The sequence below is a fragment of the Mus musculus genome, chromosome 1 (genome assembly GCF_000001635.26).
Source record: "Mus musculus strain C57BL/6J chromosome 1, GRCm38.p6 C57BL/6J".
Lineage (NCBI taxonomy): Eukaryota > Metazoa > Chordata > Mammalia > Rodentia > Muridae > Mus > Mus musculus.
In genome coordinates this window covers 171,669,343-171,726,483 of record NC_000067.6, presented here as the reverse complement: position 1 = coordinate 171,726,483, position 57,141 = coordinate 171,669,343, and the positions used below count along the sequence as shown (strand labels likewise).

General features: G+C 41.4%; 2 protein-coding genes and 1 non-coding gene across 7 annotated transcripts; all 3 read right to left on the bottom strand.

The window, feature by feature from the left end:
- Positions 1–14,954: 14,954 nt before the first annotated feature.
- Positions 14,955–15,414, bottom strand: Tma7-ps (translational machinery associated 7 homolog (S. cerevisiae), pseudogene). Its single transcript, NM_001372440.1, has one exon. It carries the CDS (start codon positions 15,394–15,396, stop codon positions 15,202–15,204), a length of 195 nt encoding a protein of 64 aa, NP_001359369.1. The 5' UTR covers positions 15,397–15,414; the 3' UTR covers positions 14,955–15,201.
- Positions 15,415–21,225: 5,811 nt separating this feature from the next.
- On the bottom strand, positions 21,226–45,239 carry Cd48 (CD48 antigen). 5 transcript variants are annotated; one of them, XM_006496637.3, is made up of 5 exons: positions 45,044–45,239; positions 30,518–30,820; positions 26,834–27,100; positions 24,630–24,693; positions 21,693–21,937 (listed from the first exon to the last, which is right to left on the bottom strand). In XM_006496637.3, exons 2-5 carry the CDS (start codon positions 30,570–30,572, stop codon positions 21,892–21,894), a joined length of 432 nt encoding a protein of 143 aa, XP_006496700.1. In that variant the 5' UTR covers positions 30,573–30,820; positions 45,044–45,239; the 3' UTR covers positions 21,693–21,891. The 5 variants fall into 5 exon arrangements, with proteins under 5 accessions (XP_030100636.1, NP_031675.1, NP_001347696.1 ...); XM_006496636.2 differs by lacking the exon at positions 45,044–45,239 and adding an exon at positions 44,318–44,487; XM_030244776.1 differs by lacking the exons at positions 21,693–21,937; positions 24,630–24,693 and adding an exon at positions 21,226–21,686.
- Positions 45,240–56,972: 11,733 nt separating this feature from the next.
- Positions 56,973–57,045, bottom strand: n-THatg1. The gene has a single exon. It is a non-coding gene; the product is annotated as a tRNA-His (tRNA).
- Positions 57,046–57,141: the final 96 nt, after the last annotated feature.

Genomic DNA, 57,141 nt, shown 5'->3' with positions numbered 1-57,141 from the left:
GGAACCCAAAGTGGATTATCTTCACCCTGTGGAAAAACACAAATAGCTCCCCGGAATCAGATTAATATAGGATCCAGGCCATACCATTTATTATCAAGGACATTTTTCCATTTGACCATTTCATTGGGCGGTTGAGGCCATTGTTTGTGCCTTTCGGCTGGTGATCTTCCAGCATTATCCAATTTTTAAAAATTAAGAGTAAATATTGTAAGGGATAGAGCCATCTTTGGTGTCATAGCCTCTATTCCCCCTTTTTATTTTTGCAAATATTGTTTCAAAGTACGATGGGCTCTCTCAATGATGCCTTGGCCTTGTGGGCTATAGGGCAACCCAGTAATATGTTTCACTTGCATTTGTTTGCAAAATTGACTAAATTTAGAACAGGTATATGCAGGACCATTGTCTGTCTTTAGCAGCAGGGGCTTGCCCCATGCAGCCCAAGCCTCTAAGCAGTGGGATATGACATGAACTGCCTTTTCCCCCATTAAGGGAGAAGCATGTGGGACACCAGAACTGGTATCGATGGACACATGTACATATTGTAATTTCCCAAAAGCTGGGATATGCGTGACGTCCATCTGCCAAAAATCTAGGGGTCACAATCCACGAGGATTAATGCCCACAGAGGGTGCATTAATAAATTCTACACATTTACCACACTGTAGGACAATATCTCGAAATATTCTGTTTGTGTGAGCTTAAACTTTTGTCGCAATGTAGAAGCAGGGACATGATAAAGTTGATGAAAATCCTTAGCACCTTCTATAGAACTTTGTGATGGCAAAACCATATCTCTGGTGGCTGAATCAGCAATTGCATTTCCCTTAACCATAGGTCCAGGTAATCAACTCAGAATGAAAAGCCAGTAGCTATCAACAAGGCAGAGGTGTCACTGCTAACCCTGTGGCCACAGCACCCTCACTGCAGCCCTCAAGTGAGATTGAACACCTCATGAGTCAGGGCTATTTCTACCAGGACATTCAGAAAGCTTTGGTCATTGCCCACAACAACATTGAGATGCTAAAAACATCATCCGGGAATTTGTTTCTATTTCTTCTCCTGCCCACGTAGCCACCTAGCACATCTCTTGTTTGGTAGACTAAGTGGGAAGGAAAGTACTGTTCTGTGGTTAATTGATGCTAGCACCTAACACTGGCCACTCCAAAGTGCTGTTTCTATAGGAATGTTGAATTTGTTTTTGTTTTTTAAAGAAGTTTTAATTCTCCTAGTTACCTAAGGACCGGTTTGAGATAGAGGCCTTCATATACATTCCGTGTCCTCCCCAGGACATAGCCTGTGGGAGTCAGTTGCCTTGATGCCAGGTGTAGGTCATGGATGTTTCTGCCTAACAGGAACAGACATTTGTTTCCAGGGTGGCTTTCCAGCCCTAAACCATAGAGCTTTTAGGAAGCATCAGTCATATATACTATTTAGATTTACAAAATAAACAGCTAGGACTTATCTGTTTAGTCTTTCTTGCCAGTGGCTAACTTCAGCTTAGGAATTTCTCCCTTGAATAGGAGCCAGGTACAAGCAAAAGGCTGCCTGCCCCTTTAAGAGCTCCATTTGCAATCGGCCCTCCCTCAGCAGGGCTTTTCCAGCTGTACTTGACTCCCAGCCACGGTGCAGCTAACTTACCAGTTTCTGCTGTGCAGACTGAGCCTGCTTTTTAAACAAGTTAAAGGATGGACAGCCAGCAGATAAAGTTTTAACTAATTATATTTTTCAACATGAAACACAGAACAACAATCATTCAAACAACAAAACAAAAACAAACATGAACTGACAGACATATGGACAATTTGGTGCACCAAAACCAGACAATAGACAGACAGGGAATAGAACTTGACGTCTCAAAGGGACCCAGATATCCTAACCAGAGCTAAGAATATCTCCATAGGAGCCAGAGAGGAAGCAGGACGTCTCCCATTTTCCTTCTGTTCCGAGGAGAGCTCTGAAATAGCTTATTTTCATTTTTTCTCTTTTTTGCTAAAAGATCCCAAACAGGGGATAACTGCTTTTCTGAAACTTATTTTCTCTCTCTCATGTTCAGACTCTAATTCTTTATCTCCTTCTTCTGGGAATTCTGCCAGAGAAGGGAGAGGAGGCACAGTGGCTGCTTCTGATAGTTACCCCTCTTTCCCTGAGAGCTATCTTTAAGCCTTTAATGAAGGCTGCCTCTTTAGTCAAAGTCCTCGAGAGGAGGGTAAATTGACTTAATTTCTTGATCTTCATTCTTTATTTTATCTTTTGAATCTCTATATTTTGGTTTCTTTCCTTTTCTCTTTTTATATCTCTTCTTTTACTTATTTTTCTGCACGCACCTTCTTTTTCATTTCTCTCTGTTTCTGACATACTTTCCTGATGCTCCTGCAAAAGTTGCTGCCCCTCCTTAACAGCTGGTTCACATTTCTTGTCCTGAATACAAGCCTTAATCAATTTCCATAACGGCCTTGTTCCTGCTTTCACTTTCCCTTCTGCTTCCTCTCTTGCTATATCTCTCTCTAACGTTTTCCAACTAGGTAGCATCAGTGACCCAGTGGGGGCAAATCAAGGAGCGAGTCTGTCTATCTCTTTTAAGAACCCTCTCACTGTACTTTCAGAAATCTTTAAACCTCGTTCTTTGAGCAAAGCTTGCACCGGCCCTACTAACAGCGTAGACTGGCCAGTACCCATGATCGTCCTGGACTAAAGAGTTATCTACGTGAAATTATTCCCAGCAGATACACTCATGTCCAGGGTGATGAAAATTAAGGCAATAGCATAATATCAAGACAAGAAAGAAAGCAAGCAACACAACCCCAGTGACAATTAACAGATCTATTCTGAAAGAAAGCATACCTCTCAGAGACTTATATTAATTTCTTTTTACTTACAGGTACCACCGTTCCCAAGCTGAAGAGTTCTAAATCCACGAGAATTAGACTGTTGAATCCTTCTCAACAGTCTGTATTGCGGGAACATTTCATTGACCTCTCCTACCCCATGATGCAGTTCTGAATCCTCCCTGTAACAGGGGGTCTTTGCTCATGCCTGAAGATGTCTCGTCCCGGGTTTCAGCACCACTTTTGAGTGCCCTACTCGCCAGCAAGAAAGATGCCACAACAGGACCTTCTGCACACGTTTATTGGGAGAGCTTGATTGCAGAGGTGAAAAAGATCCGAGCCCCAGAACTGGTGCTGCTTATATAGGCCTAGGAGAGGCATGTCTCACACCAGATTGGTTATGCTTTCAGTACCTCATTTACATGTCCACACCCGATTGGTTTATGCATTCAGTACCTCATTTACATGCCTCATTTACATATCTACACACGATTGGTCATGCATTCAGTACCTCATTTACATACCTCGGACCAGGCAGTGACTGGGCAAAAAACTCTACTGCACATGTGCACATTGGTTGTTTACCCAAACTTATGGGTGGTGGCCAGCGGTATCCAGTGCCATCCTGCAATGGCGTATGTGGCTTCCCACACAGGAGAGCTTTGCTGTAGCACCTGGGGGAGCCACCTTGGGTCCTGGATCCCACCGAGACTAGTCTGCGGAGGTGACAGTGTGGACTATAGAAGCTAACAACTTCTGGGACAGGCCCTGTTTCAGGCCTTCATCTTCTGCGGGGAGGCAGATCCGAATGCCAGATATCTAGGAACCTTCTCTGCAAGAGGAGAGCTTGCCTGCAGAGAGTACTCTAACCACTGAAACTCAGGATAGAGCTAGTTTCCCAGGTCGGCTGATAGAGGCTAACAGAATCATGAGAGGAACAAGCTCTAACCAGAGATAACTATAACAACTAACTCCAGAGACTAACAGATGGAGAAAGGCAAATGTAAGAATCGTACTAACATAAACCAAGTCAACTCACAATCATCAGAACCCAGCACTCCCACCTCAGCCAGTCCTGGGCACCCCAACACACCCGAAAAGCTATACCCGGATTTAAAAGCATATCTCATGATGATGGTAGAGGACATCAAGAAGGACTTTAATAACTCACTTAAAGAAATACAGGAGAACACCGCTAAAGAGTTACAAGTCCTTAAAGAAAAACAGGAAAACACACCCAAACAGGTAGAACTCCTAAAACAAACAAACAAACAAACAAACAAACAGGAAAACGCATCCAAACAGGAAATGGAAATGAACAAAGCCATACAAGACCTAAAAAGGGAAGTAGACATAATAAAGAAAACCCAAAGTGAGGCAACGCTGGAGATATAAACACTAGGAAAGAAATCTGGAACCATAGATGGGAGCATCAGCAACAGAATACAAGAGATGGGAGAGAGAATCTCAGGTGCAGAAGATTCCATAGAGAATATCGGCACAACAATCAAAAAATGCAAAATGCAAAAAGGTCTTAACTAAAAACATCCAGGAAATCCAGGACACAATGAAAAGACCAAACCTACATATAATAGGAATAGATGAGAATGAAGATTTTCAACTTAAAGGGCCAGCAAATATCTTCAACAATATTATAGAAGAAAACTTCCCAAACCTAAAGAAAGAGATGCCCATGAACATACAAGAAGCCTACAGAACTCCAAATAGACTGGACCAGAAAAGAAATTCCTCCTGACACATAATAATCAGAACAACAAATGCAGTAAATAAAGATAGAATACTAAAAACAGTAAGGGGAAAAGGTCAAGCAACATATAAAGGCAAGCCAATCAGAATTACACCAGATTTTTCACCAAAGACTATGAAAGCCAGAAGATCTTGGACAGATGTTATACAGACACTAAGACAACACAAATTCCAGGGTAGGCTACTATACCCAGCCAAAATTTCAATTACCATAGATGGAGAAACCTAAGTATTCCACGACAAAACCAAATTCACATTTTATCTTTCCATGAATCCAGCCCTTCAAAGGATAATAACAGAAAAAAACCAATACAAGGACGGAAACCACATCCTAGAAAAAGCAAGAAAGTAATCTTTCAACAAACCTAAAAGAAGACAGCCACAAGTACAGAATGCCAACTCTAACAACAAAAATAATAGGAAGCAGCAATTGCTTTTCCTTAATATCTCTTAATATCAATGGACTCAATTCCCCAATAAAAAGACATAGACTAACAAACTGGCTACACAAACAGGACCCAACATTCTGCTGCTTACAGAAAACCCATCTCAGGGAAAAAGACAGACACTACCTCAGAGTGAAAGGCTGGAAAACAATTTTCCAAGCAAATAGTCTGAAGAAACAAGCTGGAGTAGCCATTCTAATATCGGATAAAATCGACTTCCAACCCAAAGTTATCAAAAAAGACAAGGAGGGGCACTTCATACTCATCAAAGGTAAAATCCTCCAAGAGGAACTCTCAATTCTGAATATCTATGCTCCAAATGCAAGGGCAGCCACATTTATTAAAGACACTTTAGTAAAGCTCAAAGCACACATTGCAGCTCACACAATAATAGTGGGAGACTACAACACACCACTTTCATCAATGGACAGATCGTGGAAACAGAAACTAAACAGAGACACAGTGAAACTAACAGAAGTTATGAAACAAATGGATTTAACAGATATCTACAGAACATTTTATCCTAAAACAAAAGGATATACCTTCTTCTCAGCAACTCGTGGTACCTTCTCCAAAATTGACCATATAATGGTCACAAAACAGGCCTCAACAGATACTAAAATATTGAAATTGTCTCATGCATCCTATCAGATCACCATGGACTAAGGCTGATCTTCAATAACAACATAAATAATAGAAAGCCAACATTCACGTGGAAACTGAACAACACTCTTCTCAATGACACCTTGCTCAAGGAAGGAATAAAGAAAAAAATTTGAAGACTTTTTAGAGTTTAATGAAAAAGAAACCACAACATACCCAAACTTATGGGACACAATGAAAGCATTTCTAAGAGGAAAACTCATAGCTCCGAGTGCCTCCAAAAAGAAACTAGAGAGAACACACACTAGCAGCTTGACAACACACCTAAAAGGTCTAGAACAAAAGAAAGCAAATTCACCCAAGAGGAGTAGATGGCAGGAAATAATCAAACTCAGGGGCAAAATCAACCAAGTGGAAGCAAGAACAACTATTCAAAAAATCAACCAAACGAGGAGCTAGTTCTTTGAGAAAACCAACAAGATAGATAAACCCTTAGCCAGACTCACTAGAGGGCACAAGATCAGCATCCTAATTAACAAAATCAGAAATGAAAAGGGAGACATAACAACAGATCCTGTAGAAATCTAAAACAACATCAGATCCTTCTACAAAAGGATATACTCAACAAAACTGGAAAACCTGGATGAAATGGACAAATTTCTAGACAGATACCAAGTACCAAAGTTAATTCAGGACAACGTTAATGATCTAAACAGTCCCATATCCCCTAAAGAAATAGAAGCAGTCATTAATAGTCTCCCAACCAAAAAAAGCCCAGGACCAGATGGGTTTAGTGCAGAGATCTATCAGACCTTCAAAGAAGATCTAATTCCAGTTCTTCACAAACTATTCCACAAAATAGAAGCAGAAGGTACTCTACCCAATTCATTCTATGAAGCCACAATTACTCTGATACCTAAACCACAGAAAGACCCAACAAAGATAGAGAACTTCAGACCAATTTCCCTTATAAATATCGCTGCAAAAATCCTCAATAAAATTCTCGCTAACCGAATCCAAGAACACATTAAAACAATCATCCATCCTGAGCAAGTAGGTTTTATTCCAGGGATTCAGGGATGGTTTAATATACGGAAATCTGTCAATGTAATCCACTATATAAACAAACTACCACATGATCATCTCGTTAGATGCTGAGAAAGCATTTGACAAAGTCCAACACCCATTCATGATAAAAGTCTTGGAAAGATCAGGAATTCAAAGCCCATACCTAAACATGATAAAAGCAATCTACAGCAAACCAGTAGCCAACATCAAAATAAATGGTGAGAAGCTGGAAGCAATCCCACTAAAATCAGGGACTAGACAAGGCTGCCTACTTTCTTCCTACCTATTCAACATTGTACTTGAATTCCTAGCCAGAGCAATTCGACAACAAAAGGAGATCAAGGGGATACATATTGGAAAAGAAGAAGTCAAAATATTACTTTTTGCAGATGATATGATAGTATATATAAGTGACCCTAAAATTCCACCAGAGAGCTCCTAAACCTGATAAACAGCTTCAATGAAGTAGCTGGATATAAAATTAATTCGAACAAGTCAATGGCCTTTCTCTATACAAATGATAAACAGGCTAAGAAAGAGAAACAACATCCTTCTCAATAGCCACAAATAATATAAAATACCTTGGTGTGACTCTAACTAAGGAAGTGAAAGATTTGTATGATAAGAACTTCAAATCTCTGAAGAAAGAAATTAAAGAAGCTCTCAGAAGATGGAAAGATCTCCCGTGCTCATGGATTGGCAGGATCAATATAGTAAAAATGGCTATCTTGCCAAAATCAATCTACAGATTCAATGCAATCCCCATCAAAATTCCAACTCAATTCTTCAATGAATTAGAAAGGGCAATTTGCAAATTTATCTGGAATAACAAAAAACCTAGGATAGCAAAAACTCTTCTCAAGGATAAAAGAACCTCTGGTGAAATCACCATGCCTGACCTACAGCTGTACTACAGAGCAATTGTGATAAAAACTGCATGGTACTGGTATTGTGACAGACAAGTAGACCAATGGAATAGAATTGAAGACCCAGAGATGAACCCACACACCTATGGTCACTTGATCTTTGACAAGGGAGCTAAAACCATCCAGTGGAAAAAAGACAGCATTTTCAACAAATGGTGCTGGCACAACTGGCGGTTATCATGTAGAAGATTACAAATTGATCCATTCCTATCACCTTGTACTAAGGTCAAATCTAAGTGGATCAAGGAACTCCACGTAAAACTAGAGACACCGACACTTATAGAGGAGAAAGTGGGGAAAAGCCTCAAAGATAGGGCACAGGGGAAAAATTCCTGAATAGAACAGCAATGGCTTGTGTTGTAAGATCGAGAATCAACTAATGGGACCTCATAAAATTGCAAAGCTTCTGTAAGGCAAAGGACACTGTCAATAAGACAAAAAGGCCACCAACAGATTGGGAAAGGATCTTTACCTATCCTAAATCAGATAGGGGACTAATATCCAATATATATAAAGAACTCAAGAAGGTGGACTCCAGAAAATCAAATAACACCATTAAAAAATGGGGCTCAGAGCTAAACAAAGAATTCTCACCTGAGGAATAGTAAAGGGCTGAGAAGCACCTGGAAAAAATGTTCAGCATCCTTAATCATCAGGGAAATGCAAATCAAAACAACTCTGAGATTCCACCTCACATCAGTCAGAATGGCTAAGTTCAAAAATTCAGGTGACAGCAGATGATGGCGAGGATGCATAGAAAGAGGAACACTCCTCCATTGTTGGTGGGATTGCAAGCTTGTACAACCACTCTGGAAGTCAGTCTGGCGGTTCCTCAGAAAATTGGACATAGTACTACCAGAGAATCCAGCAATACCTCTCCTGGGCATAAACTCAGAATACGTTCCAACTGGCAATAAGCACACATGCTCTACTATGTTCATAGCAGCCTTATTTATAATAGCCAGAAGCTGGAAAGATCCCAGACGTCCCTCAACAGAGGAATGGATACAGAAAATGTGGCACATTTACACAATGGAGTACTACTCAGCTATTAAAAACAATGAATTTATGAAATTTCTAGACAAATGGATGGACCTGGAGGGCATCATCCTGAGTGAGGTAACCCAGTCACAAAAGAACTCACATGATATGTACTCACTGATAAAGTGGATATTAGCCCAGAAACTTAGAATATCCAAGATACAAGATACAATTTGTGAAACACATGAAACTCAAGAAGAGCGAAGACCAAAATGTGGACACTTTGCCCCTTCTTAGAATTGGGAACAAAACACCCATGGAAGGAGTTACAGAGACAAAGTTTGGAGCTGAGACGAAAGGATGGACCATCTAGAGACTGCTATATCTGGGGATCCATCCCATAATCAGCTTCCAAACGCTGACACCATTGCATACAGTAGCAAGATTTTGCTGAAAGGACCCAGTTATAGCTGTCTCTTGTGAGGCTATACCGGGGCCTTGCAAACACAGAAGTGGAAGCTCACAGTCAGCTATTGAATGGATCACAGGGCCCCCAATGGAGGAGCTAGAGAAAGTACCCAAGGAGCTAAAGGGGTCTGCAACCCTATAGGTGGAACAACAATATGAACTGACCAGTACCCCCCAGAGCTTGTGTCTCCAGCTGCATATGTATCAGAAGTTGGCCTAGTCGGCCATCATTGGAAAGAGAGGCCCATTGATCTTGCAAACTTTATATGCCTCAATACATGGGAACGCCAGGGCTAGGAAGTGGGAGTGGGTGGGTAAGGGAGTGGGGGACTATTGGAAATGTAAGTGAAGAAAATACCTAATTTAAAAAAAAAGGAATTGTACTGTCACAGTGGGCTGGGCCCACCCTCATCAATTGTCAAGAAAAACAGTCTCTCACAAGCAAGACCACAGGCCAGCCTGATAAAGACAATTTCTCAACTTAGACTCCCTTTCAGGTGAGATTCTTGGTTGTATCAGTGTCAGGAACCATAATGGGACAAGCTAATAACTAGCAGGTGATCTTCCTGAAATGGCCTGCTTTGGATTATTATATAATCTGCGACAGGTGTGCCCTTATTGAGCAAGGCTGTAAGGGATTCACTTTAGGAAAGATTCCTGCTATTAATATGCTTTTCCTGTTATTATTCAACATATATAATAATAACTAAGTAATAGCATACCCCTTTGGAGCAGATCTCTGCAGATCCATGAAGATGTACTATCTTATGGTGATGCTATATAGACAAATAGATGACTTAAGTCTTTATAATGATCCTGTAAGAATTCCTAAAATTATTTCAGTGATTATTAAGCTTATTTATAGTGGGGCTACTATTAGATCTTTTTCTGATAGTCAAAACTGTGATAAGAACTCTGCCAGTCTTTCAAGTGTCACCAGTTAATTGCTCTTAGATAGTAGCCAGACTTCCTTCTATTTAGAGCACATTCCAAGAGGTTGTAAAACAATTAACCAAAGGTCATAAAGGGGGGACTAATGATTTATTATAGGTGCTAGGACAGAAGATAAAATATCAACTGGGTTTATCTATACAAAACTTCACTTTATAACTTAGTTATGGTTTTAAACCTTCAGTGAACCTGTGGAACTGAGACAGGTGATCGATGTTTAGCTAGATAATCACTCCTAATGGATATGCATGTAAACATTCTCTGTTGTAAACTTCTATTTCAATTTATGATTTGATTTTGTGTGTGAACTTTTTAACATGTGATCATGTATTCTGAAAGATGTTTAAGGACTGAGGACAAAGAACTGAGGGACTGAGGTGAGAGGAATGGAGGTGAGAAGAACTGAGCTGAGAGAGGAACTGAACTGAGGAGAAGTTTTAGACAGGATACTTTTTAGATTAGAAGGAGAATGCAGAGTGGAATAACTTAGAAACTATAGGTAACATAAAATACTAAGAAAGCAATGTGCAGAATGCAGAGGGAAAGAGGGAAAAAAAAAGAAGATGCTGCAGAGAGCAGAAGGAGCAGGCAGGCTTCTCCTTATCATGGACAGAACAGGTCCCATGGAAAGGACAAGGCAGACTTATTCTTATTAAAAGAAACAAAGCTTTTTTTCTTACAAACATGGGTTTAATTCATTTAGCATTAAAAGGGTAGAAGCCTTTTTTCTCTATGTAATAGAAACTGAAGCTCATTTTTCATCTAGAATGAATGAGTTCTTTCTGCACTGGTGCTTGGTCTATTTTGGTCTTTTGCTCCATATGCATATGTAAGTATGGATGTGTAAGTATGTAATTGTGAGAATGCATGCAAGCTGGGCCCAACTAAGTTTGAATGGAAATGTATAAATGAATAAATGAGCATGAATGAAGCTGAATATGAATTTATGTAAGATTATGCATGTTCGTGTATGTAAAACTCTTTCCTTCTGCGAGTGTTATTCTCTTCTCCTGGTTCAATAGAAGTTTATTGCTCCAAACTTCCACCCTAGCCCAAGAAGCAAGAGGCATCTGGACAATAGGGAAAAGGCTCTAGCAATGAATCCTTTACTTAATGTGCTGTTTTAGGATGGGGTGCTAAGTGCCTGAGACTGCAGTTTCTGGCCTCAGAGGAAGACAGAAGGCAGGTCAGCTACAACAGCATAGTGACTTAGACTTAGATAAGTAAACCTTTTATTACATAGCAACCCTAAGTTTCTTGTAAGACAGTCTTACCCTCCGTCTTACCCTCCGCCTATGCTCTTCCCCCTCCGCTGCCTCAAGAAGAACTGAAAAGAAAGAAGAACCTCACCCCTGGGCTGCCCCCCCCCCCATGTCAGTTTGACAGTTGCTAATGAGGACAATACACCTGTGTCCATGAGGTACCTCCTGCATTGTTGCTATGCATGAGAGCCTATAATGAGCATGTCAGATACGACCTCATGTTCAGAGGAATGCTGCACTTGAGTTAGTGCTCTGTTGCTGTCCCCTGTAAGTTCCCAATCATTTCAACTTACGTGTGTGTGTGTGTGTGTGTGTGTGTGTGTGTGTGTGTGTGTGTGTGTGTGTGTGTGTTGACACATATTCATTCATTAGGATAGTAGAGCATGCATTTTAGAGGAAGAAATACATGAAAGGTGTTGTCTCATTCACATTATACAGTATCCATCCCCTGTACACAGCATTCTAGTGGGCTCACAGTATAAGGGAGTAAGTACATTTATGATCAAGTGAGGTTAAATCAACCCCATTCTAGAAACCACGTGCCTTTATTGATTATTATGTATAAAGTGTAGTGGGCTTTGGGAGGTAGCAATTTGAGGGGCGTTTCGTTTTGGTTTTGGTTAACATTTACAATTTTATTGTAAAACACAAATGTATATATAAACTAGAAAATATAAACCAGTAATTTAAATGATTTCATGAATAAACTAGATGTTCTTCTGTTTACATTTAAAACCAGCATTATGATATACACAGTAAAATTTATGATAGATTTAAAATTTAATGTTTTATTGATAACTATATTAAGTAGGGAATGTAAAAATATCTCAAGTATAAACTGCAGAATAAAAGGAACATTTTGTAATTTAGACTTTAAATGGTACCTTTTCCCTGCATTTTAAACAAGAGGCTCACATTCTTATTTTGTATTGAGGATCAGAAATCCTGTATAGGATGAGCCCAGGAGAGGGCAGGCAAGGGCTGATGCTTGTGATCTGGGCCATCTAAGGTACAAATCTACCTCAGATTTCCAAGATATTAGAATGGGTAGAGATGTAGTTCTTAGAGAGCATCTGAGGCACATGCTCATTTGTGATATAAAAAGGCACTTCTGTTCTCATTACCATTTTCCCCAAAGTGTGCCTTGTCATTCCATTCCTCCTCTCCCATCAGGAAAACTGGGGGTGAGAAAAGGGTGCTACATCTAGACAGGAGGCTGAGTTAGCCCAATTGAAGGAGGCCATCTGCTGCCTTAAGGAGGCTGGGATAATCCAATTGAAGAAGTCAGTCTGCTGAGATCTGAGGTTGGGAAGGAACTGTGGGCTGGGCTGAGGGGGAGAGAGCAGCTATCTTGAGCAGTATATGCCAACTTCTGGTACCAAACAAAGTCCAAGTTTTCTTGCTTGTATTTGCGGTGTAGATGAGGTAGGTGCTCTCCAACCAACCTGTTCCTTGCATTATGTCATTCTGTTTCCCAGACTGCCACATCAATGTCACATTTTTTGTTGATTAGAAGCAACCACATGACTAAAGCTGATGCAAAGGAAAAAAAAAGACATTTTTCTGATGACTAAAGAAAAAATAACATAGTTTGGTGAGCAAGTAGCACAGACTTTGACAATCAAGTGTGTAGAAAAGGGAAGCGAAGATCCCAGAGTCAGCACAGAACACACACAGACAAATTGTCAGTACAAAGGAGATTTATCACCCTGGAGGAGGGATGAAGGTGGGGGCTGCCTCTGGACCAGCAAAGACATCAGCAGGTGTTTTTGCAGGAGTGGTTTTTGAAGAGAAAAGGGGAAAGTCTGTGTTGAGATGAGTTGGTAAGTCCTGATTGGACATGTTAGCCAGGGGTAACCAAATAATGAATTTTGATTGCTGGACCTTGGTGTTTTGGTAGTTGGATCTTTGTGATCAGTCTCAGGAGTGAATCAGTAGGCAAATAAGTGAATAAATAGTCCTGGGGCTGGGGGAGCTTTAGGTCCACAGAAATCTTCCTATCAGACAACACACAGCCATTATATTCTCCTAAAATCCACAAAGGAAACAGAAATCAAGGAATGATTCACCCCCCTCCCCCAAAAAAACCCAAACCAAACCAAAAAACAGAAATCAGCACCTAAATCTATAATCATCTCAATCCCAGGTATCCAGATACCTGCATAAAATACAATAAATAACATCCAGGACAATGTGTCTCCACTGGATTCCAACAACCTTATCACAGCAGGCCCTGAATATTTCAACATAGCTGAGGCACAAGGAAAGAAGGTAGAGATCCTGAGTAAATTCCTTTTAAAGAAACCAAGGAAGACACAGACAGTGGAAGGAAATGGATAAAACTATTCAAGACCCAGAAACGGAAATAGAATCAATCAAGAAAACCCAAACTGAGGTCATTCTGGAAATGAATCATTTAGCAATTTGAACAAGAACTACAGAGGCAGGCTTAACCAACAGATTACAAGAGATGGAAGAGGGAATCTCAGATGTTGAAGATATGATAGAAATGGATATATCAGTCAAAGGAAATACTCTTGACAAAGTTGTAAGAATAATTTTTTTGCAACCTACTTTTAATAAGGGCTCAATCCTTAATAAGGAGGGCTCTATCCCACCACTCAGCAGAGGTAGTGGAAGAGAAAAGTTATTAGGATGTGGGAGAAGTGGACCGATTCAGCCATAGTTCTTTGAGGCAAGCTCAGTCTTCTTGGACAGCAGTTCTGTCCCATAGCAAACACCAAATACGACTCAGCAGCTGCAGACCAGTCCTCTAGGCAGGCAGACACCAGGCATGAACTGGCAGCTACAGTCCAGTCCTTTCAGCACGAACCAGCCGTTGTAGTTCAATCCTGAAGGAACCATTAGGCGCACCAACCAGCCTGAGGTGAGGCCGCAGAAGCAGCAGACTGCTACAGGAACCTCACGAGCAGTTCTCGGATAAGCTTCTCTCAATGTCAGCGTAAAGAACAGTGAGGTGGAGCAAACCAAACCAATGCTCAGTGCTTGTCTCCCACTGTCTGTGGGGTCATATTTATATTCCTTCATCAAGTGTCCTTTCACGTACCTGTCTGCTTTAGCAAGAATCCTTTCACCTGTGTGCCCCAGCAAAACATATTTCACCTACTAAATTTCCAAAGAAACTAGAAGTTTCCACTTCACCAAATATTCAAGAGACCCGGGACACTATGATCAAATCTAAGAATAATGGGAATAGAGTTAGGAAAAGAAACCCATCTCAAAGGCCCAAAAGTTATTTTCAACAAAATCATAGGAAATTTTCCTAAAGATGTACATCAAAGTACAAGAAGTGTAGAGAACACGAAAAAGATTAGAACAGAAAAGAAAATCCCTTTCTATACATAATAATCAAAACACTATACAAAGAGAACAAATAAAGACTATTGAAAGTGGCAAAGAAAAACACCAAGTAAAATTCCTCTCCCTCCCCTCTCCCTTTCCTCTGCCTCCCCTCTCCTCTCCTCTCTGGCTATCTCTATTTCTGTTCTAGTTTGCTTCCAGAGGAAGCTTTTCTAAGGATGACTAAATAAGGAACTGATCTATGAGTATAGCAGAATATCCTTAGGAGTCATCTTATCATTAGTTTTTTTCCCCCCCTTGAAACCAGTAGTATTTGGGTTTTTTTTTTTTTCATTGCATTATTTACTTTATTCATTTTTTTTTTTACAAAAGTTTATTACAATGTACAACAGGCTTCAGGATAACATTTCATTCTAGCTATTACATGGCAAAGATGTTATGACAGGGAATCCAGATGTTTGACTGGGCACAGGATAACACTTCATTCTAGCTGTAGGTGGCAAAGATGCTATGGCAGGGAATCCAGATGTTTAAATAGGAATGGAAGAGGAGGGTCACTATCACCCCAGATGTGAGGAACAGCTTACTTTTTGCCAGATTTCTTAATTCCACCTGTGGCCAGGGGGCCCTTCCCGGCAGCCTTGGCTTTTAGCTCCTCGAGTTTCTTCTGTTCCTCCTTTTGTTTCTGCTTGAAAGCCTTATCTTCCTCGTCCATCTCCTTGGCCTGCTTCTTGGGCTGTTTCAGGGGCTTCTTTTTGCCACCTTCCCGGCCCGACATGGCGCCTCCAGCCCCTCAGTATTTGGTTTTAATCTAGGTCTCTGGGTCATCCAGACTCTGGCCCTTGGTCACACAAGCAGGATCAGGCATGGGTTCTGTCTCATGGGGTGTGCCTTAAGTCAAATCAGACACTGGTTGAATATTCCAAGTTTTGTGCCACCGTTGCCTCAGCATATCTTGTAGGTAGGACAGATTGTAGGTCAAAAGTGTTGTGACTGAGTGGACGGTTACATTTCTTTTCTGGTAGCCTTCAGAATACTTTCCTGCACCAAAAACACCAGAACCCAGGAGTAAAGGTTCCATGTACATGCCAGCTCGAGTTATCCATGTTCAATGAGCTGTGTGGGTGTTATCTTCCACAATGGGACCCACTGTCAGGTTGTGGAGAGAACCCATTCAGTGTCTTAGCAACAGCCTGAGTTGTTCAGAGAACTTCCATTGGAACTTCTTAGCCATCCACTCAGTTGAAATTAACCCAGGCCCACTACTGAAAACCCTGTTTGGTGAGAAGAGTTAGCCAGTTGATATTTTGCATTTCCCACCGAAAAGACCCCCACCAGGCTTCCACGTCATCCCTCAAATACTCATTAATTCCAGCCAACTCTCCTCAACTCTCAACCTCTCTCTCAACTCTATATCCTGTCCCCTTTCCAAGAAGACACCCCCTCCATTTCTGTCTCCACTGCCCCCAGTTCACCCACAAAATCCATTACATTTCCCCATTCCAAAGAGATACATATGACCTCCACTAGACCCCTCCTCAACACCCAGTCCCTCTGGGTCTACAGACTACAGCTTGGCTAACACCTATATAATGGCCAATATCCAAACAAACAAACACCCAGCATATTTATCTTTCTGAGTCTGAGTTACCTCCCTAAGCATCCTTCTCCAGTTCTACCCATTTGCCTGCAAACTTCATGATGTCATTCTCTTGAACACCTGGCTTACACTTGACTGTGCAAATGTACATTTTCCCTACCCATTCTTCTGCTGATGAGCATCTAGGCTGCCTCCAGTATCTGGCCATAACAAACAGAGCAGCAGTGAGCATGGTTGAGCATGCATTCCTGTGGTAGAATAGAGCTTACCTTGGGTATAAGCCCAAGATTGGTACAGCTTGATCTTGAGGTAGATCAATTCCCAACATTCTGAGAAACTGCCATATTGATTTCCATAGTCGCCGTACAAGATTAAACTCCCGCCGGAAATGGATGAGTGCTTCCCCATTCCACATCCTTGTAATCTTGCACTTCCATTTATATTATTGATCTTAGCCATTTGTGAAGGTGTAAGGTGGAATTTCAAGAAATTTTTGATTTGCATTTCCCTGACAGCTCCACATGCTTCGCGACCATTTGAGTTTCCCCTATTGATAATTGATAATTCACTGTTTAGATCTGTACCCCATATTTTAATTAATTTAAATGTATTTTAAATATCTAATCTCAGAAATGGATAATTGTCTCAAAAGGTACCACTTGCCAAAGTTAAATCAAGGCCAGACAATCAATTTACACAGGACCATAACTCCCCAGTGAGATAGCAGTCATTTAGCTTCCAACCAAAAAGAGCCCAAGGCCAGACAATTTAGCATACAGTTCTACCAGACTGTCAAAGAAGAACTGATGGCAAATCCTCAAATTATTTCGTAAAATTGAAACAAAAGAAACATTAATTTTATGAGGCCACAGTTATCCTGATACTCAAACCACATAAAGACTCAACAAAGAAAGGGAATTACAAATGAATTTCCCTTATGAACATACATGCAGAAATACTCAATAACTGGGTCCAAGAACGCATACAAAAGATCATCAACCATGATCAAGTAGATATCATCCTAAAGACACAAGGATGGTTCATTCTATAAAAACCAATAAATGTAATCTCCTATATAAACAAACTGAAAGAAAAGCAACCACATGATCATCTCATTCGATGCAGAATTGACAAATTCAATACTCCTTCATGATAATGGTCCTGGAGAAACTAGGGATACAAGAAACATACCTAAACATAGTAAAGGTGTTGCATGTAGTTTTATGCTACCGCCTTAGCTCTGGGATGGCCCCCATCTGTCTTCCCTTTTGCTCTACCCACCTTTAGTTCTTGGATGTATGGGGGGGCGACAGAGCTACCAGAAGCCCTCCCAGCTTTCGTTGAATCCACAGATAAGATACACACACACACACACACACACACACACACACACACACACACACACACGAGTTTATTCCCTCACAATTTGCCTTCTTGGCAAAATTGCAGGGCATTACTATCTCCCACCTGGAAAAGTATGCCCTTACCAATTTATTATCTCCATCTCTCCACCTGCCCTAAACTTCAATGGCTAGTCCCACCTAGCCCCTATCAATCATCCTTGGCCACCTGCCTATAGTTGTGGTCACAGACCCCAGTTCCCCCTGACCCTTCAACACTTCATATGGTTTGTGTTCTTTTCCCTCCAAAGCATTGCAGAAACTCCCTTCTTTTCCCTTCCTTTTCCTCCTGGGACCCAGAAGTCCAACCTGTATCTTCCATCCAGCAATTGGCCCCTGGGTTTCTTTACTAATCACGAACCAATTGGTGAACAAGAGCTTAGCATCAGAACTGCCCCGTTCATAAAGGCAATTTGTAACAAACTTATAGCCAACATCAACTTATATGGAAAGAAACTCAATGCAATTCCACTAAAATCAGAAATAAGGCAAGGTTGTCCACTCTCTCCATACCTATTCAATATAGTACTTGAAGTCTTGCCTACAGCATTAGACAGCTGAAAGAGATCAAGAGGATACAAACTGGAAACAGAGAAGTCAAAGTATCTTTATTTGCATATGATAAAATGGTATACATAAATTACCATAAAAATTTTACCAGGGGACTCTTACAGCCAATAAGTACTTTCAGCAAAGTAGCTAGATACAAAATTAACTCACAAAATCGGTAGTCTTCCTATATACAAATGACAAATGGGCCAAGATCAGAAAAACACCACCTTTCATAATAGTATTAAATAATATAAGGAATATTGTGTTAACTCTAACCAAGCAACTGAAAGACTTGTATGACAAAAAAAAAATCCTTCAAGTCATTGAAGAAATAAATTAAAGAATATACCAGAAGATGGAATGCTCTCCCATGCTCATGGATCTGTAGAATTAATATAGCAAAAGTGGCTATCCTACCAAAACCAATCTATGGGTTCAACACAATCCTCAGTGGAATTCCAACACAGTTCTTTAAAGACCTTCAAACAAAGACCTTCAAACAACAATTTTCTGCTTCATATGGAAACACACTAAAATATAATAAAATCACCGCATTTCAAGTTGTTATGAAGCTAAAAATAGCATGGTATTGGCACAAAAACAGACATGTAGTTCAATGGCATCGAACTGAAGACCCACACTGAACCTAATAGAAGAGAAAGTGGGGAATGAGGAATAGCCTTGATCTCATTGACACAGGAAAAGACTTTCCAAATAGAACATGATTAGGCTCTAAGATCAACAGGCTCTAAGATCAACAATTAACCAATAGGACTTCAGGAAACTGAAATTTTTCAGTACTGCAAAGGACACTGTCATTTGGACAAAGCAGCAGCCTGCAAAATGGAAAAAAATTTCACCAACTCCACATCTGATAGAGGACTCAAGAAACTATGTATCAAAAAACCAAATAATCCAGTTTTTAAATGTGTAAAATGGGTAGCTATTTTAGAGCAGTAACCAGTTCTCTTAACTTCCTGCCAGCCTTCAAGCCTGCCAGTTTCAAGTCCAGCCCAACCGTTCCTCCCTCAGCTCCCCAACACTGTACTTAAAACGTCCCTTCTCCCAGTTTTCCCAATCCTAGCAGCTCCAAACTATAACAAGTGTAGCCTATCTGCTCAGCTCAGCTTCTCCTGGTTCAACTGTTGCCTAACAATATCTTTTCCACCAATTGCCTTATCTCCTCACTCTGCCAGCCCCACCATCTACCCCAGCCTAAGCTGTTTTTTGCTTTGGTTTTAGATCTGATTCTGTTCCTACAAATCCAACAGGCAACCAACACTGAAAGCCATAGGGTCAAGCAGTTCTAACAGCTAAGAATTCTTAAAGGGCCAGTTGACTAGCAACTGGCTTTAAAGGGCCAGGCACACAAGGTAAATTACACTAAAAAAATGGGGTACAAATTGGAGCAAAAAATGGAGAATTTCCAGTATAGGAAACTCAAATGGCTAAGACACACTTGACAAAATGTTCAACCTCCTTAGCCATCAGGCAAAGGCAATCAAAAGTACTTTGAGATTTCATTGTCAGAATGCTAAGATCAGTACAAGTCTGCTCATGCTGGTGAGCATATGGAATAAGGGGGACACTCCTCCATTGCTGCTGAGTGCAAATTTGTACAGCCACTATGGAAATCAATATGGTGATTCCTCACGACAACGAAATTGATCCACCTCAAGATCCAGCTATACCATTCTTGGGCACATTCACAGAGTTCACTACTTCCTACCACAAGGACACTTGCTCAACTGTGTTCCTTGCTGCTCTATTCATAACAGCCAGAAACTGGAAGCGACCTAGAGGCTCCTCAACTTAAAAATGGTTAAAGAAAATATGATACATTTACACAATGGAGTATTACTCTTCCGTTAAAAAAAGAATGGCGTCATGAAATTTGCAGATAAATGGATGGAATAGAAAACAAAAACCAAAAACAAACCAAAAATAAATAAATAAAATAAAAATAAATTAAAAAAAAATCCTAAGTGAGGTAACCCAAACCCAGGAAAATAAATGTGGTAAATGGTGACTATACCAACTCAAGCAGCAAGGACGGCTTTCCCTGTCTCCGGCTTTAGTTTAGCACATTAATAAATGTTGTGTCCGGCCAGCAGCTCACATGTCTGGGTTTTAGTCTGGGAAGACATCTTGGAAACCTGGAAGAGAAGAGGGAGCTAGGCGGGCGAGAGAAAGATGTAGCTAAGACAAAATTCTGATCAAAGCTCCATTTTACTAATTTAATTCGACACTCAGTTATGAAGGAGGGGAAGGGGCTAATTCCCGCCAAATAATCCTGGGGTCCAGTTGCAGGGTGACCATGTGTATGGCTCCAGAACAGCAATGCGGCAGGCTCCAGCAGTGGGCGTGGCAGAACGATTGAGTGGCAAGCTCCGCCCCGATGCTCTCTAATACTGAAACCTGAGCAAACAGGTTTCAGGCTGGGGAGGGGAGGCTACAAATAAGACCACTGAATGTATGAGTGAGTGGGTCTCCACTTCTTGTGTCTTCTCTTGGGGCTCTTTTTCTTCTGTTGGTTTGCCTTGTACAACTTTGGTGTTACGCTTTTGTGTTCACCTTATTATATTTTATTTTGTTATGTTTTGTTGTTACCTCTTAATAGCCTGTTTATTTTTTCTAATGAAAGACAGAAAAAAGATGACCTGGATGGAAGGGGAAGTAGTGACAAACTGGGAGGGACAGAGCAAAGGGAAACTGTGATTAAGACATATTGTGTATGTCTTAGTTAGGGTTTTACTGCTGTGAACAGATACCACGACCAAAGCAAATCTTATAAAGGACAAACTTTAACTCGGGCTGCCTTACAGGATCAGAGCTTCAGTCCATTATCATCAAGGATGGAGCTTGGCATCATCTAGGCAGGCATGGTGCAGGAGGAGTTGAGAGTTCTACATCTTCATCTGAAGCCTGCTAGCAGAATACTGTCTTCCAGGCAGCTAGAATGAAGGCCTTAAACCCACACCCACAGTGACACACTCCAACAAGGCTATACCTCCCAATAGTGCCACTCCCTGGGTCAAGCATATACAAACCATTATAGTTTTTTAAAAGAATTTATTTTAAAAAGAGATATGAAAACATGAAAATAATATAGTCACATTTTGGTAAAAAGAATGCATTTATCTTTAATATATGTTGGGAAACAACTAGGGTATATAAAATTAGATATTATGCACAGTTTTTAAAAGGTTGATTTGAAATCTTTGTAAAGGACTGGGCACACAGGTCAGTGGTGGAGCACTGTACAAGGTCCTGTGCTTGTTTCATAGAGCATGCATGCAAACTCTCGCAGACGTTCAGTAACACATTTTCCTTTGTCCAATAGAGCCAGAGTTGCTTCGCTGGCTAGGAACACTGCTAGGGATGAAGGCAAGACTCTGTGCTTCCAAGTTGCCTTCTTGGGTGAGAAGAGTTCTTGTCAGGTTAACAGGATCCTGTGAATGATGAGTGTTGTGACCACTAGCCAAGTTGCAGTCCAACATACTCCAGAAGATCTGGCTGAAAGAAGAAAACTCCAGACACTTAGACTTTGATGGCTGTGTTGAGAAGGAGAAGGGCCCAGCATGGGGATACACTCCTCCATGAACCTAATCCCAGTTACCTGGGGAAATCCTCTTCTTTGCAAAAGCTCAACCTCTTCAGGTGTTAAGAGTTTAGAAACTCTTCAAATCTCATTGGCTTGGCTGACTCCGGTGATGGTTACTTACCACAACTTATCCGTAGGACAAGGAAAGAACCAATCCCATACACTGGAGAACAACGAGATATGGCCATGTCAGGTGTAGATAGATGACCTTAAAAATTTCTAACTTTAGGATTTCTCTACCACACTAATCATTTGTACTAGGAGGAAGTGGGGGAAAGGTGACTGGAAAGAAAGGAAAGCGGATAACAATGGAGGGAAGAGAAGGAGAGGAGAGATCTGAGATCATAGGAAGTGATAAAAAATGAGAAGAAAAATTGGTGTGCTTTCTAGGAAATTTCTGGTAGCAAAAGAATGTCAAGATTGGTTTAGCCTTCCTCAAATAGCAGAGAGGGGTGGTTTTGTTTTCTCTGCAGCCATTCCCACTTTTAAAGGGATAGTATTACCCTTTCTCCTTTCTCCAGGTCTTGGAATGTTGTATTGACAGGAAGTTGGCCAGCCTAATTGTGGTCTCAGAACCCAATGTCTATTACATTGGATCTGTAGTGAGAGAGCATGCTAGGGGGAGATGAAAAGTTGTGTCTGAGAAGGCTGAGAAGGGAGGAAGAAAATAGAGGTCCACAGCCCATGTGCAGAAACAAGACAAAGACGAGTCTTACCCACAAGAGTAATCCCTCAGAAACACAAAGAGCAATGTCTCCAGGACCCAGGTTCTCCAGAGATAAGTTATTATGGGCATTGCCATAGTCAGAATCTGAGCCCCAGTAGCTCTAAGAACCTGGCTCAGCCACTCATCTTTAATAATCCAAATAAAGAGATCAAGTAATAGTAAGGCTTTGGGGGATTTGTTAAAGAAAACTACATTGGGAAGAGGGAAACGAGGTCTAGGAACACCCACACTATAATCCACACTCGGGTCCTAATATGTAATTTAGGTTTACATAGAAAGCAAGAGGTACACATAAGTAAGCAGTCTTAATCAAAGCATGGTCCCACATGGTTTTAATCTCTCCCGCAAGGTGTTCTGGCAAGTTGTGATAAATGTGAAATCTCTTCCCTGGCAACAAGTCCTTTCTCTAGCCTTTTACTCTACCAATATCAGATTCCTGGAGAAATTCCAATTTCTTGGGGTCTGTCTTAGTGTTCTATTGCTGTGAAGAGACATCATGTTCACAGAAATTCTTATAAAGAAAAGCATTAACTTGGGGCTGGCTTATAGTTTCTGAGGTTTAGCCCATTATCCGCATAGCAGGAAGCATGTCAGCATGCAGGCAGAAATGGTGTTGCAGAAGGACTGTATATCTGGACTGCCAGGCAACAAGAAGAGAGAGAGACTTGACATGGCTTGAGCATTTGAAACTACAAAAGCTCCCCACCCCCACCCCCACCCCCAGTGACACACTTCCTCTAACAAGGCTGTTCTTCCTAATCCCTGTACAGAAGCAACACTCCCTAACCAAGCATTCAAATACATGTGCCTGGGCAGGGGACTGAGGGGGGGTATCTCTATTCAAACCATTGCAGTGCCCATTGTTTTAATGGTCTGATATCCAAAATGAAGGTTACAGTATCTTGAGTGTTACATTGCCCTTCTCTTAGTTTTTACACCTCGGTGTTTTTGTTGTCATTGGTGTTTCATATAATATATTCTGATCATGATGTTCCCTCTTTTATCTTCTCCCAGATCTTCCCCATCTCCCCACCCATCCAACCCTGCATCTTCATTCTCTATTTCTTTAGAAAACAGGCAAACAAACAAACCAGAATAAAACAAACAAATGACAAGACAAAGAAAAAGAATGAGAAACACATACACATACAGATACATAAAATCAGAAGCCATAATATATTAACAAAAGACCAGACAAAGTTTTTTTTATAAATGTCCAAACAAATCATTATGAGACACACACACACACACACACACAAACACACACACACACAAAACAACAAAACTTTCCAGAATACCACTGAGTTCATTTTGTGTTGGCCACCTACTGCTAGGCATGGGCCTGTCCTTCAGTATGGTTTGTATACCCAGTAAGGCTTCACTGGACAAAACTAAATTTTCCATTGCACTTAGGCTCAGTGGTTAAGAGCACTGATGCTCTTCTGGAGGTCTTGAGTTCAATTCCCAGAAACCACATGGTGGCTCACAACCATCTGCAATGGGGTCTGATGCCCTCTTCTGGTGTGTCTGAAGAGGGCAATGGTGTACTCATATACATTAAACAAATAAATAAATTCTTTAAAAAAAAGAGATTGACACTTGGAAATAGCTTTTGGGTTAGGGATGGAGGCTCATGTCCACTTCCCCCTATCAGTGCTGGGATCCCATCTGGCTTAGACCTGTCCTGGCCCTGCACATGCTGTCATGGTGTGGTGGTTTGTATATGCTTGGCCTAAGGAATGGCACTATTAGGAGATGTGACCTTGTTGGAGTATGTGTGTCACTGTGGGTGTGAGCTTTAAGACCCTACTCCTAGCTGTCAGTTAGCCAGTCTGCTCCTGTTTGCCTTCAGAACAAGATGTAGAACTCTTAGCTCTTCCTGTACCATGCCTGCTTGGATGCTGCCATGCTACTTCCTTGATGTAAATGGATTGAACCTCTGAACCTGTAAGCCAGCCTTAGTTAAATATTGTCCTTTATAAGAGTTGCCTTGGTCATAGTGTCTCTTCACAGCAGTAAAACCCAAACTAAGACACATGGTCTCTATGAGTTCATATGTGCATCAATCCTGTTATGTCTGGAAGGCATTGCTTCCTTGGTGTCTCCCATCCCTACTGCCTCTTACAACCTTTCTGCCTCCTCTTCTGCATAGCTACTTGAGACATCAGTCTTGAGGTGAAACATTCTTGCATCTGAAACAAATATCACAAATATAATATAAATAGGAGCCACGGTGAGAAGACAGTGAGTGTCAGGTAATTGGGCATAAGAATAATTTCTCCATAAGCCCTTGACTTTAGTTACTTTTGGAAGGATTAGTGGAAGTTACTCCCATTTTAGTTGTTAACTTTGAGACAGGGTCTCACTAGGAAGACTATACTGGCTCCAAAGTATTTTATCCTCCTGCCTTAGTCTCCCAAGTGCTGGGATTAGATGAGCCAACGTGTTTCCCTTTCAACAGCTAATATTGAAATTATCTATCCCCAAATGGAGAGTATATTTGCCTCTTAAGAATATCTTTATGCCTGCCAGGAGAGTTATCTGACCATAACATGGTCACAGAAAAAAATTGCTACTGTAGGTTTGAACTATTCTGGAAAACTGTGTACATTGGGGCAAAAGGATAGCACTTTTAAATATGGACCATGGGGTAGCTAGAGTTCTGGAAGTTGTAGACAATTTCATTAAATGGTCCCCCAAGTCCAGTTGTTTCCAGAGTTAGAGAAACCAAAACTAACTTAGATGCTATTACCTTACCATTGCTATTTACCATTTGTGATTAATTTGCCAGGATCTGTGTTATATGGATTAGGTGCATCATTCATTTATTCCTTATAGCATTGTAAGAACAATTATTTTGCCTTACATTTAAGAAAGCATAGCTTGGAGAAATTAAACATCTTAGTTAGCCATAGATATGACAGTTAAACTCAGGCTGTTATAATTAAACTCGGTTGTCAGTTTGGTGGGCTATGGAATCACCTAAGAGACACATCTGTGAGCATCTGTTAAGGATGTTTCCAGAGCTATTTAAATGAGTAGGGAAGGTCTCTACTCAATGTGGGCAATGCCATTCCATAAGCTGAGGCCTCCAACTTAATGAAGGTGAAAAGAAGGAAGCCTTTGAACACCAACATTCATTTCTCTGCTTCCTGACTGTGGACATGGTGTGAAAAGCCATCTGACACTTCCATTGCCACGCCTTGCCTGTCGTGATGGACTGTATTCTTACATGTCCTATCTTATGCTGTTTTGGTATGGTGTAGCTGGTCTTAGCTACTTTGTGGGTTCTTCTTTTCACCGCCTTATCTACCTCCTGCCAATTTTACCCCCTAACACTAGATAGAAGAGAGAAAAATGATAGGGGAGAGAGAGAGAGAGAGAGAGAGAGAGAGAGAGAGAGAGAGAGAGAGAGAGAGAGAGAGAGAGAGAGAGAGAGAGAGAGAGAGAGAGATCCCTGAATCTAACAATCTAATTTTTTTTCCCTTTTGTTTCTTCTTTGAGCACAACTACTAACAAACCAAAAACAACTTTTCTAAACTACCACCAACCACAAACCTTGACTCCCTGGGACCTAGCATCTATATGAAAGTCCTTCTAAAAAATTACCTAGAATTCTAAACATTACACAGTTGCAGAAACTATCTGTAAGTGGCAAAACCACACCTCTGCTAGGGCATGAGGCAAATCATAGTCAGCTGCTGTGAACAGTCCAAAGGAGCCCCACGTCCCCACACCTGGGATTAAAACAAAAGCACATTCTTATCACTATAGTGTGGGACAATAAAAATAACTAATACAGTGACTATATCAGGAGTGGTCCCAGATGTGACTGACTCTAAAATCTAGGACTTCAATGGTACCCGTGTAGGTCTGAATTAAAGGGGAGTGACGCTATGTGAACAGATGCTTCTAGGCAACACAGAGAAGTCTGAATCATGAAGCCTAGAGTTTCTTTCCTACCTTTACCAAGGAGCATCATACTGGCACAGTCTCTACCTGTGGATGAGACTCTTGCTCTCTCTCACTCATCCACTTTCCTTACTTTCTTGCCTGAACTACTCTACCGTTTTTCTACTTTCCTAGCGGTTCTGATATCTCAGACTGTCCTATAATTATTCAGGACTCAACTCTTGGAAAAGATAAAGTGAGCTGGCTGCTGGTAGGTGGCTGTGGAGTCAGACAGAAGAAGCCAAGTCACTCGAATGTCAGTGACACCTTTGAGACTCGACACAACGCTCTCTGTCAGAAGGTGGAGTAGGAACCTCACACCTTTCTTCCTTCGAAAGAAACCAGTCATCTTGTGCCCACCTCAGCTCCCTGGGTTCTTACCTAGATCACAAGGTAGAGTGAAGTACACTGTGTCGTTCTTGCTGCTTACAGGATTGCTGACTTGGCAGGTGTAAAATGTAGACTTGTTCTGTGGTGTGACGATGAGATCGAGCACATATCCTGGACTCTTTTTGGGGAAAGGTCCCGAGCTCTCATACCAAGTATAGTCAACATGCTGGTCCTTTACCTCACACGATAGCCTCAGGTGACAGGAATCAGTCGACGCTTCAGTCTTATTGATTTCTATGGAAGGCTTGGGCACAGGATCTGATTTTTAAAAAGTTTATTATGAGACAGTGTGGGTGTGTGCGTTTGTGCAGTATTTATGACACAAAGGTTTAGCCAACAAACTGCAAAGGGAGCCAGGGAGGGGCCATACTTGCCATTTAAGATGGCTGTGGACAAGAGTCTCCTACAGATGGAGCCAGCGAGCAATTTTGCCTTCAAGGGGCTGCGTTTTGGTGGTGATACTAAAGCAGATTCAGGAGGGGGAGCTCGAGGCCATTGTATGCCATTAAGAACAAAGGGAGGTGATGCTCATCGTTGAGCCAGGTGCTGCTGGGGAGACCAGCTGGCTTTTTTTTTTTTTTGGATATTTTCTTTATTTACATTTCAAATGTTATCCCCTTTCCTCATTTCCCGTCCAAAAGCCCCCCCTGTCCTACAACCCCCTCCCCCTGCCCACTAACCCACCCACTGCCGTGTCTCTGTCCCGGCATTCCCCTACACTGGGGCATCAGTCCTTCACAAGACCAAGAGCCTCTCCTCTCATTGATGTCCCACAAGGCCATCCTCTGCTACATATGTGGCTGGAACCATGAGTCCCTTCATGTGTACTCTTTGGTTGGTTGTTTAGTCCCTGGGAGCTCTGGGGTTACTGGTTGGTTCATATTGTTCCTCCTAGGGGGCTGCAAACCCCTTCAGCTCCTTAGGTTCTTTCTCTAGCTCCTCCCTGTGCTCAGCCCAACGGATGGCTATGAGCATCCACTTCTGTATTTGTCAGGCACTGGCAAAGTCTCTCAGGAGACAGCTGTATCAGGTTCCTGTCAGTAAGCACTTGTTGGCATCCACAATAGTGTCTGGGTTTGGTGACTGTATATGGGATGGATCCCCAGCTGTGACAGTCACTGGATGGCCTTTCCTTCTGTTTCTGCACCAGCTGGCTTCTGTGTTTCCTGACTATCAGAGATACTCAGGGCCTGTTCTCCAACCATAACCCACTTCAAGCACCAGTGAGCTACTCTGTCCCTCAAGAATTCTGGAGTTCAGATTCAGAGAGAATCCTGAAGGGCCTCAACCTATACACAGAGAAACCTGAAGCTCGTCACACTGTCATTATAGAATGCTTAAATCTATAAACCTCCCATCTTTGTCTCCATTGTGAATCGGAAGCTCATAAAGAAATATGGATTTGTTTAGTTTGCCCAGATGATGTGATGTCTTTTTCTATGACTCCCTAAGTACTTAATAAATTTACTGTTTGCTTCATTCTGGTTCACCATGAATTCTTTTCCAAGGGGTAGCCAAGGATACAGCTTTACTTGAACAGAAATCTCCAAGGGGGAAAGTGAACTCTTTAGGTCACTGGTTTAGTTATCACCCACCCCAAACACACACTGTGCCTATGGCCATCTTACAAATTGTAGAAAGCCATGAGACAAAGGCTAGAACACATAAATTTAACTGCAGAACAGGCTAACTGGTCTTTTCCTGAGGAAAATGGAAATTATTTCTGAAACTATTTTTAATTCTGGACCAAGGAGAATATAGTATTAAATCCGCCTATTTTGAAAGAGAAAAAAAGATGTACAGTTTCCACTTATTCATGGCCTCATAGATTTCTTTGTTCTTGTCTCTATCTGTGTAGCAAGAAGACATACTACAGACTTTCTTGTTCCTTTGGGGACATCCATTTGGGTAAAATTGGATCTTTGATGATCTTACAGAAAAGAATTCTGTGGTGAACCAGAATGAAGCAAAGTTAGTGAGTTTATTAAGTATTTAGACAGATTACATAGAAACAAACATTACACAATTTAAGCAAACTATAAATAAGTGAATTTTTTTATGAGTTTCTGATTGGGCGCAAAGCCCAAGCATTGAGAATTCTGTCTTGTTAATGGCAGGATCTGTAACTTCCTGAGGCTCAGAACTCTGAACAGGCCCCTGTTCCTTGTTTTTTTCATTTCTCAGCCCTTCTTAGCTCTTCTACACTCTCTTGAATTTTCTATGGAGTTTCATAGCATATCTCTCTCTCTCTCTCTCTCTCTCTCTCTCTCTCTCTCTCTCTCTCTCTCTCTCTCTCTCTCTTTGGTAAAGTAACAAAGAGTTGATTTCTTTCACTTCCTTCCAAAAACCCTTACCAAATATGGACCAAGAGATATTACTATCTTACATCATGGTGTCACAGCCACTGAGTAACTAACTAGAGGGATTTTAAGGTGTTAAAAGGACATGTAATGACAATACATATTTGTGGGGTACTTAGCAATAGTTCAGTATGCATCAAGAAAGTTAAGATTTGCCTCCTCAAATATTTATCACTCCTATGGTTTGGGAATCTCTGAAGTGTTCTTTTCCAGATATTTTGCAATACTGTTCTATGGAGCCCAGAGATAACCCCTTCTATTTAATTGTATGTTGGCATTCTCTATCCAACTGCTCTCTAGTGACTATGAAATCAACCTTCCACGAATGAGTGAGAGGGAACACAGCAGTTTGTCATTCTGTACATACTTATTGCATTGAACCAGAGCTTTAAACCTAGGTCTCTCAGAGTCCAAGGATAAGTCCCTAATCTTATTTCCATATGAACTGGTTAGGCTGGAGCTGTAAGAGGAAATATTTGTCACACTCAATCTGATAGAACTGTCCTTGAGTGCTGTCTCAACTTATCTTTTTAATATCATTTTTTCTACAAGTCTGATGAAGTCCAAGTTCAGAGAAAATTAAAGTACATTCAAAACAAATTTAGGTTGCCTACAGGGTGGAATAAGAGAACTAGTGAAGAAGTAGTCTTTATTGTTTCCAGTCTGGCATTGTTTCCTCTTGTATGCACCTCTTCAGGAGGGCCTCATGTTAAAGGTTTGGTCATTAGTAGGCAGCACTTGTGGAAAGTGATTGACTTAAAAAGCTTTGATCTCATCAGTCAGTTGATTCATTGATGGATTTATAATTGAATGGGCTATTGGGAAATGGTAGAAACTAGAAGGAGGGAAAGTGTTACTAGGAACATGTCTTTGAAAGGCATGTCTTATCCTTGACCCTTCATTCTAACACCTCCTTCCCAACCTGAGGTAAGCACCTCTGGTCCATTGCTTGCCTCTGCCATGATGCTTTGACTCCCAAGGTCCCTTAGCAATGAAGCCAGTTGCCCTACAACCTCTTAAGCTATTAACCTTACCTTGTCTGAATTTTTCCCCAAGGGTATTTTGTCATAGTAATGAAAATCTAACACAATTGCTCTTTAAATCTTAAACTTACTTCAGAGGAGATTTTAAATAGGCAGCAGCTATCAGCTTTGATATCTGGTAGGTCAGGCTCACTCTCAACTAGATGTGTCTCCTGGAGAAATGAAATAAGTGTGTCCTAGTGTTCTCTTCTCCCTCTCAGTCAACTCCCCTGATTCCCAGTAGACCATCAGGGTCCCAGAATGGGCCTTTGTCCCATGACTCCAAAACTCACCAAATACTTCCAGGGTTATCTTCAACTCGTTCTCAGTTTCACGCAGCACTCTCATGTAGTAGGTACCTTTGTCCTCTTTCCGGACATTAGAGATATGAAGTGCACCATTGTTTTCTTCAAGATAAACCCTGCCTTTAAATTCAGACTCGAAGATTGTCTTTGTACTATTATAGTTGTACTCTAAAATCTTCTGATTTTTAGTATGAAGCCAGGTGATACGTTTATATGGTCCAAGTGGGTCCTTATGGATTTTCAGGGTTACATTGCTGCCGGTGGTGGCATTTATATCTGGTATTGAATGACCTGCCAAGGAAAGTCAGAGTGAGATCCATCTTGGAGAAAGCAGTGCTATCCAGTGGCCTAAATTTAACTTGAGCTGGTAGAAGAGGAAGAAGTTAGAGCCTATGAAATGGGGTAAGGCAGGACAGGGTGGAACAGAACTTACCAATTATAATCCCAAATTTCTGCTGTTATACAAGAAGACGAAGGACACTAAGATGATCCTGATACTATCTCATTCATAGCCTCTCAGGCTCTCTCCTTTCCCCCCTCTCTGTCTCTCTGTGTCTCTCTGTGTGTCTGTGTCTCTGTCTCTGTCTCTGTCTCTCTGTCTCTCTGTCTCTCTGTCTCTCTGTCTCTCTGTCTCTCTGTCTCTCTCTCTCTCTCTCTCTCTCTCTGTCTCTCTCTCACAGAATTTGAAATAAATCAGTCCTAAGTATCCCTCTATGGGCCTGTTTCCTATTTGTTCAGTTGTATTCAATTAGCACATTAGTCACTGAAATCGTTATTATATAATTATAATCTAACATATTTAATACACAAGTGTGCACCTGAGCATAAAAACAGATAAACATGGACTGGGGTGGTGGCGGTGTGCTGCTTAGTTGATAGAGTGTTTGCCTATAATACTAGCCTTCAGGAGATATAGGCACTATCTCAAGTATCACAAGTTCAAGGTCATCTTTGTCAACATAGTAAGCTTGAGGCCCCTGTCTCAAAAAATCATTAACTGTATAATATCTTGTTACTATAGTAAAGAAAGGGACAGGGTAGGTTTGGACTCAGCCACTCTTTGGAGTATAGAATAGAGAATGGAGGAAAGCTAGGGAAATCTCTTTGGAGCCATAGCCACTAATGTGAATTAGAAGAAGTTTAAGACCTAATACTTGTTGAGAATCATGTGTCAGTCACTATATGAGAAGGTGGGAATATGTCAGAGTGTTAATCATCAGAGGCCCTTGAGCTAAGAAGTAAATATTCCTGCCAGGGAAGCAGCTAGCTGACTGAAGACCTTTAAGTCTCCTTCTGCTCCTACAGTTCAAATCCCCCAGGTTCATCTCCAGATCTGCAGCAGAACACTTTCCCCCCTATCACCCATGGATCGCACAGATATTCCCATCCAGACTTCCTTACCACAACCCATTGCTTTGTCCCAGTCTCCAACTCCAGCAGGCACTTCCTGAGAACCCAAGGCCACTCTGACCAGGGAAGCAAGTAGACTGACTATAGATCTTTATTCTCTCTCCATTCCTCCTCCAAGTCCAACCTCCCAGTCTCATCCCCAGCTCTGTAGCAGACCTTCTGCTGTGGCCTTCCCCCAGTCCGTACCCATTTCCAGGGGACTAAGTAAATCCTTGTGGAACACCTTGCTTTCCTCAGTCTATGGACCCCACTCAGTCTTGCCAGTCCAAACCCTCTCCAAAGGTATAAGTGTCAGCTCCCAATACCCATAAAAAAGATTCCATTTTACTTGAAATCTCCAGTGACCACACCACCCAGGCAACACACAGATACCACACCCTCCTAAAATAAAGAGGTGAAAAAAAAAAACCGAGGAACAAGACACCCACCCAACAAAGACAAGACCAGATAACAGCACCAAGAGCTACAGTCTTCCAAATCTCAGATGCCTAGATGCCACTGTAAAACCACAACCAATAATAGCCAAGACAACATGACTCCACTAGAGCCCAGAATATTGAATACTGAATATTGCAACCTATCTGAGGCACAAGAAAAAGATCAAAACAGCATTTATGAATGTGACAGAGTAAAGACAAAATGAATATGTCTCTTGAAGAAGTCTATGTAAACACCAACAAACAGTGGAAAGAAATGAATCAAACCCTTCAAGACCTGAAAGTGGAAAAAGAATCAAACCAATCTGTAGGAAATCAGAAAATGAAAAATTTAGGAACACGAACAGGAAGCAAAGTGGCAAGCTTCAGCAAACAGAATATAAGAGATGGAAGAGAGGATCGCAATCAAAGACACAATAGATTAAGTGGATACATCATTCAAAGAAAGTATTAAAACTAAAAAACTCCTGACACAAAACATTCAAGAAACCTGGAATACTTCGAAAAGAGCATATCTATGAATAATAGAAATAGAGGTAGGAGAAGAAACATAGGTCAAAGGCATAGAATATATTTTCAATGAAATAATAGAGGAAAGTTTCCATAATCTAAAGAAGGAGATGCCTAGCAAAGTATTAGAAGCTCACAGAACTCCAAATAGACTCGACCACAAAAGAAAGACTTCCTTGGCACATAATAATCAAAACACTAAATGTTCAGAACAAACAAAAATTGTTAAAATTGTTAAAGCAATGTTAGAAGCTTCAAAGGAGCTAAAGAATACGTAATTTATAAAAGCAGACATATTAGACTTATACTGACTACTCAGTGGAGACTCTAAAAGCCAGAAGTATCTGGACAGTGTGCTGCAAGACTCCAAGAGACCCTGACTATTATACTCATAAACACTTTCAATTACAATACCTGGAGAAAATAAGATATTTCACGAGAAAATCCAAAGTTAATCAGTATCTGTCTAAGACTCCAACCTTTCAGAAGATGCTAGAAAGAAAACATCAACCTAAAGAGGATAACTACATCCAAGAAAATATAGGGAATAAGTAATCCCAGACATGCAAAGTCAAAAGAAGGAAAAAACACAGTATCAACAACAACAAAATAATAGGCATCAACAAGTGCTATTCATTGATATCTCTCATTATCAGTGGTCTCAATTCCCCCAATAAAAGACACAGAATAACAGAATGGAGGCAAAACAGGATCCATCCTGCTGCAGCTAAGAAACACACCTCAACATCAGGGATAGACATCACCTCAGTGTAAAAGCATGGGAAAATATATTCCAAGGAAATAGACCTAAGAAGCAAGCTGGTGTAGCCATTTTGTTATCTTGTACAAACACAAGTACACCCACATTTGTAAAAGCAACACTACTACAGTTTAACCTTCACACACCAATAGTGGGAGGCTTCCATACCAAACTCTCACAATGGACAGGTCATCCAGACAAAAACTTAACAACAAAAAAATACTGGAGTTAAGAGACATTAAAAACTAAATGAAGCCAATACATGTCTACAGAACATTTCAACTAGACAGAAAAAGAATGCACCTTCTTCTCTGCACCTCATGGGACTTTCAGACACAAAGCAATAAAAGATACAAAAGATATTAAAGAAATTGAAATAACTCCGTGCATCCTCTCTTACCACCATGGATTAAAGATAGATATCAACAACAAAAAGTGACAAATTCATGGAAACTGAACAACTCTCTACTAGATGGAAAATAGACCAAGAGAGAATTAAGAAATAAATTAAAACCTTTCTAGAATTGAGTGAAAATGAGTACACAGCGTACCCAAACTTCTGGAACACAGTTAAAGCAGTGCAAAGAGTCAAGTTTATAGCAGTAAATGTCTATAAGAAAAATGAAAAAAAATGTGGAGCAATCTCATTCTAGTAACTTAACAGAACACCTGAAAGCTTTAGAAAAGAAAAAAAAAAGTAATCACACCCAAGAGGAGTAGAAGGCAAGAAAGAAACTCAGGGCTGAAATCAATGAAATAGAAAGAAAGGAAAATAAACAAATCAATGAAACAAAGAGTTGGTACTTTGAGAAATTTGACATATTTTTTATCCAAATTAACTAAAAAGCTAAGGGTGAATGCCCAAATGAACAAAATCAGAAACAAAAAGGAGACAAATCACAAGAAAATACTTTAAAGACCTACACTCCACCAAATTGGAAAATCTAAAAGAAATGGATATTTTTTTATACATTACCTTTAACAAAGTTAAATCAAGATAAGAAAATTAAACAAACCTAGTGAAATAGAAGCAGTCTCAGGGATTAAAAAATCTTCCAACCAAAAAAATGATCATGGCCAGTCATGGCTCAGAATTTTACCAGATTTTCAAAGAAGAGTTAATGCTAATACTCCTTAAATTATTCCAAAAAAAAAAATAGAAGCAGAAGGACCATTGTCCAATTCATATTTGTGAGGCCACAAATACCCTGATACTCAAACCATAGAAAGACTCAACAAAGAAAGATAATTACAGGTCAGTTTCCCTTATGAATATTCATGTAAAAAATTCAATAAAATACTTACAAACTGAATCCAAGACACATCAAAAGATATCATCCACCATGATAAAGTAGGCTTAAGCCCAGAGATACAGGGATGGTTCAACATACATATATCAATATATCATAGATAGATAGATAGATAGATAGATAGATAGATAGATAGATAGAGATTAGATAGATAGATAGATAGATAGATAGATAGATAGATAGATAGATAGATATAGATATATCCCACCATATAAATAAACTCAAATTTAAAAAAAACCACATGATCATCTCTTTAGATGCAGAAAGCCCTTTGACAAAATCCAAAGTCCTTCCTGATAAAAGTCCTGGAGAGACTAGAGCTACAAGAAACGTACCTAAACATAAGTAAAGTGAGTTTATAGCAAGCCAGTAGCCAACATCAAATTAAATGTAGATAAATTCAAAGCATTTCCACTAAAATTCGAAACAAAACAAGGTTGTCTGCTCTCTCCATACCTATTCAATATAGTACTTGAAGTCTTAGCTAGAGCAATAAGGCAACTGACAGAGATCAAGGGAATACAAATTAGAACAGAAGAAGTCAAAGTTTCTTTATTTGCAGATGATATAACAGTATATATAAGTGATCCTAAAAATTCCACTGGGAACTCCAATATCTGATAAACAGTTTCAAGCAAAGTAGCTGGATACAAAATTAAGTCAGTAGCTCTCCTATGTACCAATGGCAAACAGACAGAGAAACAGGTAAGGGAAACTACACCCTTCACAAAAGCCTCAAATAATATAAGGTATCTTGTGTTAATGCTAATCAAGCAAGCGAAATACTTGGATGATAAAAACTTCAAGTCACTAAAGAAATTGAAGAAGATATCAGAAGACAGATCCCAAACATAAAAGGATCTATGGCTCCAGAACTTTCAAAATTCATTCAAGCCTCCATTTCAGTATTCCATCATCCTTCCAGTCCATCTATCCACTCCACCATTTGTTGAGAACTTATCTGTTATGTCACAAAGCAGGGCCCACAAAAGGCAATGCTACTGATGATGTCCTAAGATGATGGCCGCAGGCCCAAGCCAGGTGAACAGAACTCTTACCAGGTAAACTGAAACCTAAACCCAGCCAGGCCTCAGACACCTTGTGATTTGGGTCCCTATTTGTCAGGGAAAGCCACTATTGCCATTCTCTGAGCCTAATGCAAGCAAAGTATACCTTGTTCCCAATTAGCTCAAACAACCTATGTCTGCTAGAGACTTGTGATAGTTTGTATATTCTTGGGCCAGGGAGTGACATCATTTGGAGGTGTGGCCTTATTGGAATAGGTGTGACCTGGTTGGAGTAGGTGTGTCATGTGGGTGTGGGCTTAATACTCTCACCCTAGCTACCTGTAAGCCAGTCTTGCACTATAGCCTTTGGATGAAGACGTAGAACTCTCAGCTCTGCCTGCGCCATGCCTGCCTGGATACTGCCATGCTCCCACCTTGATGATAATGGACTGAACCTCTGAACCTGTAAGCCCGTCCCATTTAAATGTTGGTTTTTTTTTTTTAATAAGACTTGCCTTAGTCATGGTGTCTGTTTACAGCAGTAAAACTCTAACTAAGACAGAAGTTGGTACTGGGAGTGGGGTATTGCTGCAATAGGCCTGACCATGCTTTTAATTGAAAGAATGTAGATTTGGGGACTTTGGATTTGGAACACAGTGGAATGCTTTAAATGGGGCTTAATGGGTCATCCTAGTAGGAATATGGAAGACTGTTACTGGGAGTAATTTGAACGGTGTTGACCTGGCCCAAGAGATTTCAAAGGAGAAGAATCTCAGAATGTGGCATAAAGACTATTTTTGTGGTATTTTGTCGAAGAATGTGGCTACTTTTGCCCTTGTCTGAAAAGTCTGCCTGAGGCTAAGGTGAGGCTATTCAGATTAATTGCTTTGACAAAGGAAGTTTCAAAAAAGCCCAGCAGAGACTTTGTTCTCTGGTTAAGTCTTATGAAAAGAAGTTAGAACAAACATAGCAAGCTTAGAAAGGAAAAAAAATATATAATATGTGGTTTGAGTATTAAAGGGGTACCAGGAAGTGAAATGGAGCAAAATCCTGTGTTCTAGGAGATAACAGATTAAGGAAGTGGGACCTTCGGGCAAGATCCTGCCCAGCTAAATTTAGATCCAGGCATGGTGGTACACACCTTTAATCCCAGGAGACAGGCATGCTGATCTCTGCATTCAAGACTCCTACCCTGTCATATAAAATCTGCTTGCTTTCCTGCCAAGTCATTGCCCTCTACTCTCTGAGACAGTTTTGTTCCAAAATAACCTTTTTATTCCCTTGGAGTAGTCTAGTTTGGTGGTTTCACTATATTTGCTTACACTGGCTGTTTTGTCCTTTGACTGATGCAGATAGACCAGACACTTGTTTCCAAGTTGCTTCTGATTGGTCCAGTCTATATTTGACCATCCTTCACACAGAATATTTTCAGTCTAAACAACCACAAGCCCCCATACCTGAGTTTTGGAAGCAGCAATGCAAGTGCCCTGGCCTTTTAAAATACACTGCCCAAGAGAACATCCTCACTGGGACTCTCATTTTATGTTTTTAGATAAAGTGAAATGTGTCCTAGGATGACTTCAAACTCACTATATAGTCAAAGATGACCTTCAATGACAGGTTCTCTTGCCTTAGCTTCCCAGATGCTGGGAATATATTCATGTGTCATCATGTCCAAAATTTAAGTCTTTGGATATACATCCACATTTATTCCCACTCTTATTTCCATGTGAATTTAATATATGGCCCAGGTCAGTGATTTCTATTATCTATTGCTATTTTGGTATTTGGAGCCAAAATATTACCTTTTTTTTTTTTTTTTTTTGTAGAAGAGGGATCTGTTCTGTGATTCTAAGAATCTAACATTCTAAGTCACGCTGGCCTCTGCTCACCAGACTCCAGTAGCATTTCCTCATTGGAAATAACCAAAAGTATCTCAGGCATTGGAACAAAAGTTCCCCATCCAGAGTTACAGAGACAAAGTTTGGAGCTTAGACTGAAGGAAGGACCATCCAGAGACGGAGAGACTGCCCCACCTAGGGATCCATCCCATAAACCCATAAACAGCCACCAAACTCAGACACTATTGCATATGCCAGCAAGATTTTGCTGACAGGACCCTGATATATCTGTCTCTTGTGAGGCTATACCAGTGCCTGGCAAATACAGAAGTGGATGCTCACAGTCATCTATTGGATGGTACACAGGGCCCCCAAAGAAGGAGCTAGAGAAAGTACCCAAGGAGCTGAAGGGGTCTGCAACCCTATAGGAGGAACAACAATATGATATGAACTTACCAGTAACCCCAGAGCTCATGTCTCTAGCTGCATATGTAGCAGAAGATGGCCTAGTTGGCCATAAGTGGGAGGAGAGGCCCTTGGTCTTGCAAAGATTATATGCCTCAGTATAGGGGAATGCCAGGGCCAGGAAGCTGGAGTCGGTGGGTTGGGAAGCAGGGCAGGGGGAGGGTATAGGGGATTTTCAGGATAGCATTTGAAATGTAAATGAAGAAAATATCTAATAATAAAAAAAGAACATTTAATAAAAAAAAAGTTTCATTAAAAAAAAAGTTCCACCGGCTGTGGTGGTGCACGCCTTTAATCCCAGCACTTGGGAGGCAGAGGCAGGTGGATTTCTGAGTCTGAGGCCAGCCTTGTCTACAAAGTGAGTTTCAGGACAGCCAGGGCTACTGAGAAACCCTGTCTCGAAAAACCAAAAAAAAAAAAAAAAAAAAAAAAAAAAAAAAAAAAAAAAAGTTCCCCACCCAATCCATGAAGAACTAACTTAGGTTATCCCAAACAGCCTCTCTAACAAGCCTCAGATGAACACTTGAAGATGGGAGTGCTCAGAATTTGATGATAGAGGAGAATATGCCTTAGAGCCTTCTCACGTGGGAAAGTGCAGAGAAACAGTTGTGAACAGGATGCTGTTCCTTCCTCCTCAACCATCTGCATGTAACAATTCTAATTACTGGATATGTCTGCTTACCAAAGAAGGAAGTGATTTGTTGGTGGTTAACGTCTTGACGCATCCATTTTTAATTGTTATGGATATTTCTGTTATTTCTAAGAGGGTAGATGAGACAGGAGTAAAGCGAATGACTGTTGGTTTTAATCTTTTACAGCAAAGCAGTGTGTCTAGACCTCAAGACAAAGTGACAGTACTTACCTGTAGATTATATTAGGAATAGAAATGATCCTGCCTCTGTGTATACATATACTTGTGTGTTATAAAAGCTTAATTATATTTGTTATGATAGCATATAATTGTATCTCAGCACTTAAAAGTTTGACTCAATAGAATTATGAGTTCAAGGTCAGACTGTGCTACATAGTAAGCCCCTTAAATAACACAAACATGCACACACACAGAGACAGACAGAGAGAATCAGAGACACAGAGAGACAGAGACAGAGAGAGAGAAAGAGAGACAGAGAGAGAGAGGTGTCATAATCTCATATGAAGGAATTACTCAGGAAAGAGAAAAATGCTCTAAAGAAGAAATTCTGATTACTAAAACCATAAATCTTGTATTTTTAATAAAATTCTTTAAGAAAAAACTGCAGCTGAGACTTAAAGGTGTGGTGTCACCTGGAGCTCTCTGATGAGGTCATGTATTTACTTATGTAAATATGTAAACCTATATAAACCCACTTAGGAATTAATTTGGCAATAGATATAAAGACCTTGGACTTAAGACTTGGTGACAATCGCAGGATGTCCTTTTCTGAGACAGGGAACATAGTGAGGTTAGTAGGCCACTTGCCGTGGATTCTGAAGCGTGTAGGAAAGGAGAAAAGGAAACAGAGAGATCACAAGGCACGTGAAAGGACAGAGAAGGGGAAGAGAAGGCTTTGTTTTGTTTGCTTGACTCAGGGAATGAAATGACTTAAGTTCTTGTATAAGTCAAGATTCTCTAGAAGAACACAACTGATAGGATGCTTTATTAGATAGATTTATTAGAGTAGCTCACAGGCGGTGGCCCAGCTAATCCAACAATGGCTGTCTCCTAATAGAGTCCAAGAATCCAGCATGAGGGTGAATGTCTCAGCTGGTCTTCAGTAGACATCAAAATCCTGAAACAGTAAGCTCTAACCCAGGGAAGGAATGGACTTGCCAGCAAGAGTGAGAGCTAGCAAGGAAAGAGCAAAACCTTCCTCCTTCCTCGTCCTCCATAGAGGCTACCATGAGAAGGTGGAGCTGGATTGAGGACAGTTCTTTTAACTCTAATGATCTAATAATCTAATACTAGCATCCAGCATTCAAAGACAACAGAGGCAAGATCCATTTAAATGCAATGAGCACAGTCTGGATACCGGCAGGAGGGGACTGCAAGATGATGAGTGACCTTTGTGCTCAAAATTTCAGCCCTCTCATTTGCCATAGCAGCTATTGAGAAGGTTCACTTTTTTTTTAAGTGAAATAAAGGTAACTATTTTAGAAAGCTTAACCCAATGGCAGTATTCAAAATCAGCTAGGTACAGAGAATGGTCCAAAAAGAGCAGTTAGGACTGGTGAGTGCTACCATTTCGTCCAGAATGAGAGACAATGGATGTTGATAGACTTGCACACGTCTGGTTGTTCGAGACAAGGGAAAGAAGGGAACTGGGGATACTAGAATTCTGGCTTGAGAAACTGAACAAATGGATGTGCTATTAATTGGGGCAGACAACAATGAAAGAACAGAAAAGTTGGGTAGGAGAGAAACTATGGGACATGGGCTTTTGTTTTTATTTTGTTTTTTGTTTGTTGAAGACAGAACCTTCCTATTATCTAGCTAGTGTGGAACTTGTCATGTGGACCAACCTGGCCTTGAACTCCCAAAGAGCCACCTGAGTGGGGGGATTAATGGTGTGCACCACCATGCTTGGCTATGGGAAATTTTACCCCTCCCTTCAGTATTATCTACTGGGGTTTCTGCTCCCTTTCCCTTGAGGTGATCCAAGTCAGTGATCCCAGCAGTTGGGGAGCAGAGGCAGTAAGACCAGGAGTTCAAGGTTGTTCTTGGTTACACAGCAAATGTGAGGTCAGCTGGGTTACAGAAGACCCTGTCTCAAAAGAACAGTAACAATAATGTCCCCTCCTCTGGAAGAAGGATGAGCATTCGTGGCTGCTTCAGTAAACAGAATGCTGAAGTTCAACTTGCAAAGCTAGGTGAGAACTAACAGGCAGTAGTGGCTGGTCCATCTTAACTGACTGCCAGATACATTACAGTCCAGACACTGGCCATGCGGTTCAAAATGCCTGCAGGTGACTCTGGGCTCCACCGTGATCTCTCTGCAAGTAGCAGAGGAACCGTGAATGAACAGTACCTATCGACAACCACCTCTGATCATGAGTGAGATTAGCTGTAGCTATTATTTTCAGCACTGGCTCTGGGGGCACTCGTTAGACAGAAATAAAAAGTCAGAACGAAAAAACCCTGATGAGTCAAAGTTTGAATGCGTGCATCTGGAAAGTCTAGAGTAGATGCTTGAAAAAAAAGAAGAAGAAGAAGAACAGAAATTCAGATCTGGGGTGGAGGTAAGAGGTTGGGGCCTGAAAGTTCATGTATGAGTATCCCCCACTCGCATCTGCCTCATGCTTCGTGTGTCCCCAGAGCTTCTTGACATTTGAAATTTCATTGAATCTGACTAGAAGTTCCTCGGAGACAGGGAAAGTAAGACATCATGGCCATTTTTGAGTGGAGGAAACTAAGTCATGAAAAAGCCCTACAGGCTGAGCATGCTGGCACATCTCTTTAATCCCAGCACTCAGTAGGCAGAGGCAGTTCGATCTCTGAGTTCGAGGCCACCCTGGCCTACAAAGAGAATCCAGGACAGCAGGACTACACAGAGAAACCCTGTTTCAAACAAAACAAAAAAACACCCTACAGCATGGAGTCCAGATAAAACACAGTTCTTCTCATACCCAGTATAATGCCATTTTCAGTGGCCCCTTCTATAAGGAAGAAGGAGGAGGAGGGAACAGGAGGTTTCCATTAGATATGATGGAGCAGGAACACATGTCAGAGCGAAATGGACTCTGGGGACAGGCTGTTGGAGAAGAAATAACCTGGGATGACACAACAGCAAGTATCTGGAGAGCATAGCTGTGGAAGTTGACAGTCTAACATACAGATAGTTAGACTAGGGGTAATTCCCTCCCCCCCCAACCCCCGTATTGCACTAGAGCTGATTAAGTCCATAGGGCTCTGAAGTATTACGGGGCTGACAGAGTTGTATTAGGATTAATAAAGTTTATTAAAAACCATTTATAGACCCTGAGATGAACCCACACACCTATGGTCACTTGATCTTTGACAAGGGAGCTAAAACCATGGAAAAAAGACAGCATTTTCAACAAATGGTGCTGGCACAACTGGCGGTTATCATGTAAAAGAATGTGAATTGATCCATTCCTATCTCCTTGTACTAAGGTCAAATCTAAGTGGATTAAGGAACTTCACATAAAACCAGAGACACTGAAACTTATAGAGGAGAAAGTAGGGAAAAGCCTCGAAGATATGGGTACAGGGGGAAAATTCCTGAATAGAACAGCAATGGCTTGTGCTATAAGATCAAGAATCGATAAGTGGGACCTCAGAAAGTTGCAAAGCTTCTGCAAGGCAAAAGACACCATCAATAAGACAAAAAGACCACCAACAGATTGGGAAAGGATCTTTACCTATCCTAAATCAGATAGGGGACTAATATCCAATATATATAAAGAACTCAAGAAAATGGACTCCAGAAAATCAAATAACCCCATTAAAAAAATGGGGCTCAGAGCCAAACAAAGAATTCTCACCTGAGGAATACCGAATGGCTGAGATGCACCTGAAAAAATGTTCAACATCCTTAATCATCAGGGAAATGCAAATCAAAACAACCCTGAAATTCCACCTCACACCAGTCAGAATGGCTAAGATCAAAAATTCAGGTGACTACAGATGCTGGCGAGGATGTGGAGAAAGAGGAACACTCCTCCATTGTTGGTGGGATTGCAAGCTTGTACAACCACTCTGGAAATCAGTCTGGTGATTCCTCAGAAAATTGGACATAGTACTACCAGAGAATCCAGCAATACCTCTCCTGGGCATATATCCAGAAGATGTTCCAACTGGTAAGAAGGGCATGTGTTCATAGAAGCCTTATTTATAATAGCCAGAAGCTAGAAAGAACCCAGATGTCCCTCAACAGAGGAATGGATACAGAAAATGTGGCACATTTACACAATGGAGTACTACTCAGCTATTAAAAAGAATGAATTTATGAAATTCCTAGCCAAATGGATGGACCTGGAGGGCATCATCCTGAGTGAGGTAACTCAATCACAAAGGAACTCACACAATATGTACTCACTGATAAGTGGATATTAGCCCAGAAACTTAGGATACCCAAGATATAAGATACAATTTGCTAAACACATGAAACTCAAGAAGAACGAAGAACAAAGTGTGGACACTTTGCCCCTTCTTAGAATTGGGAACAAAACACCCATGGAAGGAGTTACAGAGACAATGTTTGGAGCTGTGACGAAAGGATGGACCATCTAGAGACTGCCATATCCCGGGATCCATCCCATAATCAGCTTCCAAATGCTGACACCATTGCACACACTAGCAAGATTTTGCTGAAAGGACCCAGATAGAGCTGTCTCTTGTGAGTCTATGCCGGGGCCTAGCAAACACAGAAGTGGATACTCACAGTCAGCTATTGGATGGATCATAGGACCCCCAATGGAGGAGCTAGAGAAAGTACCCAAGGAGCTAAAGGCATCTGCAACCCTATAGGTGGAACAACATTATGAACTAACCAGTACCCCTGAGCTCTTGACTCTAGCTGCATATGTATCAAAAGATGGCCTAGTCGGCCATCACTGGAAAGAGAGGCCCATTGGACTTGCAAACTTTATATGCCCCAGTACAGGGGAACACCAGGGCCAAAAAAATGGGAATGGGTGGGTAGGGAAGTGGGGGGGAGGGTATGGGGGACTTTTGGGATAGCATTGGAAATGTATTTGAGGAAAATACGTAATAAAAAATATATTAAAAAAAAACGGAGCTCCTTTTAGCAGAGAGCTTCCTCTTACTAAAAATTCCTTCACAGAGCACCAGGCATGAGGTATATGTAGTACAAGGGTCCTACTTCCCCACCTCCCCAGGTCCCGTTTCTCTTGTCCTCCTGGGAAAAGAGATGGGGCCTCGTTTTCCAGAGCTGAGGAACACGTCCCAGCCTTCCCCCCAGTCCCGCTGCGAGCATGGTAGCACCCAGCCCAGGAGCATGCTCATTTCCAGGGTTGAGCTACATCCCACCTCCCCTTTCCCAGCTGGCCATGCCTTCAGTGCACAGCCGGACACTTGGAGGAAGCTACCTTGAAATCCAGTTCCCAAGGGCAGCAGTAGCAGTTCCAGGACCAGACACCATCCCTGTTTTATGAAGCACATAATACTTAGAGAAGCTTCCCCAGAACACTGGAGACAACTGTAAGAGAAGTCAGGGCGCCTGCCCTTCAATCAGGAAGCAAAACCCAAAACCGGAAGTCGTATGAGGTTTTTCTGTTTTTTCTCTATTTCACGAATTACCATACACAACAGGAAAGCAGACCACTACCATCACACCACATGGAATGAGATTTCAAATTCTCCTACCCACTAGAGATCAACAAGAAAAATAGCTTGGCTTAAAAGAATGGATTTTTCAGCAGTGCACTTTGAGCACTGAGGCCGAATCTGCTGTTGCCTGTGGGGAGTAAGGAGAGGCTGTGACTGGGCAGAGACCACCAGCGTCGCAGAGGGGAGTTGACTATCTCCAGCCACCTCCAGCAACGCCCATCTGTCCGTTCACATGGCCCTCTGCCCTGTTCCGCATGCAGCCTGCTTCTACAGGAGGAGACACCAAGTCAACTCACTACCTGACATTGGGAATCATGTCTTATGCTCCTGATCACACGAGAGGTCTATGAGATAGCTACAGCAGGTATCAATTCTTGTACCTTATTGAAACTCAGAGTCAGGTTTGCCTAAGTCATGTGTCAGTTATGGTGAACTTTCCCATTTATTCTCCACATGCAGAAAGATGTTAAGATTATGAGTCTCACCAGAATCTTCTAGAAATCAGGTCTGGCCAGCCTCCGGCCCTTTTCTTATGCCTTTCTGCACTGTGCCTGCTGTTTTCTCTGCCCAGCATGGCAGACAGCAAAGCTTTGAACTAGAAGAGAAGATACGGCAGGAGCAAATGAGCAAGGTTTTATGGTGGATTTAGGCAGAGACAGTTTTAGATTACACATTAAAAAGGAACTGAGAAGAGGAGGTAGGGCAAAATGAGAGGACCAGCAGGATGCGGAAATAGGCGTGGTCCAGCCCCATAGTATCTCAAAAACCAACTCCCCACCCATCTTAGCAGAGTCTTCCTAGAAGCAGGAGAAAGAGGACAGGGTTGCAAAAATACGCAAAGAGCAGGTGTGGAGAACCAGCTGCAGCACTTCCAAACATACAGCACGGTGCTCAGGCTGTAGACGTGTCTTGGTAGTTAACAACACTTGTTCTTGGAGGTCACCCAGGTTTGATTGATTCCCAGTATCTATATGGAGGCTCAGAACCATGTGTAACTGTAGTTCCAGGGGATCTGCCACCCTCTTCTTACCTCTTCTCACGGAGAGTAGGAATGCACATGACATACATATGTACATGCATACAAAACAGCCATACACATAAAAATAAATAAACCTAAAAAAAAAATACAGTTCTCAACATGGGCGTGGTGGTGGTGCACCCCTTTCATGCCAGCACTTGAGGCAGAGGCAGAAAGGCAAAGGCAGAGATGGTCTCTGATCCAATGTGTCTCACACCCTAGAGTTGATTCTCAAGTTCCCTGAGAAGATCTGTCGTTTTTTGGCTAGCCTAAGAATCTAAGGCAGAATGGAAGAGCATAGCTAATGAAGGTTTGAAATCGTCCCCTTTCTCCTATGTATGGTTTGCAAGAGATCCCAATGGAGGTAGACAATGAAGTAGGAGGCTAATGAACTAATAGGTTACTTGGCATTTGTTGTCATTTGGCCCACTCGTTCCATCAGCACATGCCAGGTCCATCATGTGTACATATTCTACCGTCCACGAGGAATCCAAGACTAGAAGTCTGGACAGAGTTCTAACTGAGTCCTGCCTGGGCTGCAATCATTTTTTTTCTCTCTTGCCTCCTTGCTTTGCTCTCTGCCTGGAGTGCCTTTGTCCTCTTCGCTACTCCTCAACTAGATACCCTCGCGGTTTGCCCCCTCTAGAGATTCAGAGTCACCTCCCCTGCATCTCTTTCTTCTGGCTTCCTTGAACTCTCGTTCACATCACTTCATAGAAAGCTCAGCTCTCAAGGAAGCAGTACAAGCTCCATCCTGGCATTGTGAAAAGATTTTTAATTAAAATGATTATGTGGCTGTGGTGGCTTGAATACAAATGACCCACACAGACTCGGGTGTGAGAATTTTTGGCCTATAAGGCTTGGCACTATTAGAAGGAGTGGCCTTGCTGGCTGCCTGGTGGGGAAAACGCTGCGCCAGCATAGAACCGGCGGAAGGGAGCAGAGCCAGTCAGCGGAACCCTCCTCACACGGCACGATGGGCTCGCTGAGCCCCCTCCATCCTCAGGGTGCGAAGCCCTGGCCTAGACCCCGCGGAGATGTCCAGTTGCGGCGCTTGTACCTGCAGCGCTGTGGCCGCCCGGCTTCTCACCACCTCGCTCACCTCCGCGCAGAGAGGTATTTCGTGTGGGCGCATTCATGTGCCAATGTTAGGAAGCCTGGGGACCTTGGACGCTCAGGTTCTGCGCAGAGCTTCTCTTAGGACCTTTTCAGAAACACCAGCATACTTTGCCTCAAAAGACGGTGCAAACAAGGATGGCTCCTGTGGTGGTTCCTTTGCACAGCCTAGATGAGAAGACACTTGTACAAATACTGACCGAGCCACGGAATGCTGTTATCCCTCAGCATCAGGCCTTGTTCAGCATGGATAAGTGTGAGCTGAATGTTACTGAGAGTGCTCTGAAAGCCATAGCGAGAATGGCCCTGGAAAGAAAAACAGGTGCACGAGGTCTTCGGTCTATAATGGAAAAGCTGTTACTAGAACCAATGTTCGAAGTTCCTAATTCTGACATTGTGTGTGTGGAAGTTGACAAAGAAGTAGTAGAAGGCAAAAAGGAGCCAGGATACATTCGGTAAAGCATGTTCTCAGGCCAGAATAGCGCCAGAGTTAGGGTCCCTACTGCTTGAGTTTATTGGGCTGTCATTGAAATTCGGTTTTGTAAGGAAAGAAATAATCTCCTGAGTTTTCTACAAGATAAAAGTAATATGGTTTTAGAAAAAAAAAAGAAGGAGTGGCCTTATTGGAGTAGGTGTGGCCTTGTTGGAGGAAGTGTGTCACTGTGGAAGCAGGCTTTGAGGTCTCATCCTCTCAAACTATGCCCAGTGTGTACACAGTCTCCTTCTGCTGCCTGTGGATCAAGACGTAGAACTCTCAGCTTCTTCGCCAGCACCATGCCTGCTTGTGTGCTGCCTTGCTTCATCCCATGACAATAATGGACTGAACCTCTGAAACTGTAATCCAGTCCTGATTAAATGTTTCCTTTATAAGAGTTATAGTTGTCATGGTGTATCTTCACAGCAATAGAAACCCTAACTATGACAATAACTATTATAGAAAAGTTATCCCCCACAGATGAAAAATACGAATTTAAAAGTAAATTATGCATAATCTCCTTACCCAGTGGGGAAAATAGTACTATTAACTTTCCAGTACTCAATATTTCCTCCTAATATCTTCAATGCTTATGTACATTCAGCTAGATAACTGGAATTCCACTAGATATTGATATAGATGATATTGATATAGAGATAGAGATAGATGTGTGTGATGTGTCATATACTTTGTATATGACTTTTTGTCACTTGCTGTAAACATTGTCCCTGGATATTAGGCTTTCTTCAAAAAGAAGAACAACAACAAAAGATGTCGAACAGAGCTCAATACTTGCTGGTGTGGACACACAGCACTTCAAGCATTTCTTCTCTACTGCATTTCTTTCTTATGTCTAACTTGTATTTTCTTAGTGATTCTTCAGAGAGTAGTGGGAATTGACTCTCTGGGTGGGATGCAGAGTAGGAATTCTATATTCTTTACTATCTTACTTTGAGAAGGGAATAATTCTAGTAAGAATTTCACATTTTTATATTTGTAATTTTGTACTAATAAGGTGTGCCAACTTAAGGAAATTATATCCTTGCTTTTGTTGCTGGTGCATTTAGAGGGGAAACCTGTCCTCTGACTCCCAAACAATTAGGTAGCTGCCCATCCTCAATACTTCAATTAATAATATAATCAATAATGAAAACCAAATAGAGGAAAAATCTTCAATGTGCCTGTCTTAGAGTTTTATTGCTGTGATGATTCATTATGACCACAGCAACTCAAATAAGGAAAAATATTTAACTGGGGCTGGCTAACAGTTCAGAGGTTTAGTCCATTGTCATCATAGAGAGAAGAATGGCTTTGCACAGGCAACATGGTGCTAGAGATGGAACTGAGAGTTCTACATCCCATCTGCAGGCAGCAGGCAATAAGATTAAACCACTGGGCGTGGCTTGAGCAACTGAAACCTCAAAGCCCACACCAGTGACACACCTAGTCCAACAAGACCACATCCCCTAATAGTGCCACTCCCTATGAGTCTATGGGGGGCATTTTTATTCAAACCACCACAGTGGCCTCACTGAGAAGAAAAATTAAAGGTGTCCAATGATTCTCAAAGTCTGTCTTTAGGAAGACTATTATAAGGTTTATGTTTAAATAAAGGGCGAGAAGTACTAAGCAATTGCACAATCCAGGACAAAGTGTGTCCCTGCCCACCACTGGCCCATCGTCGTCTTAGCTTCACCATCTTGCAAAGCAGTTCAATTAGATGTCAGCTCAGTGTAAAAAACTCTTCCTGTGAAGAAGGATCCTTTGGCTGACACCAGGATTTCATATCCCCCTCCCCCAATAGAATTGCTAGGGAAATTTAACTGGGTTCCATTGTTTCAATTGTCCAATAGAATAAGGAAAGGATGGAAATGTTTCTTACTAAAAGGTCCTTGTTCCTTCCAGGGTAGTTATACTCTGAGTCTACCTTTACCCAACAGGGAAGTGTGGAAGATCAGGCCTCACTGAAAACAGCTCTCAAAGGTCAACTAGGGTGTGATAACTGACTCTCATTTTTTGTTTTTGTTTTGTTGTTGGTTTGGCTTGGTTTGATTTTTCAAGACAGTGTTTCTCTGTGTGTAACCCTGGCTGCCCTGGAACTCTCTCTGTAGACAAGGCTGGCCTCAAACTCACAGAGATGTGCTGAGTGCTAACTTGTTTGATATGACCTGGTGCGGCAGACCCTCTTGGATCCCTTGTCTGTGTAGGACGGGTCTCTGGGTGCAGATGAGCAAAGAGTCGGCGAAAATGACAGACAGATGCACACAGGAGATTGTGTAGAATCTGAATGTACTTTGTCAAGTTGAGCATCGAACTTTTTGTACAGAAGAATAACAAGAAACCAGGCAAGATACATCCACTGAATTACAGTGACACAATACAAAAGGAATGTATACATCAAAAGAAGGCGGGGACCAGGCCTTTGCCACAAGGAAGGGAGCTAGGTGTAAAGCTAGTGTATTGTTAAGCCCACCACCAGGGGTTCTGCTCTAGCAGACCTTCTCATGAATAATGCAATACCACAACCCCCCTATTTCCTGGGCCCTGATAAATTCTTATATGAGTTTCTCAGGCTACAAAGCAAACTTCACTGGAGGGTGCATAGCAACCTGGTGTTTAAAAAAAGAAAAAATAGAAGAAGAAAAAGAAGAAGAAGAAGAAGAAGAAGAAGAAGAAGAAGAAGAAGAAGAAGAAGAAGAAGAAGAAGAAGAAGAAGACAGACTCAGCCCAAGAAACCTTTCATGTACCACCCTGACTCCATCTTAAGGATAGAAGCCATTTTGCTAAAAGGTCAAAATAAGTTTGTTTCTGGTTGTTGCAAAATTCAAGCTTGACTGTGCTCTAACCTACTTCTGGAATTTTACATACTCTTCACCCTGTGGAGTTTGACTCACACCTAGAACATACCCTGATAAAATGCTCTTTCAAATAATTTAGAAATGTTCAGCCAAGTTCCTATGTAACCAAACCTCATCTGGAAACCCCTAATCCCTAGCCTTACAGTTCTGGGGGGTTATATAAACTCCTGCCTTCAGCTTTGTCTGATGTTATCTTCTCAAATCCCACTTTAGGGAGATAGCCCTATCTGATAGAAAATAAAGTTTGCATAATTTGACCAAAGATTTGTGTAAGGGTCTTTACTCTTGTTTGGTGGAACTAAAACCTTCCATCTTTAAGGCATTCCCTGGGAACAGACATATTTGGAACATCCGTTCCAAGGTTTGAGGTGCCTCTTCAAGTCTAAAAAAAACTGTAATACCAAGCCTGAGAGAAGCTACACAGAAAGGATCAGCAGCTTACACAGGGGTGAATCAGCTAACTATGGCCTAGAACCGCAGGTGTCTAACTCCCTAGGGCCAAGATATGCCTACAGAGAAGGCTACAGAAACCTCTTCTGTGACTTTGTTCAAGAAGACTGACCTCATCGTGTGAATTTAAACAGAAGCTGTAGTACCTGCTCTTGGTGGGCCTTCTCCACTACTATCTGCTTGTAACAAGGTCATGATAATGATAGAGTTTTTGAGTATTATATTGGTCAAGGTTCTTTAGATTAACAGAGCTTACAGAATGAATATATACTCATATTAATAATATATGTTCATACATATATATGAGATTTATTAGAATGACTTATAGGCTGTGGTCCAGCTAATCCAATAATGGCTGGCTATGAACAGAAAGTCTAAGAATCCAGAAGTTTCCCAATTTACAAGGCTAGATGTCACAGTGAGTCTTCACTAGACACTGGAATCCTGTAGAAGTGGGCTCTAATGCCAATGAAGGAGTAGATTTGCAAGTGAGGGTGAAAGCAACCAAGCAAAGAGCAAAAGTGTCCTTCTGCATGTCCTTATATGGGCAGACAATAGAAGGTGTGACCCAGATTAAAGGTGGATCTTCCTGCTTTAAGATCCAGATCAAAGGCAAGTGTCTTCCCACATCAAAGATATGGATTAGAAGATCTTCCTACTTCAAATTAAGAAAAAAAATCCCTCACAGATATGCCCTCCATTTTTGGATTTTAGTTAATTCCAGACATAGCCAAGTGATAACCAAGAATAGCCATCACATGTATCCATTAAGGCAGATAGTTGCCAGAACTTTTATCTGCATGATCTTGTTCCAACCCAAACATCCCAATGAGGACACCCATAAACCCCATTCTCGTTTTATGGAAGAGAAAACTTAGCTCCAGAGTTATAGATATATCGCAGTGGGTAGGGCACTGGCCTAGCACGCAGTAGATCTCCAGAACTGCATACATCAGGTGTAGTGGGACATGCTTACTCGTAGAAGTCGGAAGACTTAGAAGTTTAAAGGTCATCACCCTGTTCCACACACTAGATAGCAAGTTAAAAGCTAGTTTGAGCTACCCGAGACCTTGCTTCAAAACCAAGCAAGAAACCCCCAAAGTTAAGAGTAAGACAAAACATTTCTCAGAGAGGCTCAGAGTGTGTCCTAGTTGGTGGGATGGGGTGGGTTTCCTGGCAGGATGGGGTGGGTTTGTTGGTGGGTTGGGGAGGATGTAGGAGGAAGCTCTGCACCTACATTGAGAGTGACACCAATAGCAGATCACTGGAGCCAGAGAGGCTCAGGAAATCTGCACAGTGCTGTCAGTTACAGACATTTTAAAGATAAGAAAGGGGGTTGGATCTGGTGCAGTCATAGCACCAACAGAAGATACTGAAAAGTCCTTCCTTTTCTAGGAACTGGTGTTCAGTACTCAGCATTCAGCACTTGGCACTTCATAGAGCAGATACCATTTTACAAAGGTCCCTGCTTCGTTGGTGACTTGACAGCCTAGGATGTTCTGTGGACCACACTCTTGGGAAACCAAGGGCCAGTGTTATGGAACTACTTACAGAACATAGCTAGATGGTGGGGTCAAAACCTTGACTCAGAGCTACACAGCATCCAGCAGGCTGAACTCTGGGGAGGCAGAGGTTGTAAGTAATCTTCCTACACACTCCTAACAGTTCCCTAAACATTAGAAAGATCACACAGGGACCAGCGCTCACAAAGAAACTCCTAAAGAATTGTTCAGAGGTATGACCAGTGTCTTAGACTCTACCTGGAAACAATACCAAGACCTAACCAGGATCTGCAATGCAGTTTTCCAAAGAAAATCCCAGAGAAAAACACCACCCATCTGTGTGCCAATACCTGAAACCTGAGTTTACAAAAATGCCCAGGGATGAGATGGACTTCTAAACACCTAGGAAGGGATGCTGAGAGGCTCAAAACTAAACCAAGCAAACAGACCAGACAGTGTTCATGTACTGGATTTTCATCCAGCTCTTTCATTTACACAGATTCCTCCTTTAATACCAAAGTCAATTTAGCAGGCCACCTTTGTCCCACTCTGCTCTTGTCTCTACCCTTCTTCCCTTCCTCCTCTCTCCTCCTCAGTTGGGTTAATCTTTTTGTGCACTGTGTAAAGGTTACCCTTGTATTATTCAAATATTGGTTTACCTACCCGCAGAGCTGTTTACAGGCCTGACCTTGGTATTGTTATTTTTATTGGATCATCACACCTGCCTAAAGATTTCGTAAACATTTTCTCCATCATCTTCTGATTGGTTTAATAAAGATCTGATGGTCTATAACAGGACAGGAGAAGAAAAGTGAAACTTCAGAGTATAGATAGGAACTCTGGGAAAGAATCAGGCCTGGGAAATGCTCCAGCCAGACATGGAGAAAGTCAGACATAGTGACTACCTGTGGAGTTACTAAGTTATACAAGCTAGTCGAGAACAAGCCAAAGATACAAAGCACATTTAAAATAAACCTTTGTGATTGTTTCTTGAAAAATTTTGACAATGTGAATTAAGAGTAAATATTTGCATTGCATAAAAAACAGATAAAAGGCCTCAGCTTTTATAACTAGTAAAAAGTCATTATTGGGAGCTGGCGAGTTGAGGTGGTCTAACAGTATTCGGCTCACCAAATGTAGGGCTAGAAATCTAAACTTAGGCAGACTAGGCTTTAGGCCAAGCCCAGCATGGAAGCCTGGGACACGGTTTCCTAGCAACCTAGCAAACCAATGAGCAGAAGGTGACAGAAGGCTCAGAGCAGCTGAGATCCAGCTGACCTGCAAGCCAGCAGCACCTGCAGGCAAGCAGGGCTTATGAGGACCAGTGCAGAGGGAGGCCTTAATGCTCATGTCTTGCAGAAAGGTAGCTCAGAGCTGGACAAAGCACAAAGTTGATGGATGTGGCAGAAGCCACCACTGAAGACAACCCTGAATCAGAGGCTTGCAACATCTGCTGCTGAGGACTGAGTGAACGCAGGAAGCCAAGATCAGGAAGTCGAGATCACAGAGGAGCCTCTAAACCTGTACAGAAACTAGCAATGACCAAAAGTAAGAGTTTATGTAAGTGTGGATGCAGAGGTAAATGTTTAAGTTTGAAAATAGTAAAAGAGAAACAAATAGCAAGCTTAAATAATAAAGTCTCCAAAGAAAGGAGAGAGTTGCAGAGTTTAAAATATATTTTTTTTCTATGTTTAAAAAAAAAACTCAGAGGGCATTTGGACCTTGTATAATTTTGTTTCAATTATCAGCATAGAAATAATTAGATGTGCAGTAATGGCTGCAATTTCATATATCCTCTTTAAGAAAGATCAAAACAATCTTCAGAGGAATTCAATCTAAAACCCATGGCACCACCTTGTGATAAAATTGCAGAATGGCAACCTATAGAGATGCAATACACTGGGTTAAGAATAGAGATACACTGAAACTTATTGAGGAGAAAGTAGGGAAAACCCTCGAAGATATGGGTACAGGGGAAAAATTCCTGAATAGAACAGCAATGGCTTGTGCTGTAAGATCGAGAATCTACAAATGGGGCCTAATAAAATTGCAAAGCTTCTGCAAGGCAAAAGACACCGTCAATAAGACAAAAAGGCCACCAACAGATTGGGAAAGGATCTTTACCTATCCTAAATCAGATAGGGGACTAATATCCAATATGTATAAAGAATTCAAGAAGGTGGACTCCAGAAAATCAAATAACCCCATTTAAAAAATGGGGCTCAGAGCTAAACAAAGAATTCTCACCTGAGGAATACCGAATGGCTGAGAAGCACCTGAAAAAATGTTCAACATCCTTAATCATCAGGGAAATGCAAATCAAAACAACCCTGAGATTCCACCTCACACCAGTCAGAATGGCTAAGATCAAAAATTCAGATGACAGCAGATGCTGGCGAGGATGTGGAGAAAGAGGAACACTCCTCCATTGTTGGTGGGATTGCAAGCTTGTACAACCACTCTGGAAAGCAGTCTGGTGGTTCCTCAGAAAACTGGATATAGTACTATTGAAGGATCCTGTAACACCTCTCCTGGGCATATATCCAGAAGATGTTCCAATCGGTAAGAAGGACACATGCTCCACTATGTTCATAGCAGCCTTATTTATAATAGCCAGAAGCTGGAAAGAACCCAGATGCCCCTCAACAGAGGACTGGATACAGAAAATGTGGTACATTTACACAATGGAGTACTACTCAGCTATTAAAAAGAATGAATTTATGAAATTTCTAGGCAAATGGATGGACCTGGAGGGCATCATCCTGAGTGAGGTAACTCAATCACAAAGGAACTCACACAATATGTACTCACTGATAAGTGGATATTAGCCCAGAAACTTAGGATATCCAAGATATAAGATACAATTTGCTAAACACATGAAACTCAAGAAGAACGAAGACCAAAGTATGGATACTTTGCCCCTTCTTAGAATTGGGAACAGAACACCCATGGAAGGAGTTACAGAGACAAAGTTTGGAGCTGTGTCAAAAGGGTGGACCATCTAGAGCCTGCCATATCCAGGGTTCCATCCCATAATCAGCTTCCAAACGCTGACACCATTGCATACACTAGCAAGATTTTGCTGAAAGGACCCAGATATAGCTGTCTCTTGTGAGACTATGCCGGGGCCTAGCAAACACAGAAGTGGATGCTCACAGTCAGCTATTGGATGGATCACAGGGCCCCCAATGGAGGAGCTAGAGAAAGTACCCAAGGATCTAAAGGGGTCTGCAACCCTATAGGTGGAACAACAATATGAACTGACCAGTACCACGGAGCTCTTGACTCTAGCTGCATATGTACCAAAAGATGGCCTAGTCGGCCATCACTGGAAAGAGAGGCCCATTGGACTTGCAAACTTTATATGCCCCAGTACAGGGGAATGCCAGGGCTAAAAAGTGGGAGTGGGTGGGTAGGGGCATGGGTGGGAGGATATGAGGGACTTTTGGGATAGCATTGGAAATGTAAATGAGGAAAATACCTAATATAAAGTATTAAAAAAAAAAGAATAGAGATTCTATGTGATGATGGCACTTTAGAGCAATGAAATACAATATCATATATATTTCATTTTGTAGAGTTTGGAAAATTAAAATACAAACATACTTTGATACATCATACAACTGATACATATTCAGAATCCCAAAGGGCTTCTGCCTTGAGTTCTGAAAAAGAAAGATTCTGAGATTGTATGTACATTTATTAGAAATAGTGTTTAATCTTAGAGATGCCTTTGTAGATAGAAGCTGATGATGCTTTATGGCATATATATCCAGTAGAGTGCAATGTTTTACACATTATAGCATAAAACATGTTACAGATATATCTTACAATCCTACAGGTCAAGCAATTGTAAACCATCTAACTACCCTTTAAAGGAAATGTTCATAAAATGTAAGGGGGATATGGCATCTACCAAAGGCAGATTAAATAATACTTTACTATCTTTCGAATGTTTAAAATGTTGATGAGACATGTAGCACAGCTCCTGAAAAGCACTGGATTTTAGAAAGGACTCATGAATTAAACCAACCCATATACTATAAGGTTGTGCTAACTTCAGAGTGGAAGTCAAGAAATGTGTTGGGGGAGAGGTTTCAACAGAAAACGAAAAATTGTGGATTCCTTTAACATTAATAAAGATTTTTTTTAAATCGAAATTAAATTAAAAATCTAAATTTGATGAGGGGGGCCTCCTGAAAATGCTGGCTGCATACATGAAAGAAGAAACCAAGAAAAACAACAAAACAGGTAACATACATGCCAATCCTTCTATGTGGGAACAGCTGGTAGACAGGCTGGGACATGAATGTCTCTGCACAGCCAATAAATCTTGTTGGCTACAGAGTCCTCGGGACTTATTACATGCCATCCTGTCGTATAACATGGATGGGGATTTATACTGCAGTTTGGGTATACTCTCCAGATTTATAAAGTTTGATGCCTTTCATGCTCAAACAAAGAGCAAAGAATCATCTTTAGATGTGTGCACATTACACATTCCATACATGTTACAGGTATGTATATTACCTTTAAAAGTTTATGTGTTTTCAGAGCCAAAGGTCCAAACACCAATGAAGACAGGACAAGCAGCCCAGGTGATGCAGCCTCACAGGCAGCCTCAGTAACTGTTTTCTCAAAAACCTATAGCCATGACAACTTCAAAGGCTTCAGTCAGGACTTCAGTCAATCCCTGCACTTTCCCATCACACCCTGGACAGCAAATGTTAATGGATAGGTCTTCTTGGACTTGGCCAATATCCCAGTTGTTTTGTTTTGTTTTGTTTTGTTTTGTTTTGTTTTGTTTTGTTTTGTTTTGTTTTGTTTTGTTTTGTTTCAAGACAGGGTTTCTCTGTGTAGCCCTGGCTGTCCTGGAACTCACTCTGTAGACCAGGCTGGCCTCGAACTCAGAAATCCGCCTGCCTCTGCCTCCGGAGTGCTGGGATTAAAGGCGTGCGCCAGCACACCCGGCTAATAAAGGAGTACCAGTCCCAACGAGCCAGACAGGAGTCGAACCTAGAATCTTCTGATCCATAGTCAGACGTGTTATCCATTGCACCACTGGTCCGCAGACCCAGTTTTCTTAGGTTCCCCAAAAGATGTCACCACCCTGGAAAGGTGGAAACTTCTGGTTCCTTTGGAAAGTCAGTTATGTCAAATGATA

Coding starts and splice junctions, on each gene's coding strand:
- Tma7-ps (NM_001372440.1), bottom strand. CDS start 15,396: ATGTCGGGCCGGGAAGGTGGCAAAAAGAAGCCCCTGAAACAGCCCAAG.
- Cd48 (XM_006496636.2), bottom strand. CDS start 44,390: ATGTGCTTCATAAAACAGGGATGGTGTCTGGTCCTGGAACTGCTACTG. Junction 27,101..30,517: donor GATAACCCTGGAAGTATTTG/GTGAGTTTTGGA, acceptor TTTAAAAATCAG/ATCCTGTGCCCAAGCCTTCC. Junction 24,694..26,833: donor CACTCTACCTTGTGATCTAG/GTAAGAACCCAG, acceptor TATTTGTTTCAG/ATGCAAGAATGTTTCACCTC.